General features: G+C 43.0%; 3 protein-coding genes and 1 long non-coding RNA gene across 4 annotated transcripts; 3 read left to right on the top strand and 1 right to left on the bottom strand.

The window, feature by feature from the left end:
* Nucleotides 1-1,030: 1,030 nt before the first annotated feature.
* Nucleotides 1,031-6,116, top strand: LOC138954171 (uncharacterized). The gene is made up of 2 exons (XM_070326073.1): nt 1,031-1,556; nt 4,968-6,116. The coding sequence occupies exons 1-2, from the start codon at nt 1,149-1,151 to the stop codon at nt 5,376-5,378; spliced, it is 819 nt and encodes a 272-aa protein (XP_070182174.1). The 5' UTR covers nt 1,031-1,148; the 3' UTR covers nt 5,379-6,116.
* A 16,082-nt stretch (nt 6,117-22,198) lies between these two features.
* LOC138954166 (uncharacterized) lies at nt 22,199-28,773 on the top strand. Its single transcript, XR_011451736.1, has 6 exons — nt 22,199-22,646; nt 23,137-23,232; nt 23,706-23,800; nt 24,450-24,512; nt 24,853-24,946; nt 28,275-28,773. It is a non-coding gene; the product is annotated as an uncharacterized lncRNA (long non-coding RNA).
* Nucleotides 28,774-31,881: 3,108 nt separating this feature from the next.
* On the top strand, nt 31,882-33,694 carry LOC138954162 (sodium- and chloride-dependent glycine transporter 1-like). The gene has a single exon (XM_070326066.1). It carries the CDS (start codon nt 32,069-32,071, stop codon nt 33,692-33,694), a length of 1,626 nt encoding a protein of 541 aa, XP_070182167.1. The 5' UTR covers nt 31,882-32,068.
* A 20,417-nt stretch (nt 33,695-54,111) lies between these two features.
* On the bottom strand, nt 54,112-57,340 carry LOC138954172 (sodium- and chloride-dependent glycine transporter 1-like). The gene has a single exon (XM_070326075.1). It carries the CDS (start codon nt 56,934-56,936, stop codon nt 54,996-54,998), a length of 1,941 nt encoding a protein of 646 aa, XP_070182176.1. The 5' UTR covers nt 56,937-57,340; the 3' UTR covers nt 54,112-54,995.
* Nucleotides 57,341-70,000: the final 12,660 nt, after the last annotated feature.

A 70,000-nucleotide genomic window follows, 5' to 3' on the forward strand; every position in this document is an offset into this window, starting at 1 on the left:
GAGATGATGCATGCGTGTCTTCGTGTTTTCCAAGCCCTGAGACTTTCGCTGTGAACGTGGGATCTTTTTCGTGCGCATGTGTGCACACGGGGGTGTTCGGACACCGAAGAGAGTCTGAAAGTTGACTCCGAGAAATAAATCTCTCGCCGAACGTGGGGATCGAACCCACGCTGATAGCGACCAACTGGCTACACAGCCAGCGCGCTACCAACTGAGCTACGTCCCCGCCCCACACAACACAGACGGGAACAGGAAGCACAAGCAGCACGGAACGAAACAGGTATGACAAGATGGAGGGAAACAAACAGGGAATGAAGTCTAGTCAGCAATGGGAGAATAAAGTAGATGAAACGAAGTGAAACTAAACTTCTTCTTCTTCTGCGTTTATGGGCTGAAACTCCCAAGTACACTCGTGTTTTTGCACGAGTAGGTTTTTACGTGTATGGCCGTTCTTACCCCGCCATTTAGGCAACCATACGCCGCTTTCTGAGGAAACATGCTGGGTATTTTCGTGTTTCTATAACCCACCGCACTTCTTCTTCTTGTCGTTCGCCAATGTTAAACTTGGAGTCCAGCTCTGGTAATGAAGCTGGTGGTCTTATGAAGAGCCTCCACAGGTCCATGCAGCTTCTCATGAAGGGGCACCGGCCTGGTCCAGATCTCTCTCCTCAGGGGCTGGAGATTTCTGCAGTCCTGCAGGATGTGGGCTGCATCCTGCTCTGCGTCTCCACAGGGACACATGGCATGACAGCTACCACCAACTGTCAAGACCTGAACAGGTAGTCATGTTCCGCCTGAGAACAGGGCACAACAGAATGCAACAACACCTGCACAAAAAACTGCGAGCCGTGCCCTCCCCCATGTGACCCACCGCACTTCTGACATGGATTACAAGATCTGTACCGTGCACACTTGGTCTTGCGCTTGTGTGTTCACACGAAGGGGGAGAAGGCACCAGCAGGTTTGCACATAAGTTGATCTGGGAGATCAGAAAAATACCCACCCTTAACCCACCAAACGCGGCTGGGATTCGAACCCACGACCTCCCGCTTGGAAATCCGGCGTCTCATCCACTAAGCCACTGCGCCTGTCCGGAAACTAAACAAATGTGACCCTCCACCACGAAATGAGTCGCATGTCACCTTTGCATGATTTTCATATTTTTACATTTTCCTAAAGAGTTTTTTATGCTCTATCCAGTGGTGAAAACCGTTTTAGAAAAGAGCGAAAACTGTTTGAGTTATAAGCCTGTGACTAAGGTGACCCTCACACTGTTGGTACCAGACACTCTCCGGACTTATATCAAGCCTAGCGCAGAACCGCGCGAGGTGACATGCGACTCATTTCGTGGTGGAGGGTCACAAATGTCTATGCTTTCAGGGTCCACGGATGGCGAGTTCGCCGTAGGTTTGCTGTCCGCCATCGCCACGGTGCTTCCCGTACCGATAGTGGGGATCTATAACATGTGGAAACGCAAGGGGTCGTGCCTGGAGAAACTCCGCTCTGTCGTCAAGCCTACCGACAGGTGGGGCCCTGCTACCTTCAAAATGCGCAAGGTTAGTTCCCGTGTCTATGTTGTACTCTCATGGGTGTTTTGATAGGTTGTGTGTGTGTGTGTGTGTATGTGTGTGTGTGTGTGTGTGTGTCTCTCTCTCTCTGTCTCGCTCTCTTTACTGCCCCCCCCCCCCCCTCTTGGGGAACTGCAGTATTGATAGTCTCAAACAGCGATAGGTATGTTTACGTTTCAATTTTGTATTCTTACGTAGGGTTTTATTTGTTCATGAAGAGTGTACATTTGGTCTCTGTCTCTGTGTCTCTGTGTCTCTCTGTCTCTTTCTTTCATCCTCTCACTCTATCTATCTCTCACTCTCTCTGTTACTTTTTTTTTTTTATCTCTCATTGTCTTTCTGTCTGTCTCTTTCCCACCACTACAAGCTAAAATTGGGGCACTGCCTCTCTGCCTCTCTGCCTCTCTGCCTCTCTGCCTCTCTGCCTCACTGCCTCTCTGCCTCTCTGCCTCACTGCCTCTCTGCCTCTCTGCCTCTGCCTCACTGCCTCTCTGCCTCTCTGCCTCTCTGCCTCACTGCCTCTCTGCCTCTTTGCCTCTCTGCCTCACTGCCTCTCTGCCTCTCTGCCTCACTGCCTCTCTGCCTCTCTGCCTCTCTCAAACAGCTCAATGTATGCAACACACATTTTAAAACGAGGCAGAGAGGCAGAGAGGCACTCTGCCTCTCTGCATCACTGCCTCTCTGCCTCACTGCCTCTGCCTCTCTGCCTCTCTGCCTCACTGCCTCTCTGCCTCTCTGCCTCACTGCCTCTCTGCCTCTCTGCCTCTCTCAAACAGCTCAATGTATGCAACACACATTTTAAAACGATAAAAAAACCAAGTCGCGTCAGGCAAAAATACCACTTTCAGTCAAGCTGTCGAACTCACAGAATGAAACTGAACACAATGCAATTTTTCAGCAAGACCGTATACTCGTAGCGTCGTAAGTCCACCGCTCGTGGCAAAGGCAGTGAAATTGACAAGAAGAGCGGGATAGTAGTTGCGCTGAGAAGGATAGCACGCTTTTCTGTACCTCTCTTCGTTTTAACTTTCTGAGCGTGTTTTTAATCCAAACATATCATATCTATATGTTTTTGGAATCAGGAACCGACAAGGAATAAGATGAAAGTGTTTTTAAATTGATTTCGAAAATTTCTTTTGATCATAATTTTTATATTTTTAATTTTCAGAGCTTGTTTTTAATCCAAATATAACATATTTATATGTTTTTGGAATCAGAAAATGATGAAGAATAAGATGAACGTAAATTTGGATCGTTTTATAAAAAAAATATTTTTTTACAATTTTCAGATTGTTAATGACCAAAGTTATTAATTAATTTTTAAGCCACCAAGCTGAAATGCAATACCGAAGTCCAGCCATTGTCGAAAGTTGCTTGGCCAAAATTTCAATCAATTTGATTGAAAAATGAGGGTGTGACAGTGCCGCCTCAACTTTTTCAAAAAGCCGGATATGACGTCATCAAAGGTATTTATCGAAAAACAGAAAAAGAAAATCCGGGGATATCATTCCCAGGAACTCTGATGTAAAATTTCATAAAGATCGATCCAGTAGTTTGGTCTGAATCACTCTACACACACACACGCACAGACAGACAGACAGACACACACACACACACACACACACACACACACACACACACACACACACACACACACACACACACACACACACACACACACACACACATACACCACGACCCTCGTCTCGATTCCCCCTCTATGTTAAAACATTTAGTCAAAACTTGACTAAATGTAAAAACAAGACCGGAGTGCGATGTAAATCACGAGCAGTTCTTCCAAACCCATATAAAAAACATGACAAAACCAGCCTGTTTCCGCATATTGAGCCAGGATATTTTATTTAGGCATATCGACGTTGCAGTTCCGGAGCAAATGATGTACATTTCTTTACGAATTAGCGTTCAAACGTGTGTTTATTCCGTAATATAATAATGCACAGCTCGACAATATGGCCACGAACACGAACAAATAATTATACGGTACTAAGAAACAAGAATAACAACATGCCTGTCTAATACGACTAGCATTTTGCCGTGTGCGCTGTAAAATCTCCCTGACGAAAAGCAGATATCTTGTAAGTTAGCGAGTGTAATAACGAAGGCGAGTCGTATAAAGTGTTAGCTTTTCTTGTTTTTATCGATGTTTTATGTCTTGAACTCAGCGCTAATTGTATAGGAGGTTATTCGTGTTGATACGTGTTCTAGTTAGTGATGATAATGCTTTTGTTTGTGTGTTTGTGTGTTTGTTTGTTTGCTCGTGTATTTTCTTTTCTTTGTGTTGCTTACTCATTGAGCGTGTGTTACTATGTGTCATTTAGATGTGTATTAATTGTCTTAGCTTAAACGCACTATGGGCCTAACGCCGAATAAAACCTCGAAACCTTGAAACCTTGCTGACGGGGGGCCCGGTAGCTCAGTTGTTACAGCACTGGACTTGTGATCGGAAGGTCGCAGGTTTGAAATCGGGCCGGGATGGACACGGGTCAACTTTATGTGCAGGCCCAGAGACAGAAGCCATGTCCCACCCCCGTGTCACCACAATGGCACATAAAAGATCTTGGTCATTCTGCCATAAGTGCAGATGGCTGATACCACATAAACACGCATACATGTTTGTATCTCATCAAAAGCCGTGAGGGCGTAAAACTGGAATCGTATAACCCATATCTTGTCCGAAATATTTAGCCTGTAGGATATAAAGCATTCTCTCTTTCATTTTTTTACATTTAGTCACGTTTTGACTAAATGTTTTAACATAGACATGGAATCGAGACGAGGGTGGCGGTGTATGTGTGTATGTGTGTGCGTGTAGAACGATTCCGAGAAAACTACTGGACCGATCTTCATGAAACTTCACATTGGAGTTCCTGGGTATGATATCCCCAGAATTGTGTGTTTTTTCGATAACTTTGATGACGTCATATACGGGTTTTAATGAAAGTTGAAGCCGCACTGTCACACCCCCATTTTTCAACTTAATTGATTGATATTCTGGTCACACAATCTTCGACGACATCCGGACTATGGGATTGCATTTCAGCTTGGAAGCTTAACAATTAGTTTATTCGTTTGCTCATTAAAGTTGTCATTAAAATCGAATTTTCAGTTACAGATCCAAACAAATACCGCATTGTATTCATCATCTTTTCCTGAATTCAAAAATGTATAGATATGTCATGTTTACTCTAAACAGAAGGAAAGAATATAGGTCCAGTAAGTACTTCGGTCGCTTGCTTCGCAGAGACGAGGGTGACCCGCCTCGGTCTTCAGGCGATGACTGTATTTTTGGTTATTGTTGGTTTGTTAACGATTGACTAAATGTTTTTATATCGCTTCACGCGACTTGTTTTACCTTGCTGACACAACGGTTTGTTGCAGGTGTGGCTGAACCGCTACTCGGGCACGCTGACGGCCGAAACGGTGAGCGACTTTGGAAGCAGCATCTTCTCTCGCGACTCGCTCAAAGATGACTTCCATTACGTGACGGCCCACATGACTACCCACCACCCCATCGGGACGCACCGCAGTTTCTTCACCGCCACCTGCCCCACAATCCAGGTCAAAGAAAGCCCACCTCCCCTTCCACAACCCGAGGCGGGCTTGGTCGCGGCCGCTGAGTCGACAGGCGTTGATCTGCCTGTGGGATCTCCGCTTTCAACGGACCTGGAGGAGAGGGAATCGTGTGTCGACGTCAGTGTGACACCGCCCCCAGGGACTCTCGGCTCGCCCAATGAGATGGGTTCTGACAAGACACCGGGAGGCAGCAGCCTCCAAGGCGTTGCAGACTAGAAACGTCAGACAAAACAACAAAGAAAGGGTCACGCGAAACTCATTACACAGCGGGAATCCAGGACAGACAAAGCACAGCGACGCTGACAACTGAGGGTAACAAAGTGGATGGAAAAGTTGATAGGAAACTCATTAGGCCAAAAACAAAAATAGGTCTGTTTACGGTAACATAGGCATAAAAAATAGGGTCGGTAGGTCGGGAATTTTTTTTTTTTTTTTTTTTTTTTTTCCCCAAAAACCATATTTTTACGTTATTTTGCAAAAAAAAAACAAGATTTTTTTTTTTTTTTTTTTTCCCCAAATGCCAAAAAAAAGTCTGGGGTCGCGCGAAAAAAATAGGGTTGGTCGGGATACCGTAAACAGACTATTTTTTTTTTTGGCCTTACAGAGGGCAAAATCCGTCGCAGGCAAAGCATAATGAATCTGACAAAATAGGGTGGCAAAAGGTGATGGGAAACAAACTACACGGGGGCAAATCCCTCGCAGAAAAAGTACAAAGTTGAGCTGGCAAAATTGGGTAACAAAAGGTGTGGGGAAACTCATTACGATAGGAGAAGGAGATTCTTGAAGATCTGATATTTCTTATGCATCTCATTACGGATGGACAACTCTCGCAAAACAAGTATTTTCAAATCGGTCTCGATATATCCAGTCCCTTGAGGTGATCTTATTCTGGGGAAAAGGATGTACTAACTTTTCACACACACACACACACACACACACACGCACACACACACACACGCACACACACACACACACACACGCACACACACACACGCACGCACACACACGCACACATACACACACACACGCATGCACACACACACGCACGCACACACACGCACACACGCACGCACGCACACACACACACACACGCACGCACACACACACACACACACACACGCACGCACGCACATACACAAGCACGCGCAAAACACACACACACACACGGACGCACCCACACATATAGGCGCACACACACCCACGCACGCACACACACACACGCACACACACACACACACACACAGTCTGTAATTGAAGTTACACAAGTAAAAAATCAATAAAAGAGGGGGGGGGGGGGGAATCCTTGCATATCTAGCACATTCTTTCCCGTGAAAACAGTTCTGCTGACTATCATGGATCTGGCCAGGCTGTTCTACCCAATACAACCATTCTATCAAATACAACCATTCTACCTAATACAACCATTCTACCCAATACAACCATTCTACCCATTACAACCATTCTACCCATTACAACCATTCTACCCAATACAACCACTCTACCCAATACAACCACTCTATCCAATGCAACCATTCTACCCAATACAACCATTCTACCCAATACAACCATTCTACCCAATACAACCATTCTACCCAATACAACCATTCTACCCAATACAACCATTCTACCCAATACAACCATTCTACCCAATACAACCATTCTACCCAATACAACCATTCTACCCATTACAACCATTCTACCCAATACAACCACTCTACCCAATACAACCATTCTACCCAATACAACCATTCTACCCAATACAACCATTCTACCCAATACAACCACTCTACCCAATACAACCATTCTACCCAATACAACCATTCTACCCAATACAACCATTCTACCCATTACAACCACTCTACCCAATACAACCATTCTACCCAATACAACCACTCTACCCAATACAACCATTCTACCCAATACAACCACAATCTGCTTGGACTCATACCAACGAATACACATCGTGACTGCAACGTGTGCATATTATGGGTTGGAGGGGGGGGGGGGGGGGGGGCAGAAATGAGTGGCTGTTAAAAATCAATTCACACACAAAATCACACTCTGCATACAAAGCATCCTAGCAGTAAATTACAGTTGATTTCGGGAGGTGTCCACGTGGAGGGATGATCTTAATCCTGTGCAAAAGGATGATCTTAATCCTATGCAAAATGATGATCTTAGTCCTATGCAAAAGCACTGGCCAGATTTGAGATGGTGATCAGGATCTTTGACCGTCGCGATATAACCTTGAACGGTTGAAAACGACGTTAAACATCCCACGATTGACAAAAGGGTCTTTCCTGGCATAATTGTATAGACATATATATAAAAAAATGTCCACCCGTGTGACTTGGAATAATAGGCCGTGAAAAGTATATACTCGCCTAACACGCTTGAGATTTACTGGCCGATGTGAATGCGTGATATATTGTGTAAAAAATTCCATCTCACACGGCATATTGTAAACGCCATGAGCCTCCCTCTGGGAGGGTATGTGCGTAGAAATACTCACTAATAATAATACTAAAACACCACCAAAAAAAAAGAAAGAAAAAAAAGGATCTTTGACACGGGAAGGACTTTGCCTTAAAGAGGCGGAGGAAGACTGTACACACTTAAAGAGGCGGAGGAAGACTGTACACACTTAAAGAGGCGGAGGGAGACTGTACACACTTAAAGAGGCGGAGGAAGACTGTACACACTTAAAGAGGCGGAGGAAGACTGTACACACTTAAAGAGGCGGAGGAAGACTGTACACACTTGCTTTAAATGTCAAAGATACGTGCAAGAGGAGGAGGTCCAACAGTGTTATCATCTTGCAATACAGACTGGCTACGGTGGTGACATCTGCTCCCGAAAATGTATAACGACTGTTTTCATGCACGCAAAAGACCTCGGTCATTCTGCAATAAGTGCAGGTGGCTGATAACACCTAAGCACACAGACACCTGGGTAGCGCGACTCTGTTGCTACTAGCTTCCCACTGGGAGGAAGTGACCCGACTGTCCCAGCGAGGGGATAATAACGTAATTGAATTGGAAAAAAAAGATGCACGAAGACTAGTTACGGCATGTACTGTACTATAATAACCGCAACAACTGTTATTCATTCGTTTAGTTTGTTCACATGTAATAAAAAGCAGTTGTCTTTGAAATCATCGAGTGTTGTTGATTGAGACCATTGCTCCACGTCGACACACACCAACAACCTGCACCTGACTGCTCCCAGTGCAAAGTGTGTTTGTTTGTATGCCGCCCAGCCGACCACGAAGGGCCATATCAGGGCGGTGCTGCTTTGACATATATAACATGCGCCACACACAAGACAGAAGTCGCAGCACAGGCTTCATGTCTCACCCAGTCACATTATTCTGACACCGGACCAACCCGTCCTAGCACTAACCCCATAATGCCAGACGCCAGGCGGAGCAGCCACTAGATTGCCAATTTTAAAGTCTTAGGTATGACCCGGCCGGGGTTCAAACCCACGTCCTTCCGATCACGGGGCGGACGCCTTACCACTAGGCCAACCGTGCCGGCTCCCGTGGAAAGTGAACATTTGTGTATGAATTAAATTTGCTGATCGACAATCGTTTCAGTTAAGAAATTAATTCATCAAGCATCCCCCCCCCCCCCCCTATCCAATCCGCACTGAAAGCCACACAGGCGGTTGATGCTGGGTACGTGTCCAAGTGGAGGGGTGGTGTTAGCCTATGGACGGGTGGTGCTAGCCTATGGACGGGTGGTGCTAGCCTATGGACGGGTGGTGCTAGCCTATGGACGGGTGGTGCTACCCTATGGACGGGTGGTGCTATCCTATGGAGGGGGGTGCTATCCTATGGACGGGTGGTGCTATCCTATGGACGGGTGGTGCTATCTTATGGACGGGTGGTGCTAGCCTATGGAGGGGTGGTGTTAGCCTATGGACGGGTGGTGCTATCCTATGGACGGGTGGTGCTAGCCTATGGACGGGTGGTGCTATCCTATGGAGGGGTGGTGCTAGCCTATACTATGGACGTGTGGTGCTATACTATGGACGTGTGGTGCTAGCCTATGGACGGGTGGTGCTATCCTATGGACGTGTGGTGCTATCCTATGAACGGGTGGTGCTATCCTATGGAGGGGTGGTGCTATCCTAAGGACGGGTGGTGCTATCCTATGGACGTGTGGTGCTATCCTATGAACGGGTAGTGCTATCCTATGGACGGGGAGATGGATGGTGTACTCCCGGTTGACCGTATCTCGTTTCTCCGTATATCGTTCCTCCGTATTCATTGAGTGGAACGGACTCCAAGTGCCGTTTGACCGTATTTGCTCATGTTTTATTTCGTTTTTACATTGAGTCAATTTTGACTAAATGTTTTAACATAGAGGGGGGAATCGAGACGAGACACACACACACACACACACACACACACACACACACACACACACACACACACACACACACACACACACACACACACACACACACACACACACACACACACACATACACACACACACAACTGCGCACACATAATTATTATACACGCACGATCAGGTTAAACGACACTGTCTAGTACGGTCAAACGATACAACGCTTCGGCTAAGGTCACGGTTAACTGAACGGTGGCTACATCAATAGTACGGTCAAACGAGATATGGTCAACCGGACCCTAACCAAATAGATCAGTAGGTAGAGGTGCTGGCTTGAAACCATATGTGACCCTCCACCACGAAATGAGTCGCATGTCACCTTTGCATAATTTTCATATTTTTACATTTTTTTAAAGAGTTTTTTATGCTCTATCCAGTGGTGAAAGCCGTTTTAGAAAAGAGCGAAAATTGTTAGAGTTATAAGCCTGTGACTAAGGTGACCCTCACGCTGTTACCAGACACTTCCTGGATTTATATTGAGCCTAGCGCAGAACCGCGCGAGGTGACATGCGACTCATTTCGTGGTGGAGGGTCACATATGTCGCTAAATCGGCATGGGTTTGATCCACACGTTCGGCGAGGGATTTATTTCCCAGAGTCAACTTTGTGCAGACTCTCCTCGGTTTCCGAACACCAGGTCTGCGCACGATAAAGATCACAAGTTCTCAGAGAACGTCTCAGGGTTTGGAAACATGAATAGACGCATGCTAGAGAGAGAAAAAAAGAGGTAGCTCCGTACTGTATGGCAGCTCACTTTCCCCAATGAGAAAGCAGCCCGTATGTCCGTGAGGGTAACCTCACATCCTGACCTCAGGTCAAAATGAGTTCGGCTCATTCTCTCCCTGACATGATGCCTTGGTTTTCCTTGTCTGGCGAGGAAATCGATTTTTTTACATATTTAGATTATTATCGTAATGTGCTATGAATGTAAGCAGATTCGCGATCGTCGATAATGATTTTTCATGGTGTTGTGTAATTTTTAAATTACAAAGGAATTGATATGTAAGGCAGTTTCAAGCGAGCTATTTCTCGCGGCTGTATTTACTGTGCAAACAACTCTAAATAGGGCATCAGTGATGCAACCATATATTACGGTCTCCTTCCGGCAGCAGTTCCAAAAGTTCGACTTGCTTTGACCTTAGAACGATGTCTTTATCATAACTGTGAAGAACAGAACGAAGATCCTGCGAATCACGGACCTCCTGAACGTTGTAACAACAATGTACACACAAAATAATATTAAACACAAAGAAAACACCTCTCACAGAGCACGGCACAAGCATGTCATTTGGGGCACAACACATCACGTCGAACATGAAAGTCGCAGCCAGCTACGGGAAGAACTGAGTCTTCAACCTACTCTTGAACGCGTCAAGAGAGGGGCTCTGGCGAAGCTCAAGCGGCAGGGAGTTCCAGACGGAGGAATGCACGCTGACCAGCAGATGCGAGTTTCGAGCGAGGGATGTGAAGGCGGAGTGGGTCAGCAGCAGAACGAATGGGACGGTTGGAGGGCTGGGTGTACAGGTCCAGGGAGGATTGAAGGTACTCGGAAGCAGAGTCGTTGAGACACTTGTAGACGAGAGTGGACAGTTTGTAGGAGATTCGGGTGTTGACAGGGAGCCAGTGCAATGAGCGAAGTAGGGGGGTGATGTGGTCTCGCTTCGTCTTCCTCAACGTCAGCCTGGCAGCAGCGTTCTGGACTCGTTGTAGGCCATGAATGGATGAGCCGGGGAGGCCAGCCAGAAGGGAGTTGCAGTAGTCCAGACGACTGAAGATGAGGGAGAAAACCAGCTTGACACAGGCGTCGTGGGTGAGGTAGCGACGGATGGAGGCGATGCGTCGTAGGTGGAAAAAGCCAAACAACACACATACAAACCAGTGTAGACATAGTGCATGAGAGGAAGGGGTTTTCAAAATGAGGCAACGGTACAGGGGCTGGCCAGGCGGGGGATGGGTAGAGGGTTCGGTAGGGGGGGGGGTGGTTGGGGAGGGGGGAGACTCGCCCACCAGCTGCTGTTGACATTTAGAATTTGAAAGGGGTATATTTGGTCTCTAATTGAGAGAAAAAAGGTACATTTCCAGGGTAAATGGGAGGGGGGGTGCGCTAAGGAAGCAAAGGACCCCTCCCCCCCCCCCCCCCCCGCTAGATCCACCTCTGCACATGCGCACACGAACACAAACATTAAGTTCCCCACCTCAAATTTTGATTCTTAATATCAGTTTGGACACTTGGGACTTCCAAAATATCTGGTCTGTAAGGAATATTTTTTAAAACATTCAATTTACCATGTCCATGACAATTCTACCTCTTTTGGATGAGAAAACGTCTGCACCTTTGGGTTCTACATTCCTACTCTCTTTTTTGATGAACGGTGTATTAATCTAGCCTCATGTGACGTATGCACTTGCATTTTCCCAACCCCACTAAAACAAGAATCGCTGACCTCATGTTTTGTCGATATCTGTGACGGAGAAAAAGAGTTATCTTTTCTTGGTTTTGGTTTGGTCCTCGCTACTTCTGTGTCTATGATTAACATAGACGAAGACGAGGAAACAGTCGGATTTGAAAAATGCAGATACAAATGCCGTGTGAGGCTAGATGAGACAAAATAAATGTTAAAATTCAGGTGTAGACTTATGCTCTCTCTCTCTCTCTCTCTCTCTCTCTCTCTCTCTCTCTCTCTCTCTCTCTCTCTCTCTCTCTCTCTCTCTCTGTCTCTCTCTCTCTCTCTGTCTCTCTCTCTCTCTCTCTCTCTCTCTCTCTCTCTCTCTCTCTCTCTCTCTAAGGGACAGGTTGTAAGATTATGTTTTCCCTAAGACCTCTATCTATCCTTTGGTTTCAGTTTCAGTTTCAGTCTCTCTCTCTCTCTCTCTCTCTCTCTCTCTCTCTCTCTCTCTCTCTCTCTCTCTCTCTCTCTCTCTCTCTCTCTAAGGGACAGGTTGTAAGATTATGTTTTGCCTAAGACCTCTATCTATCCTTTGGTAATAAAGTTCAGTTTCAGTTTCAGTCTCTCTCTCTCTCTCTCTCTCTCTCTCTCTCTCTCTCTCTCTCTCTCTCTCTCTCTCTCTCTCTCTCTCTCTCTCTCTCTCTCTCTCTCTCTCTCGGTGAGAGACAGGTCGGTTTCAGCGCAGCTCTGTCAATTTCTTCCACTTATCTCGCCAAAATGACCTTTGCTGGACTACCAGCTCATGTGCAGGCTATCCTGACCACTCTCCTTGCTGACCACCAAGTCAAGCCCTGGAAAGTTGCAGGGGAGGGAGAGGTCACCGTTTTCATCCTTCGCCTCAACCAAAGCCTACTTGACCCAGGCCCCACCATTGCTGTGCCGACCGGCCGGTGGAAGAAACAGTCGGCAGCGCAGACCCTCCGCGACAGAAGACGAGCGGAGCAGAGAAAAGCACAGGTGGGCATGGATCATAACAACGCATCCCTTCATTTGTCAACAGAATTAAGTGCCATTAGTAGAAATGATGAAAATCAAGATGTAAACAATGGAACAGAAAGTGTAGTGACACCTGACTGTCAAACAACAGAACGCCAGTCAGGAATGCGCACGTGCCTCACGCAGCCTACCCCCAGCCCAGTGCAGCACGTGCCTCACGCAGCCTACCCCCAGCCCAGTGCAGCACGTGCCTCACGCAGCCTACCCCCAGCCCAGTGCAGCACGTGCCTCACGCAGCCTACCCCCAGCCCAGTGCAGCACGTGCCTCACGCAGCCTACCCCCAGCCCAGTGCAGCACGTGCCTCACGCAGCCTACCCCCAGCCCAGTGCAGCACGTGCCTCACGCAGCCTACCCCCAGCCCAGTGCAGCACGTGCCTCACGCAGCCTACCCCCAGCCCAGTGCAGCACGTGCCTCACGCAGCCTACCCCCAGCCCAGTGCAGCACGTGCCTCACGCAGCCTACCCCCAGCCCAGTGCAGCACGTGCCTCACGCAGCCTACCCCCAGCCCAGCGCAGCACATGCCTTCTCACAGTGACACTGCTGTGACTTTCACGTGCGATACTGTCAGTTCAGGTGTTGCCTGTGTTGATCAGATTTCAAACGACACAGTGTCGCAGGCAGAAGACGAAACAACAGTAGCGGAACTTGCAGCAACAGATCGCGAGTTCGAACCCGATGAGGTGTACGATCTTGTTGTGAAGAATGTATACTGGTCAAGTAAGTCAAAGCTGTTGAACAGAAACAATAAACCGCGTACTAAGGAAAGCAGTGTGTCAAAAGAAAGGAGGCAAGAAACAGTTGACCACAATCGGAGATGATTACGTATTGACATACGATTGTAAAACAGCACAGACACTGACGTTATGAAGGTACCAATTCACTGCCCCATATGGCTTTTTGACCAATCAGGACGGATTCTAGGTGACCTGTTAAATGTTATAACGTTCAGGCAGGGACCCTTTTTGTTTATCAAGCTAAAAATTGACAAAACAAAGTAACAATTTAAATCAACAAGATCAGAGTGATTTATTCTACAGAATGACACTTCAAATGCTGTCAGATTATCTAAAGATAATACCGATAAGCGAGTTTTGTCGGTGGGTGCTTTACGGAACAGCAAGGTACTGCCCATCCTCTGAGTGTGAAATGCCGACCCCCTCACTTGAAATCTAAATTACCTAAGTTCGAAAAATCAAGTGAAATTGCGTCACTCGCGTTACGTCAAATGTATCTTTACGTCATTTCCGATCCGTCTTGAGTCGGTTCGAAATACGCGCGCATTTGAAAAAGTAAGACGAACAGTTATGTGTAAAGAAAAAGATTATGGTGGTTTGAATATGATAAACGTAGTACATATGCACAACTCATTTATGATTTCCTGGCTTGTTAATTTGCATAACTCCACACAAAAGTATTGGTCTGTTATTCCAAGATATTGTCTGGCATGTCTGGGCATTGGTTTATCGTGCTTTGACTCAAACGCATCTTCGAAAACGATGAATGGCCTCAATAGTTGCAGATCATTGTTTTGGAAACAAGTGTTATTAACTTGGCTTGACAATAAAAGTGTTTTATGTGAAAAGTATAATTTTGAACCAGTACATTTGAAGGACCAATGCATTTGGAACAATATGAATATTCAATTTAAACATAAATGCCTATTTTTTAAAGATTTTATAAAACATAATATCTCATTTGTAAAGGATGTCATGAATGAAAATGGTATTATTATTTATTTTGAAGATTTATGCCAAAAAGTGGGTTATACACCATCCATACAGTTTGAATACAATGCATTATGCACAGCACTTTAATCCAGACGTACAGACACATTACCATATCAATATTTTACATTGCAGGATTTCATTATTATTGGTGGAAACATAACAGCAAAGTTTATTAGAGCATGTTTAATTGATCTTGATGTCCAGATTCCGAGTGCCTGTGATTTTTGGAAACGCAAACATAATGTAGATTTGGATAAGAGAAACTGGTTATTGGCTGTTAACAGCACAAAAGAAGAAAGATTACGTCTGCTGCACTGGAAATTATTACATAGAATATATCAAACCAAAATTTTATTAAACAAAATGGGATTACGAACATCGAATAAATGTGAATTTTGTAATGAATTAGACACCCTTGAACATTTCTTTTTTAGTTGCCAAGAGGTGATGAAGGGTTGGAAAATATGTAAAGATTTTGTTTATAAGAAAATACATGTTGCCATTATTTTGAATGAAGAAAATGTATTTTTTGGTTATTTTAGGGAACGTTTGAAAAATGATTATATTTATTTTGTGAATTATTGTATTTTAATCACCAACATGACCATTGGAAAATTTAAATATGGGAAAAAGTTAGATTTGGGGGTATTATTGGAAACTGAGCTGAACATTAGGAATAAATTTATGTTATAAACATATTAGTTTACTGATAAAGTTTGTTGATTTAAAAATGTACACATTTGACTGAGAAAAGAAAAGACCTATGAAGAAGGTTTGCTCCAAGCCACACACACACACACTCACACACACACACACACTCACACACACACACACACACACACACACACACACACACACACACACACACACACACACACACCCACATAAAAAGGCAAAAAATAATTGTAGTAGCAAACCTGCATGCAACTGAGGTTAAAGAAAACAAAAGAAAAAACATTTACAATTGTTTTTATTAAAAAAATGTACTAAATATTTGTCTTGGAACTTTGTAATCAGAAATAAATATTTTTGATCTGTGCAGTTGCCTTTCGAAGATAACAAAAAGAGGCATTGAAGCCTTGGTTTTCTTATAAATACTTATGCACATTTTAGCAACCAAAATTATACAGTTTAATTGTTTCAACAGAGTTGCATGCATTTTTCGATTTTTAACTCCAAACATGATTTCATGCACAGTTAACTTTATCTGTTTATCCAAGTGTACCCAAATACAAAATTTGTTTCCAAAACTCAAGCACCACTGGGCAAAAGAAAAAAAAAGTGTTCTATATAAGTCAATGCTATTACTACAGTGTGAACAATATTGTCTTCCACAACTTTTATTTTACATAACATAATACTTGTGGGGTAAATATTGTGAAGTAATTTCCATTGTAATACTCGTAGCCTTGTCTCTTTAACTGATTCAAAACTCATCAGCCAATTTTTCTTGTCAATTTCATAATTAAATTTCCTCTTCCCAAATTCAATTGCACACGGTTCAACAAGTTTCATGCTTACTAATTCTTTTCTGAACTGTTGTGCTTTGTGTACTTTCTTACCACGATAAGAGGGGATATCCATCAAATCAATTTCTTCCTTTCCGTGCATAATCTTAATAATAACATTTACAACAACAGCACGAACCATGTTATATTCCAAAATTCTCTGTGTGGATTTTCCTAAAACACCACAAATGAACTGATAGGAAACAAACTCTTGTCTATGTAAAACATCATATACGCTAACAAGACCCTTTCTTGCCCAATCTTCAAAATACAGTACATTTCCAGCATAAACAAAATATTGGTTATTCCATAAAAGCGGATTAAATAAGTTATCATCAATACATACATTGTTATCAAGCCAGGTTTTCAAGACAGTTTTCCAAAATTTGGATTTGACAAGTTCACTCCCTTTTAATCGTCGAAAATCAACATTTGAATAAAAACATTGACAATTTGAGCCGTACATTGATAACACTGACTTTGGCACATATTTCCACTTATCTGTGACTTCGCGGGATGTCAGTCTGACAAGCCCATTGTAATAAAAAGGAAAGCTGCATGTGTTTCAAATCAATCATATTTAAGCCACCATTTTCTATATCACTACACAATATTATCCTCTTAACTTTTTCAAATGCTTTTTTACATTTAGTCAAGTTTTGACTAAATGTTTTAACATAGATGGGGGAATCGAGACGAGGGTCGTGTGTGTGTGTCTGTCTGTCTGTCTGTGTGTGTAGAGCGATTCAGACTAAACTACTGGACCGATCTTTATGAAATTTAACATGAGAGTTCCTGGGTATAATATCCTCAGACTTTTTTTTTTCATTTTTTTGATAAATGTCTTTGATGACGTCATATCCGGCTTTTCGTGAAAGTTAAGGCGGCACTGTCACGCTCTCATTTTTCAAGCAAATTGGTTGAAATTTTGGTCAAGTAATCTCCGACAAAGCCCGGACTTCGGTATTGCATTTCAGCTTGGTGGCTTAAACATTAATTAATGACTTTGGTCATTAAAAATCTGAAAATTGTAAAAAAAATTATTGTTTTTATAAAACGATCCAAATTTACGTTCATCTTATTCTCCATCATTTTCTGATTCCAAAAACATATAAATATGTTATATTTGGATTAAAAACAAGCTCTGAAAATTAAAAATATAAAAAATTATGATCAAAATTAAATTTTCGAAATCAATTTAAAAACACTTTCATCTTATTCCTTGTCGGTTCCTGATTCCAAAACCATATAGATATGATATGTTTGGATTGAAAACACGCTCAGAAAGTTAAAACGAAGAGAGGTACAGAAAAGCGTGCTATCCTTCTCAGCGCAACTACTACCCCGCTCTTCTTGTCAATTTCACTGCCTTTGCCATGAGCGGTGGACTGACGATGCTACGAGTATACGGTCTTGCTGCGTTGCATTGCGTTCCGTTTCATTCTGTGAGTTCGACAGCTACTTGACTAAATGTTGTATTTTCGCCTTACGCGACTTGTTATTATTTTCTTTCTTTTTCCATACAAATCTAAACAACAGTCTATTAACTTCTGCTAATACATTATCAGGGATTACAAATGCCTGCATATAATAAACAAATTGGGAAATCAAAAACGTTTTAATTACAATAATTTTACCCATAATACTCAAATTTCTTTTCTCCCATGCTGAAATCAAGCGCTTAACAGACGTAATTCGCTCTGTCCAATTTTCCTCAACATCAGAGGCTGATCTGTCATTACAAAAATAAATTTCCAAAATCCTTAATTTTTTCTTCCATTTAAAATCATAAAAGGTGTCTTGACAATGTTTCTGACTTCCTAACCACATGGCTTCGCATTTCGACAAATTCAACTTTACTCCGGAAACGTAATAAAAAGAATCAAAAATCAATAAGGCATGTTTTAAATCCGTTTCACTTTTCAAAAATAACGTAACATCGTCAGCATACAAAGCAATTTTTAACATATCATCCAAAAACCTATCATTAAAGCAATGCAAATTCAAAATACCTTTAACATTCTTACTCTGCCTTATCTTAATGGCTAATAACTCAATTGGCAAAACAAAGGCTAAAGGCGAGAACAGACATCCCTGACGGATTCCAGACTCCACTGGAAATAATCAGACAACCAGCCTGCATAATTAACAGAGCTCTTGGCATCTTTCATCCAAACTTGGACCCAAGTTACAAACTCCGGGCCAAACCCAATTTTTTTTTTAAACATTGATCATAAAGTCTTTTGAAATACAGTCAAATGCATGAAACATGTCAATGGTAACCAAAAGACCTGGTTTATCTTGCACATCCATTTGATCTATAACATCATCAATCAATCTTAATAAAGATGATACTTGCCTCCCTTTAATATATCCAACCTGATCAGGATTAATCACATTATGTACAACTTTGTTCATGCGCAGAGCCAAACACTTAGCCAGTAATGTATAATCACTGCTGGTTAATGAAATTGGACCCCAATTATTTAATTCATCTCTTGGAAGGTTTTTACCTTTATGAATTAACACAATGACAGCATTTCTTTGAAACGCAGACAAGCTACCATTCTCAAATGCTGCTGAAAAAGAACGTAATATAAATATACTCACTCGGGACCAAAATACTTTAATAAATTCAATTGTAATGCCATCATAGCCTGGGGAAGAACCATTTTTCATTTGTTTTAGTGCGTGTAACAGTTCACTGGCAGTTAAAGGACCCTCGCAGATGTTTTTCTCTTTGTCAGAAGGAGAAGGAACGCTGCAGCCTTGCAAAAAATCATCAACATTACCAACATTATCTTCTGTATGTATTTTCTTTTTATATAAATTCATAAAATATGTTTTTTGCACACTGTGTATTTGTTTTTGATCTGTACACACTCTCCCTTCATCATTTTTCACGCGATCCATAACATTTGCATTTGCACGTGCTTTTTCCAAACCCAAACAGTATTCCGTGGTTTTCTCCCCTTCCTCGACCCATTTAGCGCGAGCTCTAACCTGAGCGGCTCGTGCTTTTTTTTATTTCCATCAACTCAAGTTGCATTTTCACGTGTTCACGCTTTGCTTGGATATCATTGCAGTGAGGATTTGTACTTAGATAAACGTCTAAATCATTCAGTTTGTTACACAAATGTGCAGCTTCATTTCGCCTTTGACACTGTTTATTTTTACAATAATTAATGGTAAACTCTTTTATTTTAACTTTTAACATTTCCCAGTCCAGTTGACAATCCAATTCTTCACTACAAAATCCATCAATAAAAGTATTCATTTCATTGACATAATCAATATCTTCCAACATCAAATTATTGAACTTCCAAAAACCTTTGCCTCGTACAATCTCACATACTTTCATTCGAACCAGGCATCCTCTATGGTCTGAAAAAGGAACACTTACGATGCCACAATCAAAATTCAAATCAAAAATACCTGAACTAACCAAAATATAATCTAGTCGTCTGGCAATAAACGGAGACTTTCTTGACCAGGTAAATTCCTTTATATCCGGGTTGAAAAACCTCCAAACATCATACAAATTACATGTGTTAACCACATCATTAAATTTTGCAACGTTATCCCCTGAATGATTCTCGCCAGCTGTAACATCCTTTTCATTGTTCAAAACACAGTTAAAATCACCACACACTATGATCTCATCGCATTCAAAACTTTTAATTGTTTGCGTCAACTCATCAAACAATTTAACTTTTTCTTTTGTTTCGTTAGGTGCATACACATTTACAATTACAACTGATTTATTTTGTATTCTAATACATGTCGCTAAAATTCTCTTTGACGAATACAACACAGAGACATCTTCACAAACATTCTTTCCAAACAAAATCATTTGACCGGCGCTGTGCGATGTCCCTTCATGGAACACAAAACCATTCTTCCATTCTTGCATCCAGTCATCAGACACACTCCCTGTTATGTAAGTCCCCTGTAAACATATTATATCATATTGCCTTTGTTTAAGAAAAGTGAACACCGATTTTCTTTTCAGTTTTGATCTAACCCCTCTAACGTTCAGAGAGAAAACGTTCAATGAAGTCGAGGTCATAAGGAAAGTCCGTGGGCAATAACGGGGTCGTTATCCGTGTGGCACGTGCGATCATTTATTGTCATACTTGCCCTGCTTTCCAGCTGTGTTGCTGGACTGCGGGGAATCCCCGCCCTCACGTGACCGCTTGGGAGTGGACGATCGCTGTCTCGGTAGAAAGTCAATGGTAGCTTGCTTGTCTCTCGCTTGTCTGTCTTTGTTGCCTTTACCTTTACCGTTCTTGTTGGCGTTCGATGAAGCTGCACGAATGGGGGTGGAGAGGGGAAGGCCTGGAGTCGAGGAAGCGACGGGGGGAGGGAGGATGGGGACAGAGTCCTCGAACTTCTCGCTTTCGGCGTTGTAAAATAGTTTTGATACACATTCAGCAAAAATTAAATACAGAAAAAATCACAAAGGGTCCATTAAGTCTCAGGAAACATAAATACACGCATACAGGAAAAAAAAAATGGGTAGCGCCGTATGTATGGCAGCTCGCTTTCCCCGGGGAGAAAGCAGCTCGAATTTCCATGAGGGTAACCTCACTGGACTGTAAATCTTATCCAATCCAATCCAATCCAATATTAGGAGCCTGGGCGCCTAATATGGATCAGTGAAGCGGCCTTCACGAATCACTGTAAAAAGCCCCCTATATTTCAAAATAACATGATACAAATTAGTGTACAAGTCAGCCTAATCAAAATATGCTCTAGATTTATCTGTTTCGGGTTGATGAGAGCATTATTTGAAGCACACCAGGAAACTAAAGAAGCTTATCAAAAACAGGGTGAAAATAAGTGAAATTATCAACTTCCACGAAAAGAAGACTTTTCGTTGCATTTTTTTTAAATCTCGAGGGCTAGTTATAGGTTATTACCAGCAAGCTTCTTTATGAATTAATGAAAATAGCCTTTAGCTTTTATTTTCTTCGATTTGTTGAAGGTGGTCCATATTAGGGGACTCGGACATACTTTGAGATTTTGCTATTATTTTTTGTTTGCAGTAGAAACTCAGGGTCAACACTGCTAAAATGTAACAAATACGGTTTTAGCTGTCATATATGTTTCTGTTTGATAAAAGCTTTGGCTGTAGACAGAAACGAGTCCGTTTTAGGCGGCAAATTTAGAGTGAACGCTGCCAAAAGTGAAAAAAGAGAAAAAGCCTAACGGTTTTGAGATTTGTGTTTCTGCAACTGTTTTGACATGTGCAAGTTATCCGAAGAGGGTGAATACAGCGAATACAACTTTTTTGAGCGCTCTAGCGCCGTTAGTTGGTGGTGGTTCATATTAGGAGCCGGTCCATATTACTATTAGGAGCCCTTCCCCTAGTTGTCTTCTGATTGACCATAGTCTACTCAGACATGTACTTGAAAACAACCATGATTTTGCATCATCTGGGCATCGCGGAGATAATTAAATACGAGACAAGAGGCGAAGCCATCAAGGCTCACGTAAAAAATCGACAAACAGTAACACAAACTCAATCACTCCGTCACACACACACACACACACACTCACACTCACACACACACACACACACACACACACACACACACACACACACACACACACACAGAAAGAGCATAGGTGAAACTGTGCAAGAAAGCGAGACACTAGATCTAGATCTGTCTGTCTGCATGTAGCCTACTTACAGGGACACGACTGCCAACATGAGTCTCGGCCCGCTCAAAATAATAATGACCGAGACTTTCAGTACTTCCTTCGCCTCTTACGTCATAATGTGACGTCAATGTAATGTGACGTCCTCAAATGTTAGAGTTTCTACCACAGACATACACACGCACAAACACACACACACACACACACGCACGCACGCACGCACGCACAGACAGACAAAAGTTAGCATCGCATAAGGCTGTTCTTAACCAGACGAACCTTTGGTTCGCGAACTAGGTTCGTGGAGTTCGGCGAACCTCAAGACTGGTTCGGCGAACTTGTCTTGGTTCTTAACCAGACGAACCTGAGTTTTCGAACTAGGTTTGGGAGGTTCGGCGAACTAGGTTCGGGGTTTGCAAGTCATGTCTTGGGAACCTTGAAGATCGGGCCGAACCTTTGACTCTTCTGCCAAGGAGGAAGACAAATTATTGAAAAACTGAATCTCAATGGCGGACGAAATCACCCAAGTCAAAATTACATTTTCTGAGATTTTATAAAAACAACGCTTGAACGAAAAGGTAGAATGGGGACTTCCGTTCGATTTCAAGTTAAGCTTTTCACTTTTCCGAGCAAGACAACCGCTGAGAGTGAAAAAACGCCGCTGTTCGACTTCGAAATTTCCAGTCGTAGACGACCTTCGCTTCTGCAGCATTGTGTTAGTGCAGGTGAGGCAGTGTTACTCATTTCGCTGAGCTCGTTTTCGTATTGTTGTGCATTAGGATCATCTAGTATGATATGAATAAAAGCAGGAATGACTTCGGCATGTAAACGCATTGATTTTGTCGAAATCAGCACAGCAGTAAGCTAGATTCTTTCTGCTCAATTTGTTTAATTTTTTTCTTCAAAAGTTTATGACTTTGATTTTGATTGTTTGTTTATCTCATCGGCACAACATCCATCAGGCAAAATATCAATATGTTGAATAATAACGTTGAGATAAGGAAGTTCACACATTTATCTGCTTGCAACAACAATCGCAAGGACAGATCTATCTGCTTCGTTGACTGCTAGATTTTCATTGAATTTCCCAAGTAATGATGATCTCGTTTTCAATTAGATCTGGACAGTGTTTGTGTTCTTAGAAGATTCATGATTGACCATGCAGGCTGATTGAGATCATAACATTGTGTTTGTTTGTGCTGGTGCAATGTGCAGATCAATGGCCCGGACCGCAGGATGACCCAGTGATCAATACAACTTGCGTTCACCACTCAACATTGTCTTCCACCTAACTCAAGGGCAAAAATAAAGGTACATGGTGGTGAAATCATTGTGCAATTTATGTCTGTGAAGATCAAGATAGTTGTTAGCACTAACTGATCATGCTTATTATTATCAAGTTACATACACACTCCGCCCCAGCTCCACCCTAAACCCATAACAACACTCTCCAGTCCAACTACCCCCACCCTTCCGTGCAACATATGTCGCCGTCTGTACCTTGTTTGTGGTTATGGGGAGTGCTCAAATAGTTCCATAACTGTTAATATAAATTAAAAGTACTGAGAGTTTCATTTTCCATTGCTCTTCCCCTTCCTCACGTCACATTACACACTCCCTTTGCCCCATCCCCCACCCCCTCTCTCTTTCTATGCTCTCTTTTTTCTTTTACTTCTTCTTCTCTTTCTCTCTCTCTCTACCTGTATAAATCAGCTCTCTGGTTGTTGCTTCTGTAAGTGTAATGTAAAGTTCTACATCTCTGCATTTGTATTGTCATTTTTCAGAATGCCCTTGTAATAACTTCAGCGTCTGCCCATGGAGTCTATATAGGTCAAAGTCTCAAATGTGATGTGATCAAGAGGATGCCGCAATGATCCAGGTAATATTGCAAATACTCAAACTGATCTAAAAGCAGAAGCATAACGTGATCCACAAACATTTCTGCTTAAACATTACAGGGTTACAGTACACCCAGAAAAACAGCTGGATGTTAGTGCATAATTATCTGCAAGTGCAAGCAACATCGACCCTCTCCCCCTGCTCTTTTTCCATCAGCAAGAGCAACATTTATTTTCATGTACAACTTTTCTAGTGCCTCTTATGTTGTATAACTGTTGATATTTAAATGAAGCAAGTGTTTGTTTTCAATGGCACTGCATTTCCCATGTACACACACACACACACACACACACACACACACACACACACACACATTCGCATTGTCTCTGCCTGTCTGTCTGTCTGTGTCTGTCTGTCTCTCTCTCTGTCTCTCTCTGTCTCTGTCTCTCTCTCTCTCTCTCTCTCTCTCTCTCTCTCTCTCTCTCTCTATTTCTCTGTTTTTACATAAGTAATTTTGATCACTTGCACTTCACTGGGATTTAGTTACTGAATCAGTCATTCAGTGAGAGTGTTATGTAGAGTAAGAGTATTGAGTCTGCTGCTGCTGTTGTTCTTACTCATTACTGTTTTTCCTCTCTGCATAATTCTTGTTCTCCCTTAAATTGCTGGTGTTATTTTCATCATTACAGTATCTGTCCATTGAGTCTGCGTCTGAGCTGTGATGGGACCAAAAAGATTCCAGAATGAAAGAGGTAACTTTTACTGATCTTTATTTAGTTTATGGAGAAGTTGGTTCACATAATGCATTACAGAGTTGCTGCCTTTTTAGATATATTAAACATTGTACCAGTCATTACATGATCAAACTGTGTTAGCCACCCCACCTTCCCCGGTTCCCAGCTATCCTTCTATCCCCGCCTCTAAACCCCCACCCCAATCCTTCCATCTCCCCCAAATCAAATTTACTGACACAACACTGATTTTCATTTTACCTTATTTAAGTGTTCTTTGAATAAAATTATATAGCCTGTTGCTGCTGCAAATGTTGTTGTGACTGTTCTTCCTCAGTGTATATTTTTTTCGTTTCCTCAGAATGCAGTTCTCCCATGCACCACAGCGTCTATCAATGGAGTCTACAATATTGTCTGGGATGTGATTTGAGCAAGAGCATGTCAGAATGATCAAGGTAACTTTTTAAACACACAGAACTGATCAAACTGTAGAATTCAAGTACACAATTTCAGATGTTTTCAAATGCATAACATACTGCAACAGTCAGGGTCTTTCTCCACATAAAGAGTGTGAGGTTTTCTTGGTAAAATTGCTATTTTTGTCGCTATGCGCAGAGTGCGACCTTTTTATTTGATTTTTGTACTATAAACTAATAAAGGCAGATATATATTCAAATAAAAGAAAGTCTTGCATGGGGAGGAAGGAATATGCATGAGGCTTTTGACAAGACAAACTGTCCTTATTAGAGCCTAAACATACGTTCCTTACCGTTAGAACCAAAATGTCAGACATCATAGATGCTCCAATTAAACAAAAGAAGGGCATCCTTTTACTTAAACATAATTATACACTGTACCGCACATTAATAACCTGGTTGTGTTCTGTGGCAGTGCATAGTGGGAACCTTTTTGCTTAATGAATTTCACATGTGTCTGTAACTTGAATCTCCACCAAAAGAAGCTGGACGTAAAAAGGGGTGTCTAAAAAAAAGCGCCATATTTCCTTTTTGATCTCTTTTTTTTTCGCAGTCAAAAATGTGATTAAAAAGAAAATAGGGAGGTTTTTTTACCATCCTGTATAGTCTTGTTGTTCCCATGTAAAAACCTAGTCAAACATGTGGTGTCTGATATGCTGGGTAATATGGTGAGGAACATGCCTTTAAAGGCCCAGTGATAATTGTGAAAGCCGTTCTGCTCTGCTGGAATTTGATGAATTTTGTTGTTGTTGTGTTTAATGAAATGAATTCGCAAAAAGGAAAACAATTTTTTTTACTGTTCACACAAAGCACTTGTAGATAGTTGGTATGTGCCGCATGTCAGGGGTGGTCTTATTCAATCAATCAATATGAGGCTTATATTGCGCGTATTCCGTGGGTACAGTTCTAAGCGCAGGGATTTTTATTTTTTTTATTTTTTTTATTTTTATGCAATTTATATCGCGCACATATTCAAGGCGCAGGGATTTATTTATGCCGTGTGAGATGGAATTTTTTTACACAATACATCACGCATTCACAGCGGCCAGCAGATCGCAGCCATTTCGGCGCATATCCTACTTTTCATGGCCTATTATTCCAAGTCACACGGGTATTTTGGTGGACATTTTTATCTATGCCTATACAATTTTGCCAGGAAAGACCCTTTTGTCAATCGTGGGATCTTTAACGTGCACACCCCAGTGTAGTGTACACGGAAGGGACCTCGGTTTTTCGTCTCATCCGAAAGACTAGCACTTGAACCCACCACCTAGGTTAGGAAAGGGGGGAGAAAATTGCTAACGCCCTGACCCAGGGTCGAACTCGCAACCTCTCGCTTCCGAGCGCAAGTGCGTTACCACTCGGCCACCCAGTCCTAATACATACAGGTAAACTGACAGGTACTTTTCCACAGTGGAACCCCCCTTTCAGACCCATTCATTTCAGACTTCCTCCTTTTTAAGATCTTGCTTCTTTAGATGTTCTGTGACGGGTGAAGTGGCGCGCAGTGGTAAGACGTCGGCCTCCTAATCGGGAGGTCGTGAGTTCGAATCCCGGTCGCTGCCCCTGGTGGGTTAAGAGTGGAGATTTTTCCGATCTCCCAGGTCAACTTATGTGCAGACCTGCTTAGTGACTTAATCCACTTCGTGTGTACACGCAAGCACAAGACCAAGTGCGCACGGAAAAGATCCTGTAAACCATGTCGGAGTTCGGTGGGTTATGGAAACACGAAAATACCCAGCATGCCTACTCAACGAAAGCGGAATGAAGCTGACTATGCTCTCAGAGTATAGTGTGGGGAACCCAAATGGGCAAACAAGCTCACACGTCACCAGAATTTCTGGAACGCTGAAGAAGAAGAAGATGTTCTGTTCATAACCTCTGTAAATTACCCCCATTTTTAGACCCCTTCCATTTTAAGACTTGATTTTCTCACATTTTTTAAGGTCTTAAAAGGGGTTTCCCCTGTACTCCTAAAAAACCCTGACCCACAAAGTAATTTAATTATAACTGCTGTAATCGTTCCTTCCGTGTGCTATTATCTGTGGGTTTTTTTTCCTCCTGTGTTGTCTCATCCTCTGTGCGCCCTGAAAGAGACCTCCGGGTCGAAATTGCCGTACCTTGTCTTATCCAGCTGTGATCCCGCCTTCGTATTAATGTGAGGGCAGTACTTTTTTTAAACTTTCAATATTGACCTTACGTTTTGCATAAAACACCAATAATGAATTAAAAATACATCAGAAAATTATTTCCTCACTATACACAATAACACCTCATTTAAAGGCTGACAAAGTCCTATTTAATTAGTGTACTTACTTCCAGGGCTTTTCCCATCGTTGCGGGGATGTATAAATTAAGCTTCCTGCAAAGTTTTAGGTTTGAAGTCCTTACCAATTACAAGAAATAATCAATTCTTAATAAAGTTTATTGCTATCTTTAGAAACAGTTCTCCAGGGCTTGGGCTATTTTTAGACCGTCAACACAGACAGTACAGCTTCGTCAATCCCCGCGTGAAGGAAATCGCTCACCTTCCACGTGCAAAACGTAGTGATATTGACACGCCAGATTAGCGCGGTAGCGGATTGTGCTAAGCAGGAAAGCGCGCTTTTCTGTATTCTTGTTAACTTCGCAATTTCCGGAAAACATCCACTTTCACTTTGAGACTGTTCTGTTTACATTCGACACTATCAACACCACTTTGCAATACTGAAATAATGTTTTCTGTTTTCGAAAGCTACAGCCAATCGTTATTATATCCCCTTAGGTACAGTTTTATAACATTATTGGCACATGTAAACAATAGGAATTAATTAATGAACGCTACGAAAAGGGCAGTCTTTAACCTATGAACTTGCAACTGTGTTGACCTGTGTAATGTAACATAGACCACCACCATCTCTGTCTCTGTCTCACTCTCTCTCTCTCTCTCTCTCTCTCTCTCTCTCTCTCTCTCTCTCTCTCTCTCTCTCTCTCTCTCTCTCTCTCTCTCTCTCTCTCTCTCTCTCTCTTACACCCCTTACCTGTTCGCAAACCTTTACCCAAATGTATGCTAAATGTATATATACAATACAAGACAAGACAAGACATGGCAAGACAAGACAAGTTAGGAAAAGGTTGCCAGTAGGCCAATAGAGGGATGACAAGACAAGACAAGGCATGACAAGACAAGACAGGACAGGACAGGGACCAAAAAAAAAAGAAAGAAAAAAAGAAAGATAACTAATTCGGTCAACAGATGTAAAAGAAATAAGCATTTGTTTGGGTTGAATGTTTGGGTGTCACCCTGTATATGTTTGTATTTTTGCAGGACAGGGTCGAGTTGTGATGATGTCAGGGCGACTGAAGACACACCAACAAGTATTCTTCGGAAGTGTTTGGAACACAAATGAACATTATTTCATAACAAGAAGGGCAAAGCCCATACGACTCACATGCTTTACACATTTTTCCTACCAAAATACATGTGACCTTGACCCAAGGTCAAGGTCATCCAAGGTCATGCAACACAAAGCTGTTAATTCAAGACATAGGAAGTACAATGGTGCTTATTGGCTCTTTCTACCATGAGATATGGTCACTTTTAGTGGTTCACTACCTTATTTTGGTCACATTTCATAAGGGTCAAAGTGACCTTGACCTTGATCATATGTGACCAAATGTGTCTCATGATGAAAGCATAACATGTGCCCCACATAATTTTTAAGTTTGAAACAGTTATCTTCCATAGTTCAGGGTCAAGGTCACTTCAAAATATGTATACAATCCAACTTTGAAGAGCTCCTGTGACCTTGACCTTGAAGCAAGGTAAACCAAACTGGTATCAAAAGATGGGGCTTACTTTGCCCTATATATCATATATAGGTGAGGTATTGAATCTCAAAAACTTCAGAGAAAATGGGAAAAATGTGAAAAATAGCTGTTTTTTAGGCAACATTTATGGCCCCTGCGACCTTGACCTTGAAGCAAGGTCAAGATGCTATGTATGTTTTTTGGGGCCTTGTCATCATACACCATCTTGCCAAATTTGGTACTGATAGACTGAATAGTGTCCAAGAAATATCCAACGTTAAAGTTTTCCGGACGGACGGACGTCCGGACGTCCGGACGTCCGGACGGACGGACGGACGGACGACTCGGGTGAGTACATAGACTCACTTTTGCTTCGCATGTGAGTCAATAAAAAGGCGGCTGACATTGATGTTCATATCGGTTCATGTTCATATGCTCAGCACAGACGTGTGCTTAGAAATCGGATGTTTAAGAACAAGAGACAACCCTGAATAAAGCCTTATGAAATATGGTTGGAGCTGGATCAAAAGTGTGTGTGTGTGTGTGTGTGATTGAAGGGCAACATTTATAAATGATGAGACAGAAAGCTAAAGCACATCCTTTTATCGTACGTTCCATATCGTCCTCCTACTTTAAATGCTTGCTAATACAGACGTTCTCCAAGAAAACGTCTATCCAGTAATGTTTTGTTTATCGCAATGAAAGCTTTTTTTTGAGAAGAATGAAGAGGAATCAAATTTTTTAAAAACAAAAACCAAGACCAATTGAATTGCTCAAAACGTAAAGAAACAGGATGATTTTGGTTCAGTAGTACTATTTGTAGACCCTTAAAGCAATACATCCACAAGGGATTCCATTGTATCAGTGCAAATAGAAAATTTCTGATATAACTTGAAAATTAAAACAGACTGAATTGTGATAAAAAGAACCAAAATCCCGAGTAGTTTTTTTTTTAGGTCTCCCTCTTCACTCAATCCCCAAACTCATATTCTGTACTGAAAAGAGCTCAAACACACACGTGGACAGACAGACACGCACACACACTTTGGTAAACATCATGTATGCTTCTCGACTCTGCTGATCCACAATTAGAAATATCGCTATCATCATTTCTTTTTGGTCACCGTCTTTCCCTTTTCACAGGCAAGTTTTTTTGTGTAGCATTTCCCATAGAACCCCGATGGCTCCACGGTAGACACAATGATCAGTCCATACCAGTCATGTTATTTTCTCGAATCAATTTATAACCTTTAACCCAGGAGGGTAAATGACATAGAAGGCTTCGGGTAATCTTGAACTTTAATGTGTTAAATTCATAGCTCATAATTCAGAGGCATTCAAGCCTCCAAATTTGGAGAACCTGCACTTGTAATCATAACAAGTCTTTTAGATCCCTTTAAAGTCACGGAATGAACTCCGATGAACTGTACGAATCATAGCGTACTCTGGTACGAATGCATTTTGTTTACAAATTACATGCGTCAAAGAAGGAATTATCCGTGTCAGCGGACAGGGGAGGCAACTTTGTCGTGCAATTGAAGTCCCTTTGTTGACAACCTACGCCATTTTCGCCGATCAAACAACCAAATTAATTAATTATGCTTAGGTTTGGAGCTTAATCCGTCAATTAATTTCATGATAAATGTTCTTGGGCTTGATTACAGGTACTTGGATCTAAAATAAGTAAAGTATGCCACTCGATTCTGAGCTATGAATTTAACACACTAAAGTTCAAGATTACCAGGCTTCGTCCACCATGATCAAGTGGGAAGGAGAGACCCAAATCGACAACCAGCACGGAGTTACCACTCAATCGGTGATTTCGTCTTGGAGGCAGCCATTTTTGGAAGGGGAATAACTTACTTGCTTTTATTGTCGACTCGGAGTGAGCTCCCCTCGTTTGTCGGCGATCCAGGTTTCGTGTCTTAACTGGACGAACTCGACCTTGAGTTTGCCGAACAAGTTCGCCCAGTTAAGACACAAACCATGGTTCGCGAACCTTAGTTCGGCGAACCAATGGTTCGTCTGGTTAAGAACAGCAAAAAGTAGGAGTCTCGGCTGATTGTGTGTCGTTATGGTCTATTTGCCACAAAATACACAGGCAGAAAAGGAATCAAGGAAATATGACGTCATATCTGTGACGTGCTTTTCGCTTGTAGATGACGCCAAATGTGGTCACAGAAACACAGGTTTTGTTTTTTAGAAGAATCTCTTCTTCGTTCGCTGTGTGCAGAGACATACACCTGCTTGTTCTCTATTATAAATTCAAGTAAGTGTGATAGGCATATCAGCAACTCGGTTAATAACATTTGAAAAGAGTTTTAATCAGATTTAAAAGTAGCAGGCGTGAAAAGATGTGAGCTTACAAACACCTTCTTCATTTTACTCTGATAGGCCCAGATGTAAATGAGTTTAGAACACACCATTGCAAACTGAGAAAGGAATCGGTCCCGCACAGCCAAGCAACTAGGTTGAAGGGGCGTTAACAGCAAATAAGCAAGAAAACATTTACCACTGCGTTCACTCTAGTTTTCTGAACGTTTTTGAACACTGCTGTTTCTGGAATAGATCTGCAACACCAGAGAGTGCACGGCGGGACAGTTTCAATAGTTCACATCTTTCACACCCCATTGAAATAGATCTACAACAACACACAGTGCAGCAAGGACCAGTTTCAAAATGAAACAACATTACGTTATGGACGCTGTTAATAGTAGCCCTAACCGCGAATCCATGGGCACGAACAAACGAGGACGAATGGGAAGCAACCTGAACTACATGGTGATCCTGCTCTCCGGCACCGTAGGTCTTGGCAATGTGTGGCGCTTTCCTTTTCTCGTGCACTCAAACGGGGGCGGGGCCTTCCTGCTTATTTACCTTCTGATAATGGTGCTGGTGGGCATACCGCTGTGCTCCATGGAGCTCGTGCTGGGACAGTTTACAAGCAGGTCGCCTGCAAGATGTTACGAGTTCTGCCCGCTCTTCGAGGGCGTGGGTTTCTCCACGCTTGTGATCTCACTGTTAGCCCGTACTTACAAGAGCGTAATTACGTCCTGGACCCTGCTCTACTTCTTCAAGTCCTTCACAAGCAAACTACCGTGGGCCGAGTGTGATAGAAAGTGGGCCACGGACTTCTGCTGGGACTACCTGCTCCCCTCCAACGTGTCGGCCTGCACCGCGTCAGGCTGGGCGGCGGAGAAGGACGGAGCGTGCTACAGTACCAACTCCACCCCCAAACGCATCGCCGCCCTATGGAACGTCAGCCTGGCCGCGGAGAACGGCATCCATCGCGTCCTCGCGGGCAGGGAGTACATGCGTTACGAAGTCCTGGGCGTGGACAAGGAGGGCGTGGGTCTGACCCACCTGGGCGAACTCAAATTGGAGCTGGTCGGATGCCTCTTCCTCACCTGGTTAATTTTGTGTTTGTCTGTGTTCAGGGGGTTAAAGAGTTTGATCACGATGGAATGGTTGACCATGATGTACTGCACGGCGGCTCTCCTTATTCTCTTTGTGTTCGGCTTTACTCTGGACGGCGCCATGGAAGGCATCACGTGCTACCTGACCCCGGACCTGTCCAAGCTGCTAGAGGTCAAGGTGTGGGCGGAAGCCATGGCGCAGGTGTTCGTCACGCTTTCTATCTCCTCCTCCACGCTAGTCGGCCTGGCCAGCTTCAACGTCTTCAACTCAGACCCCGTGCTGCACGCCGTCATCTTGGCCGTGGCCAACGCCTCCGTCAGTTTCATGAGTGGCTTCGTCGTCTTCACATCGCTTGGTTTCGTGTCAAAGCGGATGGACCTCGACTTAAATCAGCTGCTGGCAGGCGGCACCACGCTGATCTTCGACGTCTATCCTGTCGCCCTCACACTGCAGGACTATGGCCACTTGTTGTCGTGCATCTATTACCTGATGATCTTCTGCTGGGCCTTGTCCACCACGATCGGCGCCTTGCAGGTCATTTTTGGCGCGCTCTACGACCTGTTCCCCTACATCCGCAACCACCGCAAGCCCACGCGCGTGCTGATGTGCATGGTGTACTTCTTGGTCTGCCTGCCCATGGTGACCGACGCGGGGCTGATCTTTGTCAACATTCTTAACTTCTACCTGTACTCTTTCAACATTTTCATTATGTCGCTGTTGACAGTGACGGCAGTGTCGTGGGTGTACGGACTGCGTCACTTCCTTGTGGACGTGGAGGTGATGATAGGAGTCGACGTGCTGCGCTGCGTGCCCTGGGCTTGGGGCAGGTACTACCTGAGCGCCTGCTGGCTGGTCTTGAGCCCCGCCTTTTTGGTCTACATCTGCGTGCTGCAGTCCATGGGGATGGAGCCGCCGGTACACGTGGACCACAGGGGCCACCTACTGGGGCTGGGACTGTCCTGCCTGACGCTGCTGCCCATACCGCTGGCCGCGATCTACAGCCTGTTGCGCCGCTCCGGGACTTTGCTGCAGAGGCTGCGCGCCGCCACCACGCCCAGCGAGATGTGGGGACCCGCCTCCATCAAGCACCGCAAGATCTGGCTCAGCGTCTATGCTGGCAAGCTGGGCGAGCACGCCATGGCTAGCGTGGGGTCGCTGAAAGAGGCCTCAGACTTTCGGGGGAAAGATGACCCAGCAGCTTTCGAGGAAGCGAGTGAGACCCCTTCGTATGGTGACATCCATGTCCATTTGCCTGAAATTGTGGACAATGCAGCTGCTGTTTACGCGACGAAAGAGAATGATAACATGCTCCGGGGTCGAGTCCGCTCGACTGGGGGTTCTTCGACTTCCATCGTGAGCTTTCCGCAAATGTTAGAATCGGCTAAACTGCAGAAACAGGACAAGAGAGACAGTCCTGTGGACCTCCCTCTCATTACTGTCAGCAGCTGGCACACAGAAATAGGCCTTTTCTCCCATGAGTCGCTCCCCAGCCCTCCCAATGTCCACACTGTGAATCCCTAGCAAGGACAAGGAGGCAGTCCACAGGCTAAAACAGCTAACCCGGGCAACCGTGCACCAAATCCTCCCAAAGGGAAGGCTCCCCATAAGAAGTAGCCATGTCGGGCAAGCAATTGACCCGTGGCCAATGCAGATCTTACCGGCACAGTCATTCCCGTGCAAAACACTTCAGACCACAGATTGTTCAAGGCTTTTGCCAATGAGATACCGAGTTGGAATAAAATTACACGGGAATTAAATCTTGATCTGGGTTTTAACATCTTATATTTGGTTTTGCACATGTGTTATTTCAGATTACATGGGATAATACCCCGCCTCCTTGGGAAAGTGTTATACACTTTTTGTTTTACTCACCTGAGTAATCAGTGAGTCTTTTTACTGATAAGTGTCTGTACTTATGAATGGACTGCCGGCCAGCCGTGGACAATAAAATGAACGTTTAGGTTATCTGGATGCTTTTAAAGCTAGCACGTTGAAACTTTGCACAACACCACTTCTTCACACACTGCACTGGTTACCTATTCAAGCTCGCATTGACTACAAACTGTACACCCTCTGCTTTAACTTCTTTTCTGGCTCGTCTTCTGCTTACTTCTCTGAACTCCTCACCGTTTATTCTCCAGCAAGACAACTCTGTGCCTCTTCTGACTGTCGCATCCTCACCATTCCACACACCAAAACCAAAACATACGGACAACGCACTTTTACTTTCTGCGCACCCACACAATGGAATTCTCTCCCCTTTCACATCCGCCACTCCCAGTCACCCCAAGCATTCCAACGAGCACTTAAAACGCACCTCTTCAAGAAATACAACCCCTGATTTTGTTTTCTCAGTCCATCAGTAGGCTACATGTAGTGTATTTGTTGTTTTAGTGATAATGTGATAATGTATAATTATAAACATCTAGGGCTGTTTTCAGTATTGTTGATAACATGTTCTGTTTGATTAAGGGTATTCAGCTGGTATTTCCTTGTTTTCATTACCTATTTTATTCATGTTTTTATGACTTAGTTAGTGGAAGAATCTTTTGTAATGTATGTTTGATGGTGTATGCTTTTAATTAAGCGTTGCTGACTATGAATGTAGATGTAAATGCTTGTATAACTGTGTTTTAATTTTAAATGTGTCTAGCGCAAAGAGCATAATTGTAAAGTTATGATGTTGCGCTATATAAAAGCTCATTTATTATTATTATTATTATTATTATTATTATTAATTGAAGGGTTAGATTATCTTCCGAGTTGACCTTGGTTTTATTGACCCTCGTCAATTGTTGGGGTCGAGGCGGGGTCATGTTCGATTAATACAAAACAATAACGTTGAGGTTCCATTACTAAAATGTCAGAGTCACAGCATGACAATGTTTGCTGAAGAAGATTTTCACCACGCAAAATAGTGACTGATATGATATGATGTCACACGCTTTCCTTCTTTGCCACCACTAAAGCAAACGTGTGCAAGATTGTATGTTACGCGCTTTGGAGCATGTGCAAGAACGGATTCAAACTCGAAATCGTCCCCCCAAAAACCCCAAAATGCACACACGACTTTTATTTCTCCTGCTGTTGTCGTGTCTTCTCTTTACAAATTCTTCAACGCTGAGAATACTGAAAACGGCATCCCAGACTACAGTACTGTTTCCATACGCGAGTTTAGCTTTCCTTGGAAAGTGGCTCGCTCAGGAGGCCTGTTAGTCTGAAACTAGAAGGACAGAGTTCTGAACATAGATGACAAAGACCCCGGAAAGAACAAACATTTCGCGGATGCAGACACAGAAAGACGTCATGAAGAATGGAATGCTTCAAAAGATACAGACTGTGACGATGACTGTGACGTCATTCACATATACCGAGACGTCATTCATAGTTGTTCGTTCACTTTCGTCAAAAAGTAGATCTCTCCACAATGGCTGCTCCTGTGTTTAGGTTTATCAAGCGTGAGTACGCAAAACGTGTTTGTTCTCTCCTCTGTTGAAGCTGTGAGACATAATCGCCATTACGAGCTAGTCGTGTGACAGAGAGTGTTCTTGCACACTCGACTGCTGCTGTTTCACTCCGGCTAAAGCCGTCGTGAAACATCTAGTCTCGTGTGCAAGAAAACTCTCTGTCACACGACTAGCTCGTAATAGCGGGTAATGTCATTGTTTCATTTGGTCACTTTGTGTCTGGGGTATTTTAGTCTTGACTAGACTATTGGTGATGATATCAGGTTATGATGTCATAGTGTCAGAAATGAGGTCATGCATGTGTTTGAGTACAAACGTTTTGTCTTAGCTAGCCACAAATCAATTAAAAATGTATTAATTATCACTAGCTTTATCCGTTTTTTTGAAAACTTCACCGAAATTCCCTGGAACCGTCCTTGATAGCTGATCACTTCCTTCTTCTTACAACATGTGTTTTAGTAAACACACGCACACGCACACGCACACCCACACTCACACACATATGGACCAATGTTTGCTTCTAGGCTCTGGTAACGAGCTTGTTTTCTTGCGAAGTAGTTTCATTTTGTGTTGGATAGTCCTTATCTCTTTAGTTAACCGTTAGGCCTAATTATAGCGAATAACCTTTGGTATACATTCAGCAAAAATTAAATTCAGACAAAATTCACAAATGGTTCATATTAGTGGCGCCTGGGCGTCTCTCTCTCTCTCTCTCTCTCTCTCTCTCTCTCTCTCTCTCTCTCTCTCTCTCTCTCTCTCTCTCTCTCTCTCTCTCTCTCTCTCTCTCTCTATTTCTCTCTCTATCTCTCTCTCTCCCTCTTTCTCTCTCTCTCTCTCTCTCTCTCTCTCTCTCTCTCTCTCTCTGTTCGTGACTGTCTGTCCCTCTATTTTTCTCTATCAAAATCAGATTATCAATGCGGTTCAGTAAAATGTATTCATTGACACCAGTATTAGTTTATTTGCTGAGTTTTATGAGTAATTACAAGTAACAATTGTGCATATATTATAGTGTAATATTGACCACTGTTGTAAGGGCCTGTGGCTTCAGACAAATAAACATCTGTTCTTGTACTTCTGCCTTCTTCTGCTGAGTGTTTGTGTAACACTGCTTTTTTCTGCAGTGTTTTTTTCTGATATTGCCTTCTGCACACAAAAAAAGAAGGAATGATTGATATTAGTTTAATATCCCATGACCTCCCTTCTTTGTCTCTGTTACTTCAGTATGGGTATATATGTTGTATTTTTATAGCTCAATAAATACATCATGGACTCCAAAAAATATATGATAGTGCAGATTCCGATTTGGGCAAAGAACTACTTTCCTCCCGACCTTTGACCTCGCGCCGAACAATGTGACACATTTGTATGAAGTTCCAAAATCGTATCGCACGGCTTAGAAAACCATATCAGTTGCCCGCAAACATGAATCTCGGAACTGATCTGATGTATGGGATGCAATAAACAAACGTTTCTTTCATTATGAAAGCAATGCATGTCGAAAAAAACGAACATTCAGCTTACAAGATACACAGATGCTAGCGAACGATCGAACCTCTGTTTGCTATCCGTGTGTCGACAAGCATCGCTACCATAGGAATAATCCAAAAAAGAATATGCAACACAACAGAAAGAAAATGTGTTCCCTCAATACTGTTTCGAACGTTTTCTCCGTGTCCCTGTCTACTGCAGACCGGTTTACAAGAACAAAAACCAAAACAAAAGAGTAGTCTCCCTTGCACCCAGACAGCACACGGATAAAAACTAGAGTTTAAGCTGGCACAACCTTAATCCAATCAGAAATATGCTTAAAGATAGATTGTAATACACTCTTAATTGCTTTGCTGCTAAAGAGTTCTATCCGCAGTTTTATTAACCCGTGCATAACACTAGTTTGAACAGTCGAACACCACTGATCACAATGCCAATGGTTGCGAACCAAAACAAAAAAACGAGTACCCTCCCTTGCATCGTACCAGACGACTGGTTTATCTACCGAGACGCGTCCTTTGGCTTCGCTTCGTTATCAACATCGGCTGTTTCACGTATTTGCGAGCAAGTCTACTCTTTTGCCTGGCTCTGCAGTAAGTCCACATTGGCGATGAAGGTATCTAAGAACTTAACATGTGTGTATTTTTCCGTAAATTCTTTCAAAATGCAATCAATCGGCGGTGACAGACTTGGGTCCTGTTTTCCTCACACCCATACCAGTTTAGGTTCATGCAAACACACTCGCAAAACAGTTTATCACGTAGATACATTTCAAATGGGGAGCAAATGGTTAAATCTAAACCTACATATGTGTTCCCTAAAATTTGCTTCTCTGTCAATAAGCCTAATTGTATAATAATACGTTCGAAAAAAACAACGTGGAATCGATTCTGAATCGAGTAAGCCAAATGGGGGCCAAACCGGTTTCCCCGTTCCGCCGACCTGAAACGCAAAAGAATTGTGCGCTTCAACTAAATGGATTTCTATACGACTTCATTACTTTCTTGCAACTTATGAACCTTTACTTAAAGCTTTTAAACGGTCTGAAAGTAGTGTTACCGCGTACTTATCGATGCACTCATTCGTTTTATTTTTTCAGCGACGGTCACTTAGTTTAAGGTTGCAAAAGGGCCAAGTCTCGCTGGCAACACTGTTTCACACTCCACAGATCGCAACAGTGCCGCTAGTAGTCTACACTTTGTGTTTGATGGTAGAATGGGATATACAGATTACAACACTCGTGGTTTTTTATATGGCTTGTATTTCAGTCAAGACCCAGCGGGAATATCAATCGAGAGCCACTCGCCAGAGGCTCGTGTCTCCCGATGATATTCATCCGCTGGGTCTTGACTGAAATACAAGCCATATAAAAAAACACTCGTGTTGTAACCTATACATATATCATAACACACTCCGCAGCTTTTGTATCAAATGTTCGAGCCTAAACAACAACAACAACAATCTGTGGCCAACACATTCAAGGTCAAACCACCAAAATCCTAAAAGAAAAGAATTAAAATAGGTGTTTCATGTACATTCTAAAATACTGATTTGGCGTCCCTCCGTAGACAATAACAATAACAATAACAATAACAGCACTTTATTGTCCATTAAAATATTACATAACAAGAAGGGCAAAGCCCATACGACTCACATGCTTGACCTTGACTAAACCTAGCAATGACATCATACACTAAGAACTGCTTTACACATTTTTCCTACCAAAATAATGTGACCTTGACCCAAGGTCAAGGTCATCCAAGGTCATGCAACACAAAGCTGTTAATTCAAGACATAGGAAGTACAATGGTGCTTATTGGCTCTTTCTACCATGAGATATGGTCACTTTTAGTGGTTCACTACCTTATTTTGGTCACATTTCATAAGGGTCAAAGTGACCTTGACCTTGATCATATGTGACCAAATGTGTCTCATGATGAAAGCATAACATGTGCCCCACATAATTTTTAAGTTTGAAACAGTTATCTTCCATAGTTCAGGGTCAAGGTCACTTCAAAATATGTATACAATCCAACTTTGAAGAGCTCCTGTGACCTTGACCTTGAAGCAAGGTAAACCAAACTGGTATCAAAAGATGGGGCTTACTTTGCCCTATATATCATATATAGGTGAGGTATTGAATCTCAAAAACTTCAGAGAAAATGGGAAAAATGTGAAAAATAGCTGTTTTTTAGACAACATTTATGGCCCCTGCGACCTTGACCTTGAAGCAAGGTCAAGATGCTATGTATGTTTTTTGGGGCCTTGTCATCATACACCATCTTGCCAAATTTGGTACTGATAGACTGAATAGTGTCCAAGAAATATCCAACGTTAAAGTTTTCCGGCCGGACGGACGGACGGACGGACGACTCGGGTGAGTACATAGACTCACTTTTGCTTCGCATGTGAGTCAAAAATGGAAATTTTTCTTCTAAGACTAAGGCAGTATCACAAGAAACACACTGCAGAGCAAGGCGGTGTGACACAAACATTATGCAGAACAAGCTGGTATCGCACAAACACTCTGCAGAGTAAGGCGGTATGACACAAACACTCTGCAGAGCAAGGCGGTATGACACAAACATTCTGCAGAGCAAGACAGTATAACGAGCAAGGCGGTATGACACAAACACTCTGCAGAGCAAGGCGGTATGACACAAACATTCTGCAGAACAAGCTGGTATCGCACAAACATTCTGCAGAGCAAGGCTGTATAACACACACACTCTGCAGAACAAGGCGGTATGACACAAACACTCTGCAGAGCAAGACAGTATAACGAGCAAGGCTGTAGAACACACACACTCTGCAGAACAAGGCGGTATGACACAAACACTCTGCAGAACAAGGCGGTATAACACAAACACTCTGCAGAGCAAGGCGGTATGACACAAACACTCTGCACAGCAAGGCAATATCACACACACACTCTGCAGAGCAAGGCAGTATGACACAAACACTCTGCAGAGCAAGGCTGCATGACATACACACTCTGTAGAGCAAGGCGGTATAACACAAACACTCAGCAGAGCAAGGCGGTATAACACAAACACTCAGCAGAGCAAGGCAGTGCAGTATGACACAAACACTCTGCAGAGCAAAGCGATATGACACAAACACTCTGGAGAGCAAGGCGGTATAACACAAACACTCTGCAGAGCAAAGTGATATGACACAAACACTCTGCAGAGCAAGGCGGTATAACACAAACACTCTGCAGAACAAGGCGGTATAACACACACACTCTGCAGAACAAGGCGGTATGACACAAACACTCTGCAGAGCAAGGCGGTATGACACAAACACTCTGCAGAGCAAGGCAGAAACACACACACTCTGCAGAGCAAGGCAGTATCACACAAACACTCTGCACAGCAAGGCAATATCACACACACACTCTGCAGAGCAAGGCAGTGCAGTATGACACAAACACTCTGCAGAGCAAAGCGATATGACACACACACTCTGTAGAGCAAGGCTGTATAACACAAACATTCTGCAGAGCAAGGCTGCATGACACAAACATTCTGCAGAGCAAGGCTGTATGACACACACACTCTGTAGAGCAAGGCGGTATAACACAAACACTCTGCAGAGCAAAGCGATATGACACAAACACTCTGCAGAGCAAGGCGGTATGACACAAACACTCTGCAGAGCAAGGCGGTATGACACAAACACTCTGCAGAGCAAGGCGGTATGACACAAACACTCTGCAGAACAAGGCGGTATGACACAAACACTCTGCAGAGCAAGGCGGTATGACACAAACACTCTGCAGAGCAAGGCGGTATAACACAAACACTCTGGAGAGCAAGGCGGTATGACACAAACACTCTGCAGAGCAAGGCAGTATGACACAAACACTCTGCAGAGCAAAGCGATATGACACACACACTCTGTAGAGCAAGGCTGTATAACACAAACATTCAGCAGAGCAAGGCGGTATAACACAAACACTCTGCAGAGCAAAGCGATATGACACACACACTCTGTAGAGCAAGGCTGTATAACACAAACATTCTGCAGAGCAAGGCTGCATGACACACACACTCTGTAGAGCAAGGCGGTATAACACAAACACTCTGGAGAGCAAGGCGGTATGACACAAACACTCTGGAGAGCAAGGCGGTATAACACAAACACTCAGCAGAGCAAGGCGGTATAACACAAACACTCAGCAGAGCAAGGCGGTATAACACAAACACTCAGCAGAGCAAGGCGGAAACACACACACTCTGCAGAGCAAGGCGGTATAACACAAACACTCAGCAGAGCAAGTCGGAAACACACACATTCTGCAGAGCAAGGCGGTATAACACACACGCTTAGCAAGGCAAGGCAAGGCAAGGCAAGTTTTATTCCAATAAAACCCCGTGAGGGTACATGGAAAATTAAAAAACACAATAAAAACACATTTCATTCAGCACAGCAAGGCGGTATGACACACACACTCAGCAGAGCAAGGCGGTATAACACACACACTCAGCAGAGCAAGTCGGTATAGCACACACACTCAGCAGAGAGCAAGTCGGTATGACACAAACACTCTGCAGAGCAAGGCGGTATGACACGAACACTCAGCAGAGCAAGGCGGTATGACACGAACACTCTGCAGAGCAAGGCGGTATGACACAAACACTCAGCACAGCAAGGCGGTATGACACACACACTCAGCACAGCAAGGCGGTATAACACACACACTCAGCAGAGAGCAAGTCGGTATGACACAAACACTCTGCAGAGCAACTGCATGAGGTGGTAACACACACACTCAAAACTGAGAGAAAGAGAGAGAGAGAGGGGGGAGAGAGAGAGAGAGAGAGAGAGAGAGAGAGAGAGGGGGGGGGGAGAGAGAGGGGGGGGGGAGAGAGAGGGGGGAGAGAGAGGGGGGTGGAAGAGAGAAAGATAGAGAGGGGGTGGAGAGGGAGAGAGAGAGAGAGAGAGAGAGAGAGAGAGAGAGAGAGAGAGAGAGAGAGAGAGAGAGAGAGAGAGAGTTTATCAGCAAAGAGAGAGCCGGAGAGACAGAGAAATGTAGGCTACCTCTACTGTGCGAGCCGTTAGTTTAATTGCACTGTGTACTCATTCTAGCATTGTTTACCGTGGTTAACTTTTTGACGTTTAATGATGCCAAACTCAACAAATGTGTTTCACTCAAAGGAAAAAGCAATTCGTTTTCTGCTCCGGTACATGCATTCCGACTGAACTCTTACGAAGCTGCCGGTGATGCGGAATTAAAGAACCACCATCTATATATATATATATATACGACTTGTGTCTGTCTGTGTGTCTGTGTGTCTGTTCGCGATGCGCGGCCAAGGTTCTCGATGGATCTGTTTCAAATTTGGTGGGCATATTCAGGTACACCCGGGACACAACCTGGTCGATGAGATATTTCAACATGTGCTCTCAGCGCGCAGCGCTGAACCGATTTTGTTTTTTGTGCTGAACCGATTTTGTTTTTTTTTGTCTGGATCCACTACCAGTAACTCTTCCTTATCTTTTCCAGTGTTTTCAGCTGCGATTATCTCCCTTCCTCCGTGCGGTGCGCCGGCAAAGCCGGCGTACACCCGGCATAGCCGGGTCCCCGGCGCAGCCGGGTATTCGGATAGACTTCTTCCCGGCGCAGCCGTACCCGGCGAAGCGGGTATTCATCTAGTAACAAATATTGGTTCACGGCGCTGCCTAAACCGTCTTTTATTGAAAATAAACACGCTTTGCAAGCTGATATATATATCTTTAAGTTATATAAAGTGTACAGTCGTCGACACTTTCTGGCGTGGTTTCTTGACATGAAAAGCGCTGCAAAAAGAGTCAATTATTAGACGTTTTGCGAACAGAGTTCAACACCGTTGTTGAAAATTAAACCCCGGCTCAAACAGCACTAGAGAGGTAAGAGTGTTATCAGCCGAAGTCGGATTCCCGTGACGTATTCCCACCGATCTACACCGAGATTTGTCGCTTATGCTACTCTTACACTGTGCCGAATTACCCTTGCGAATAGAAATTTCCAATAATTCGCGATGGTCGCAAGACATTCGCCACCATTCGTCTCTTGTTTCAAACACAGCAACATGTTCCTAATATTCGCAAGGAAGTCATATTTGTAACTTTTTCCCAACGTACTCGTAAGTATTCGCAAGACATTCGTAATCATCGCAATGTATTCGTAACGCTCGCAAGGCATTCGCAACCATTCGTTATGCCTGTCTTACACTTTGCCGAATATCCTTGCAAACATTCGTAATCATCGCAATGTATTCGTAACGCTCGCAAGGCATTCGCAAACATTCGATATGCCTGTCTTACACTGTTCCGAATATCCTAGCGAATATGGATTCGTATGCATTCGCAATGATCGGTAGACATTCGCAAGCACTCGCAACCATTCGTAAGACATTCGCAAGGATTCGTAACTTCGAATGGTCAATATATTTCCTGTCCATTCGTCTCTTTGTTTTGCTGAATACAACATGTTCATATACACATTTCTTGCGAATGTCTTACGAATGGTTGCGAGTGCTTGCGAATGTGTACCGATCATTGCGAATGCCTTGCGAGCGCTATGAAAACATTTACGATGATTACGAATGGCTTACGAATATGCCTTCCTTGCGCATATTAGGAGCATGTTGCTAATATTCGCAACAAGAGATGAACGGGGGCGAATGGTTAAGAACATTTACGAATGACTTGCGACCATGTCCGATCATTACGAATTATTGGCGAATTCTATTCGGAAGGAAAATTCGGCACAGTGTAAGAGCAGTATTACGAACAATGCGAATTGCATTATCGCTTTATTCGTAAAATGTTTGCAAGCGTTCGACACCCTCCCCCCCCCCCCCGTTAATGTTGATAAAAACAGGGAAAATGGAGCAATCGGGTGCAATCCGAGCCAAGAAACTTTCCCCAATACACCTTCCAAAAAGTAAATTTAAGAAGACAAATTTGGATCAACAATTGTCCGATCTGGTGTAACCTGAGCCAACAATTGTCCGATCTGGTGTAACCTGAGCCAACAATTGTCCGATCTGGTGTAACCTGAGCCAACAATTGTCCGATCTGGTGTAACCTGAGCCAACAATTGTCCGATCTGGTGTAACCTGAGCCAACAATTGTCCGATCTGGTGTAACCTGAGCCAACAATTGTCCGATCTGGTGTAACCTGAGCCAACAATTGTCCGATCTGGTGTAACCTGAGCCAACAATTGTCCGATCTGGTGTAACCTGAGCCAACAATTGTCCGATCTGGTGTAACCTGAGCCAACAATTGTCCGATCTGGTGTAACCTGAGCCAACAATTGTCCGATCTGGTGTAACCTGAGCCAACAATTGTCCGATCTGGTGTAACCTGAGCCAACAATTGTCCGATCTGGTGTAACCTGAGCCAACAAATTGTCCGATCTGGTGTAACCTGAGCCAACAATTGTCCGATCTGGTGTAACCTGAGCCAACAATTGTCCGATCTGGTGTAACCTGAGCCAACAATTGTCCGATCTGGTGTAACCTGAGCCAACAATTGTCCGATCTGGTGTAACCTGAGCCAACAAATTACCCAACCACTTTCTCAAGCCCTCACTTGGAATACAAAGGCCTTCTTCTTGGGGGGTCCGGTAGCTTGCCGAAAATGGATCATTCTGATGCAATCTGAGCCATCATTTTGTATTATTTCATGTTTCAAATTGATGTATCTATTCTTTTTTTTTCTCTCTTTTTTACATCAAGTTTTGACTAAATTTGTTAACGTTGACCGGGAATCAAGATTATTTTCTGATTCCAAAAACTTATAGATATGATATGTTTGGATTAAAAACACGCTCAGAAAGTTAAAACGAAGAGAGGTACAGAAAAGCGGGCTATGCAGCACAGCGAAACCACTTCCGGGCTAAACAGTCTCGTCAGTTTCACTGCGTTTTGCACAAGCGGCGGACTACGGTCATTGTGAACAAATGCAGTGCGTTCAGTTTCATTCTGTGAGTTCCACAGCTTGACTAAATGTTGTAATTTCGCCTTACGCCACTTGTTCTTCTTTGGTGCTGTTTTTCGACCGCATAATTGGATGACCAAGCAGGCGCGGTTACCTTCTAAAGTCTTGTTGAGGCAGGCTTTGTTTAGGGATCCTTTTTATCTCCCCCTTCCCATGTGGGGAGGGCAGTGCTGTCCCTGAAGAGGCCTGGTCTATCGCTGTGAGTGGATACGGCCACCGCATCTGCCTCAGTGTGCGGTGGACGACCATCACCTCACAGCCGCCTACCTGCAGAGTTGTTGCTGGGAACCTCCAGTAGCATCCTCCGCCTGTTCCCGTCGCAAGTTCCCCATCGCCGCAGGACTTTGGATGTAACTGGTATGTTGGATGGCCTGCCTCAATTTCCGGCATGATCCTGTTAGGTTGACCAGCACAGGGGACATTTTAAGGTGAAGAGATGTTGTGCAGTCGCCACACCACCCTCTCGCCTACCAACGCTCAAAGTTCCACAGGTTCAGAAGCTGCCACGTGTAGAACGGCCTTAGCAGGTGCAGCTTTCTTTTCGGAGTATCTGTCTCCTAGACAGAATAATAATAATAATAATAATAATAATAATAATAATTGTCAGTAAGTACTGGTGTCACATGACTGATGTGAACCAGTTGATTGGCTAATGGCGATGCGCTTAAATCTGTTAGCGCACTCTTGGAGTGCGCTAACTTTTCCACAGAGCGTATTCTTACGCCCTTTGCCAAAGCGAGACTGTACTCTCATCCTCAGAATTAATTAATGACATGTAGCTTATATTCTCCACAATACCAAATGACCATAAATTCCCTGCTTCTCAATTAAAGCAGAAGTAGGTTTTTTTCTGACAGATTGCATGTGCCTGTGCCAGTGCCAGTGATCTAAAACTAGAAGCCGCTGTGTTTCATCTCATTTTCGCCGACTTGCATAGATTCTTCTCATAATATGCCGTGTTAGTGGCATGTAGCTTATCATCCACATTTCCAAATGATGAGTTAGTATACAATTCCCAGCGGCTAACAGAAAACACAAGTGTTATTCCGATAACGTACACAGCATTTGGAAGACTGATTCGATCGACTCTAGCAGACTACACTGAAATACGACTGCATCAGTTCAGTAAATGAATGGTTTCCGAATTATTATTTCAAGGCAAGAACAATCGTAATCGAAAACGTGTAGGGTTCAGAACGTTCTTACCATATAATTATAAGACTTATTACCAGGCTGCCTTATTCGTGCAGACTCAGTGACAGTGCAGACTGCAGTGGTTCGATTGTTCTAGCCTAGCAGTAGCAGTAGCAGACGACATAAACACCGCTCAGCAAATTAACATGTTGGGCAAATGTGAACGAAAAAACGATGGGGATATAATACGTGTAGGGTTCAGAGCATTCTTACCGTTCATATTTAGTATCAGACTCCCCGATGAGTGAAGATACAACACGAGATATATGCCACATTTATTTTGAAAATGTGCGAACAGTCGAGTCCTTCGTGTCGTGGGGTAGTCAATTCAAGGGGAGTCACTCCGCACAGTCAATCCATCGACGCTCGACTGAAGGTTTCGAATCGCAAATAATGAAGAGCAGAGTCCTTTCTCAGAGTTCAAATGAGGTCTCTCTGAAAGATCATCACTGTTCAGCTTTAACACTACACTGGAATTTACCAACAGAAATTAAAATGCGTGTGACGAAAGCACGACGTCACTTGAGACACCGGCCCACACAAAAGTAGATCTTACTGTACACGACCTGACCACACAGTTATACCTATTCAAATGCGCGTAGCAAAGTGTGCGTTTGGAATCTTCTTTTTTCTATGGCGGTACTGACAATATCGTTATTGAAACAATCCCAGTGCACTAAGGGATTTATAGAGCAAATCTCGAAAATAATTATTGAACTCAGCGCTATGCGCTTCGTTCAATAATGAATTTTCTCGATTTGCTCTATAAATCCCTTAGTGCACTGGGATGTCTCAATAACTTAAATAATAATAATAATAATAATAATAATAATAATAATAATAATAATAATAATAATAATAATAATAAAGATAGCTTATATAGCGCCGCTTCACAAATTTAACTATGCTCTTAGCGCTGTACATCGAGATATAACAATTTCAATAATATAAATACAAAGATGATATTATAATAATACACATTTACAAATATCACTCACGTGCATACATCCTCGTGCACACCACGCGCATACACACTCCCACTCATTAACAAGTGCTTCCATCCCCCTGCCACTGAGATGTTCATATACCCCCCTGGACAAGCTCACACCATGTCCGTCTCCTCTCTAGACTGTACATACACTCAGCAAGAAAAAGAAAGACTAAATGCAAATTTCATACACAACCCTATAGCTCAATCAAAGCTGAAGCAACTATACAAAAAAGACACATTCAAACAACAAATATAACTTCACCTCTAACAGTCTATAAAGATGGCAAGGACAATTTACAAGGATTCGCGAAAAAGGTACGTTTTAAGGGAACCCGCCCGGGTTTGGAGTCCAAGTTGTCCTTCTCTGAGACTGGCCACCAAGTGAGCCCAATCTACCCATTCCAATAATACATGACAAAGAAGGATTCTTTTATATATACATGTAACTGGTGCTACATTTGGGGATGGAAATTCACACAAAAATGGGAGCATACTAAGTTAATTAAATAGGGTAGCTGCTTTACCACTCTTGTTTTTTGTATCAAACGCCGCCCAAGGCCGCTTCCGGCGTGTGGAATAACCTGAATTCCGAGTCTAGACTACAACAAAGATTGCGCAAGTCAAGTCAAGAGGACAGCACGTTTCGCCCTGCAGTCCGGACTGGCGATCTAACAGCGAACGACAAGAAGAAGTCAAGATGTTTTGACGTGTGACGTCATCCCCTCTCTTGGGTCTTGCATTCTTTACGTTTTTTAAGTGACATGTCTAGGATCTGTCTTGCGTGTATGTGTTTATTTGTCTGTGTGTTCATGTTGGTATGCACATGTGTTAGTGTTTGAGAGATACGGAGAACATAGCGTCTGTGAATGTACGTGTGTGCGCGCGCGAACCTGTGTGTAAATATATATATGGGTGCGTCTCAGAAACTGAACCTTTTGTGTGTGCCATAATCAAATTAGCCCACAATTGAAACATACTGAATTTTAAATCATGATATTGGTATTTTTGAGAAGTAAAATAAATAAAGAAATAGTACAAACAAAACTGAGTATTTTGCATGATTATTATGAAGGTTGTTTTGCGAAAGAAATGATTAAATGCGTGAAAAATGGAGGTCTGATCTGTGACATGAACCATCAACTAGTTTTGTACCTCACTACAAGAATCGTTTAGAATGTCCAAGGACTGCTATTTTTGTTATGTGTGTTTGGTTTAAGTGTACTTGACAGTTGAAATGTTATTTTGTCCACAGAATTGTTTTTTTAAACGAAATTAATCGCTTGAAAGTTTGCCATCACTGTCGTAACATAGGTTTCCACACGCGTGCAACAGCAACAAGTCCTAAATTTGAACTTTAGAATTTGCATATTCATCTTCAACACGATCTTGACATGAAAGGGCATAGAAACTCGCTAAGTTAAATGTTATTTAAGTATTATTTTCTCAAAATTGCATCTGCAAACTAAGTTGAAAGTTGCGCAATATGACATGCTTCTTCAAAATTCCGTTACGATGGTGAACGGTTTTGCAAATAATGTTCAGAGTTTTGAAGAAAGATTAGAACTATTTTGCGCGTAGTGACTTAGAGGTGCGGGTGACTACGCATGCGCAGTTACAGAGAGAAATAGTTCAGGTTCCAGCAGCGAAGAAAGATTTCGAGAATGTTTCCGAAGTCTGTGATTTTGTTACGACAGTGATCAACACCCAAGGTTCTTAAGAAAAGGTGAGTTTTTGCTGCTATGATATTCTATGAAGTGAAAAATTAGGCTAAACATTAATAATAGTTTTTCTTTCGATTTCACGTAGTCAAAACTTGACTAAATGTTTTAACATAGAGGGGGAATCGAAACGAGGGTCGTGGTGTATGTGTGTGTATGTGTCTGTTTGTCTGTGCGTGTGTGTGTGTAGAGCGATTCAGACTAAACTACTTGACCGATCTTTATGAAATTTGACATGAGAGTCTATCCCCGGACGTTTTTTTCTTTTTTTCGACAAATACTTTTGATGACGTCATATCCGGCTTTTTGTAAAAGTTGAGGCGGCACTGTCACACCCTCATTTTTCAATTAAATTGATTGAAATTTGTGTAAAGCAATCTTCGACGAAGGCCGGACTTCGGTATTGCATTTCAGCTTGGTGGCTTAAAAATTAATTAATGACTTTGGCCATTAAAAATCTGAAAATTGTAATAATTTTTTTTTTATATAAAACGATCCACATTTACGTTCATCTTATTTTACATCATTTCCTGATTCCAAAAACATATAAATATGTTATATTTGGATTAAAAACAAGCTCTGAAAATTAAAAATATAAAAAATTATGATCAAAATTAAATTTCCGAAATCCATTTAAAGGAACGGTAAGTGTCAATGTTTTCTTTAATTGTAAAAGTTGTATGTTCAATGGAATGGTAAGTCTGAACAAAATAATTACTTTATTTTGTTTTTAGCCAGTGAATGTGGATGCATCAAAATCTTGATAGACATTAAACAAATTCATGTTAGTGAAACTAGTACACATATTGCATCAATCTTTAGTTGAAATCGCAGGTACTTGCATGTTTCAGGTGCAAGAGATTCGACCTGATGAACTGGTAGTAACGTTCCTTCGAAGGAAACCGGAGGGGAACTACTATTGCTTTCCAGGGATCGATGATATTTCCTTAGTCCCTACATCTGATGCAACCATGATTCGTGACCCCACCTTCAATGCCAGGGGGCATTATTTCTTTTAAAATAAATTAATTAACTGCAAGTGGCAACTGTTCTATATGTAACCAATGCCTTTGGTTTATTGTCTTAACAATTGAATGAACCACTTTTGAACATTTGCATTCTTCATGTCAAACCTTATAATACATGTCTGGTTGTTCGTTTCCGAGTTACGTCGGTGATGAACTTTTCATTAATGTTTCTCTTTTTTGGGGCAAAGTTTGCTTGATTTTGTCCAGCTTTTTTTCTTTCTGTTCCTGTTTTAGTGTTTGGCATTTCACCTGAGAAGAATCTGGTTGCAACCGTTTCTTTGTTACAAAAGTGATGTTTCCATGTTACATCGGTGACCATTTTGCATTCTTTTGGGATAACTTTCTAACATTTTGTCTTAGAGCAACAAATCTTTGTATATATGCTATTGTGAAGGTTAAATGTCAATAAGACTGAATGAATGCCATGTATCAACATGTTCTGATCAGGATATCATTAATTAATTTTCATTTTTGTATTGAAATTTTGACGAATGCATGGAACTTTGAAAAAACATTATTTTGTTGTTTGCATGTAGTCATTTCATATTGAACTCTATAATGGCTTGTGATTCAACAATCATAACTGAATAAAAGTCGTTTTCAGCCTTATAAATGCAGTTTTTTTGTCTTTTATTGTTTCCATGTTACACGGGTGATTTTGCACACATGGTCCAAATAATGCTCAATATATGGCAAACTAAAGGCAATGTTATATTTTTTCTTGTTTAAACTGAAAAGGTACACCCTGAGAAGTGTGTAAATAGTATTATCAACGTTTTCTGGGAAGATTTTACTTTTGGTGATAATGTCACAAACAGAGGACGAGATTCTGAGACGCACCCATATGTGTGTGTGTGTGTGTGTGTGTGTGTGTGTGTGTGTGTGTGTGTGTGTGTGTGTGTGTATTTGTATGTGTGTGTGTGTCTCTGTCTGTGTGTCTCTCTGTGTGCTGTAGTTGTGTGTGTGTGTGTGTGTGTGGTGTGTGTGTGTGTGTGTGTGTATGTGTGTGTGTGTGTGTGTGTGTGTGTGAGTTTGTGAGGCCTTTCTCGTGGTCTTACTATCTTTTGTTAGTTCATGTGCGTCTCTCTTTCTATCTCTCTCTCTGTCTGCCTGTCTATCTGTCTCTTAATCTCCGGCTCTCTTTCTGTTGCTTTTCACTCTCTTTTAGCCTCTGTTTTCTTTTCTCGATCGTTTAGAGAGAGAAGAAGATAGTGCGTAGTTGTGTGGGTACGTGTTTGGGTCTGTTTATGCGTTGTTGTTGTTGTTGTTGTTGTTGTTGTTGTTGTTGTTGTGTGTGTGTGTATGTGTGTGTATGTGTGTGTGTGTGTGTGTGTTGAGAGAGAGAGAGAGAGAGAGAGAGAGAGAGAGAGAGAGAGAGAGAGAGAGAGAGAGAGAGAGAGAGAGAGAGAGAGAGAGAGAGAGAGAGAGAGAGAGAGAGAGAGAGAGAGAGAGAGAGATGCAAATTTTCCTTCGCTGGACATTGCACTTCTAGTTATTTTCAGTGGTAAAACTATTTTCAAGCAAACATGTTCATGCTGTTAAATTTGACAAAAACAAGCCAAACATGGACCCGCTTTGACCCCAAAATGTGACGAGGGTCAACCCAACCAGGGTCACCACGTGGGATCATCAAACCCTTCACACAGTTTTGAAGGTTTAATTTGAAAAACATCCGAGACAACGTCAACGTTTAGGTTTTTTTTCCATGACCGGCCGTACGGACGGACACGGGTGAATTCTAAGACTCACCCAAGATTACTCAGGTGACTCAATAAAAACTCGTAAAATGAAGACGATATTTGTTTTATTAACCAGCTTGTTATTAATGAAAACTTGTGAAAATGATCACAATACTAGTAACTCAGACTCACTGATTACTCAGTTGAATTATTTTCACAAAATCCATCTGGTTTCCGCAAAACAAATGTTTTACCCCCGAGTACGCTAGTACAAGGGTCCAGCAGACTTTAATTGTGTGTCTGTCTGTGTGTGTGTCTCGACTTAACAGCTTATTGCTGGGAAACTACTGGGCGCAGTTCGTTCAAAAGTTGATACACTAACTTGATAATAGGTCCGATTGATCGTATTAAAACTTCATAATGTTACCTGGGACCTAAATGCGAAATAAACCACAAAAAACCGACTTGGCGGTGGGAGGTATTCGCGATAGAACGGTGCAAGGTCTCGGCAAACCAAGACTATGCCATACTCGTAGCAAAGCCGCCGAATGGTACCGTAAACCAAGAATAGTGACGTAAGAAAATAGAATGTCGTCTTTTGATTTGGAACGTGACGTGTTTTAGAATGGAGATGTGGTAGTGTGTGTGTGTGTGTGTGTGTGTGTGTGTGTGTGTGTGTGTGTGAGAGAGAGAGAGGGAGAGAGAGAAGGAGTGAGGGAGAGTGTGTGTGTGTGTGTGTGTGTGTGTGTGTGTGTGTGTGTGTGTGTGTGTGTGTGTGTGTGTGTGTGTGTGTGTGTGTGTGTGTGAATGTCTGAAGAGTACTCGGGTCCAGCGCGAGCGTTTTTTTATCAACAAATCGCCAGTCCAAACAGTGAGTACTTAGGCTGCTAATAGTCGGTAGGTTTGTATGTGGAGGGACGGTCTTACCACATGTCAAAGCCTTGAACAATCTGTGGTCTGAAGTGTTTTGCACGGGAATGACTGAACCTGTCAGATCTGCATTGTCCGGCCACGGGTCAATTGCTTGCCCGACATGGCTACGTCAGCCTTCCCTTTGGTGGTGCATTTTCCCCCGGGGGCGCGTGGTGAGCTGTGTTAGCCTTTGAACTGCCTCCTTGTCCTTGCGGGGGATTCACAGTGTGGTCAGCAGTTTGGACATTGGGAAGGCTGGGGGAGCGACTCATGGCAGAAAAGGCCTCTTGCTGGAGACAATCGGCCAGCAGTGCCCTGCTGAGCTATAATTTGATGCTAAACTTTTTCTTGTTTTTTGTAAATATGTTTTGGACAAGAGGCGAAGCCTTCAAGGCTCACGTAAGAAATCGACAAACAGTAACACAAACTCAATCACTCCGTCACACATACACACACCAAGGGCGGATCAATTCACTTTGGAGGGGGGGGTTACAAAATGACTGCGAAGATAGAAGTTGACGGCGCCGAAGGCGCCTAAGCCTCTAGGGGGGTCCGGGGGCATGCCCCCCCCCCCCCCCCCCGGACATTTTTGTTTATCCAAAGAAGCAAAATAGAGCTATCTGGTGCATCCTGAGCCAATAAATTACCTCTTTTTTGGGGTGGTGGGGGGGTTACGTAACCCGTGTAACCCCCCCCCCCCAGATCCGCCCTTGCACACACACACAGTAAGCATAGGTGACAATGTGCAAGAAAGCGAGACACTAGATCTAGATCTGTCTTTCTTTATTTGGTGTTTAACGTCGTTTTCAACCATTCAAGGTTATATCGCGACGGGGAAAGGGGGGAGATGGAATAGGGGAAAGGGGGGAGATGGGATAGAGCCACTTGTTAATTGTTTCTTGTTCACAAAAGCACTAATCAAAGAATTGCTCCAGGGGCTTGCAACGTAGTACAATATAATTATAACCTTACTGGGAGAATGCAAGTTTCCAGTACAAAGGACTTAACATTTCTTACATACTGCTTGACTAAAATCTTTACAAACATTGACTATATTCTACACAAGAAACACTTAACAAGAGTAAAAGGAGAAACAGAATCCGTTAGTCGCCTCTTACGACATGCTGGATAGCATCGGGTAAATTCTTTCTCGTCCCAACCAATAAAAATTATGGGACTCCCCCTAACCCGCGGGGGGTAGATCTGTCTGTCTGCATGTAGCCTACTTACAGGGACACGACTACCAATGGCCGATTTCGACGAAAAAACTAGTCTCGGCCCGCTCAAAATAACAATGACCGAGACTTTCAGTAATTCCTTCGCGTGACGTCTAACCCTCTTACGCCATAATGTGACGTCTTCAAATGTTAAAGTTTCTTCCACAGACATACACACGCACACACGCACACACGCACGCACAGACAGACAAAGTTACGATCGCATAGGCTACACTTACGTAAACCAAAAATTGATTTTGAAATTGCTATGATTTTTCACAAAAGTTAAAATCATAAAAAGCTTTAATTCAATAACATTTCACTTTACGTGGACTTAACTGCAAACAGCTGGTGTGGACAATTAATTTGTGGGAGTGACTGATAAGAATGGAACGAGCGGAAGAGTGCGTGTTCAGTACATGCCGATGGACAGTAACCAGCTGTAATTCAGTTTGTTACCACATGCCCTTACACAAAAGGCCTCTTGCTGTGTGCCAGCTGCTAACGGTGATGAGAGGGACGTCCCCAGGAGTGTCTCTCTTGTCCTGTTCCTGCAGTTTTACCGATTGGAACATTTCCGAAAAGCTCCCGATGGAAGTTGAAGAACCCTCAGTCGAACGGACTCGAACCCGGAGCATGTTATTATTATCTCCTCTCGCGTCTGCAGCAGCTGCATTATACACTATTTCAGGCTAATGGACATGGATATCACCCTCCGAGGGGGTTTCACTCACTTCCTCGAAAGCTGCTCGGACATCTTCCGCCCGAAAGTCTGTGAAGGCCTCTTAAGCAGTTAGGACAGCAGTTTGGACAGTGACCTAGTCACCAGGCGTGCCGGGGAGCAAGTCATGGGAGGAGAAAAGCCCTATGGTCGTCTGCGTGCTGCTGCCCGTGATGGCAGGGACGTCCGCAAAAAGAGTCTTTTCTGTCCTGATTCAGCAGTTCAAAAACGGTCTCGAAGGATGTGAAAGGGTTCTCAGGCGACGAACCTATGGAGGTTGGAGTGACGACAACATCGGGTGAGGTTTGTGGATGACTTACATCCATGTTCTCATTCTTCCAGGTCGCATCTTCATCCAAGTAGGCAACAATTTCTGAGAAGGTAATATCGCCACCCAGAAGCTCGGAGGAGATTTTATTCGCTTCCTCGAAAGCTGCTGGGTCTTCGTCTGTCTGTGAAGCCTTCTTTCAGCGACGCCCCGCTAGCCATGGTGTGCTCGCCCAGCTTGCCAGCATAGACGCTGAGCCAGATCCTGCGGTGCTTGATGGAGGCGGGTCCCCACATCTCGCTGGGCGTGGTGGCGGCGCGCAGCCTCTGCAGCAAAGTTCCGGAGCGGCGCAGCAGGCTGTAGATCGCGGCCAGCGGTATGGGCAGCAGCGTCAGGCAGGACAGTCCCAGCCCCAGTAGGTGGCCCCTGTGGTCCACACGTTCCGGCTGCTCCATCCCAATGAACTCCAGCACGCAGATGAAGACCAAACAGGCGGGGCTCAAGACCAGCCAGCAGGCGCTTAGGTAGTACTTGCCCCAAGCCCAGGGCACGCAGTGCAGCACGTCGAGTCCTATCATCACCTCCACGTCCACAAGGAAGTGACGCAGTCCGTACACCCACGACACTGCCGTCACTGTCAACAGCGACATAATGAAAATGTTGAAAGAGAACAGGTAGTAGTTCAAGATGTTGACAAAGATCAGCCCCGCGTCGGTCACCATGGGCAGGCAGACCAAGAAGTACACCATGCACATCAGCACGCGCGTGGGCTTGGGATGGATGCGGGTGAAGGGGAACAGGTCGTAGAGCGCGCCGAGGAAAACCTGCAAGGTGCCGATAGAGGTGGACAAGGCCAAGCAGAAGATCATCAGGTAGTAGATGCACGACAAGAACTGGCCATATTTCTGCCGCGTGAGGGCGGCAGGATAGATGACGAAGACCAGAGTGGTGCCGCCTGCATCCAGCTGATCTAATTCGATGTCCATCAGCTGGGACACGTAACCAAGCGACGTGAAGACGACGAAGCCACTCATGAAGCTGACGGAGGCGTTGGCTATGGCCAAGATGACGGCGTGCAGCACGGGGTCTGAGTTGAAGACGTTGTAGCTGGCCAGGCCGACTAGCGTTGAGACAGAGATGGAAAGCGTGTAGAATACCTGCCCCATAGCCATCTCCCACACAGTGACCTCTAACAGCTTGGACAGGTCCGGGGTCAGGTAGTACGTGATGCCTTCCATGGCGCCGTCCAGAGTGAAGCCGAAAACAAAAAGAATGAGGAGAACCACTGTACTGTAGATCATTGTCAAGCATTCCATCTTGATCAAACTCTTTAACCCTGTGATCACAGACAAACACATCATGGACCAGATAAAGAAGAGGCATCCGACCAGCTCCATGTTGAGCTCGCCCAGGTGGGTCAGACCCACGCCCTCCTTGTCCACGCCCAGGACTTCGTTAAGCAAGTAATCCTGGGCCGGGAGGACGCGATCGATGCCGTTCTCCGTGGCCAGGCTGACGTTCCATAGGGCGGTGATGCGTTTTGGGATGACGCTGGTATTGTAGCACGCTCCGTCCTTCTCCGCCACCCAGCCTGACGCGGTGCAGGCCGACACGTTGGAAGGGATCAGGTAGTCCCAGCAGAAGTCCGTGGCCCACTTCCTATCACACTCGGCCCACGGTAGTTTGCTCGTGAATGACTTGAAGAAGTAGAGCAGGGACCAGGACGTAATGACGCTATAGTAAGTATTGTATAACAGTGAGATCACAAGTGTGGAGAAACCCACACCCTCGAAGAGCGGGCAGAACTCGTAACATCTTGCAGGCGACCTGCTTGTAAACTGTCCCAGCACGAGCTCCATGGAGCACAGCGGTATGCCCACCAGCACCATTATCAGAAGGTAAATAAGCAGGAAGGCCCCGCCCCCGTTTGAGTGCACGAGAAAAGGAAAGCGCCACAAATTGCCAAGACCTACGGTGCTAGAGATTAGGGTCACCAAGTAGTACAGGTTGTTTCCCCATCGTCCTCGTGTGTGCGTGTCTGGTGCTATAGATCTATTTAAACAGGGAACGACAAGACGTCTCAACATTTTGAACTGTCCCGCCGTGCACTCTCTGGTGTTGTAGATCTATTCCAGTACCAGAAGTCTTCGACAACGTTCAGTGAACCAGAGTGAACGCAATGTTCATGCGTTATTGGTTCTTTGTTTTAAACGTCCCTTCAGCCTAGTTGCTTGGCTGTGCGGAACCGATCCAAGTTAGATTCCTTTCTCAGTTTACAATGGTGGTCTCCGTGCTGGAAAATATTTACATCTGGGCCTATCACAGTAAAATGAAGAATGTATGTAGTAAGCTCACGTTTTTTCACTCCTGTTACTTTTAATCTGGTTGACAAATCTGTTCAAATTATATCAAACAAGTTACTGATATGCCTATCACATTCACTTGATTGTCGAATCTATAATAGAGGACACGCAGGTGTGTCTCTGCACAACGAAAGAAGAAGGGATTCTTCTAAGAACAAAACCTGTGTTTTACTGTGACCAAACTTTGCGTCATCTTCCAGCGAAAAGCAAGTCAGACAGATATGACGTCATATTTCCTTGATTCATTTTCTTTTCTGTCTGTGTCTCTTCTTGCGGTAAAGATGGCGATCCACACTCAGTCAGGGCTGGCCGAGACTCTTTTTCTCGTATGAGCTCTGACGCGATGACGTCACACAGTCGTGTGCAGAGTTGTCCAGCCTTGCCTCAGGCATTCCGGCGGAACACGCGAGAAGGCAACACGCGAAATCTGCACTCCGAATCTCCTGCATTTATCGACATGGTCTCTAGTTGTAGTGTTAAAAATTGCCATAACAGACAAGATAGAGATAGGGACAGAAGATTATTTTCTGTTCCATTTGTTGTCAACGGAAATGGCAAAGATACAATGTATTTGACTGCACGACGCCGGCGAGAATGGTTGGCACAGCTTCAGCTGAAGAATGTCAACTTTGAATCAACAGCTAGGAGATACGTGTGCTCTGATCATTTTGTCAATGGTAAGTACTCATGCTTTTGTACACCTGCCTTGGTTAGTCTGTGTTTTATGCAAGCTGTGTTGTGATGGTAGTGTGCGGACAGTCGGTCAGTCGGTCAGTCCTGCACTGAGTGCAGTCTATGACTGAGCGAGTCAGTCTTACACTTACTCTCTATAACAACTTATCATCATAATCATGGTTGCCCAATGTGAAATACTTGGATTTGATCATCAGAATTTATTTGAACAATAAATGGTCATTGTTGATACAACTTCATAGTTCCGTTTTAAAGGGTAGATCTGTGTCTAGATTTACTCAATCATTTATTTTGGGTGACTTATTTTTAAAATAACTCCCAATCCATAATTTACAATACATTTGCCTTTGATTTTTTTTGCAGGGCAACCATCAACCCTGTGGGAAGTAAACAGTCCGAGCTGGACGCCTACTTTGAAACTTGGGTATGGTGCAGGGACACAGCCTGACAGCCAACAAGGACAGTACCAGAGACTCAAGGAGAGGAAGAAGCTTGTGGGGAGTGAGTCAACTCCTTCTCACCCTAATTTAGCAGAGGATGCTGGTGATGTCGACGGGGAAGGTACTTCGGATACAGCAGAACTGGCTGCTCCTCTTCCCGAGAGAGGTGACTGTGGTGGTACTTACTGCCAGACTGAAACCTATGACAATTTTGCCTGGATTTCTAAAGATGAAGAAAAGCAGCTTCGGGATGAACTAAACAGGCTGGTGCTAGAAAATCGGGAACTTAAAGACGAACTTGCCAAGAAAAAAATGACACTTGATTCTTTGAGGGACAATGACGACACTGTACGATATTTTACTGGGATTTCTAATTTCTTCACACTTGTTACATTATTTGATTTTCTTGCACCGCATTTACCAACACACTCGCGCAGAGCACTGACACAGTTTCAAGCTCTCATGCTCACATTCATGCATATACGCCTTAACACACCCCTGCAACACCTGGCATATTAGGGTGTGACAGTGCCGCCTCAACTTTTACAAAAAGCCGGATATGACGTCATCAAAGACATTTATCGAAAAAATGAAAACACACGTCTGGGGATATCATACCCAGGAACTCTCATGTAAAATTTCATACAGATCGGTCCAGTAGTTTACTCTGAATCGCTCTACACACATACACACACACACACACACAGACACACACACACACACACACACACACACACACACACACACACACACACACACACACACACACCACGACCTTCGTCTCGAATCCCCCTCTATGTTAAAACATTTAGTCAAAACTTGACTAAATGTAAAAAGAAAACAAGTAGGGGAAGGGCTCCTAATATGGACCGGCTCCTAATATGGACCACCTTCTGTTCTGACAAACTAACGGCGCTAGAGCGCTCAAAAATGTTGTATTCGCTGTATTCACCCTCTCTGGATAACTTGCACATGTCAAAACAGTTGCAGAAACAAAAATCTCAAAACCGTTAGGGTTTTTCTCTTTTTTTCACTTTTGGCAGCGTTCACTCTAAATTTGCCGCCTAAAACGGACTCGTTTATGTCCACAGCCAAAGCTTTTATTCCACACAAATTGCTATATATGACAGCTAAAACCGTATTTGTTACATTTTAGCAGTGTTGACCCCGAGTTTCTACTGCAAACAAAAAATAATAGCAAAATCTCAAAGTATCCCTAGTAATACCTTCAACAAATCGAAAAAAATAAAAGCTAAAGGCTATTTTCATTTATTCATTAAGAAGCTTGCTGGAAATAACCTATAACTAGCCCTCGAGATTTAAAAAAAATGCAACAAAAAGTCTTCTTTTCGTGGAAGTTGATAATTTCACTTATTTTCACTCTGTTTTTGATAAGCTTCTTTAGTTTCCTGGTGAGCTTCAAATAATGCTCTCATCAACCCGAAACAGATAAATCTAGAGCATAATATTTTAATTAGGCTGACTTGTACACTAAGTTGTATCATGTTATTTTGAAATATAGGGGGCTTTTTACAGTGATTCGTGAAGTCCGCTTCACTGGTCCATATTAGGCGCCCAGGCTCCTAATATCAATCAATCAATGAGGCTTATATCGCGCATATTCCGTGGGTACAGTTCTAGGCGCTCTGCAGTGATGCCGTGTGAGATGAAATTTTATACGGCCAGTAATTGCAGCCATTTCGGCGCATATTTACCTTTCACGACCTATTATTCCAAGTCACACGGGTATAGGTAGACAATTATTAACTGTGCCTAAGCAATTTTGCCAGAAAAGACCCTTTTGTCAATCGTGGGATCTTTAGCGTGCACACCCAATGTAGTGTACACTGGGGGGGGGGGGGGGGGGGGGGGGGGGGGGGGAGTTCGGACACCGAATATGGACCCTTTGTGATTTTTTCTGTATTTAATTGTTGCTGAATGTCTATCAAAGCTATTTCACTCTAAATAGGCCTAACCGTCAACCTAAGAGAGAAGGAATTCCAAACACAAAATGAAACTTCTTCGCAAGAATACAAGCTAGTTATCAGCATGAAACAAAAAGTGGTCCATATTAGGAGCCCTTCCCCTATTGTACATTTTTCAATCAAATTGATTGAAATTTTTGTAAAGCAATCTTCGGCAAAGGCCGGACTTTGGTGTTGCATTTCAGCTTGGTGGCTTAAAAATTAATTAATGACTTTGGTCATTAAAAATCTGAAAATTGTAATAATTTTGTTTATAAAAAAACGATCCAAATTTACGTTCGTCTTATTCTACATCATTTCCTGATTCAAAAAACATATAAATATGTTATATTTGGATTAAAAACAATCTCTGAAAATTAAAAATATAAAAATTATGATCAAAATTAAATTTCCAAAATGGATTTAAAAACAATTTCATCTTATTCCTTGTCGGTTCCTGATTCCAAAAACATATCGATATGATATGTTTGGATTCAAAACACGCTCAGAAAGTTAAAACGAAGAGAGGTACAGTAAAGCGTGCTATGCAGCACAGCGCAACCGTTACCGCGCTAAACATGTACAGGCTCGTCACTTTCACTGCCTTTTGCACTAGCGGCGGACTAGGGTCATTGTGAAAAAATGCAGTGCGTTCAGTTTCATTCTGTGAGTTCCACAGCTTGACTAAATGTAGTAATTTTGCCTTACGCGACTTGTTCTTCTTTGGTGCTGTATATCGACCGCATAATTGGATGACCAAGCAGGCGCGGTTACCTTCTAAAGTCGTGTTGAGGCAGGCTTTGTTTAGGGATCCTTTTTATCTCCCCCTTCCCATGTGGGGAGGGCAGTGCTGTCCCTGAAGAGGCCTGGTCTATCGCTGTGAGTGGATACGGCCACCGCATCTGCCCCAGTGTGCGGTGGACGACCATCACCTCACAGCCGCCTACCTGCAGAGTTGTTGCTGGGAACCTCCAGCAGCATCCTCCGCCTGTTCCCGTCGCAAGTTCCCCATCGCCGCAGGACTTTGGATGTAACTGGTATGTTGGATGGCCTGCCTCAATTTCCGGCATCAGCCTGTTAGGTTGACCAGCACAGGGGAAATGTTAAGGTGAAGAGATTTTGTGCAGTCGCCTCACCACCCTCTCGCCTACCATAAGACATAAGACATAAGACTTTATTTCAACCATGTGCAGTACACTAGGGACATGTTTTGGCCAGAGTACAATCAATCAATCCATACACGCCCTTCCAAACATCGCTTGCAATCTCAGTCACACACACGCTCACGCACGCCCGCATACATTCCCCACACAAAACCCACAACAGCACACCCGCACAAGCATGCTCCTCCTTAACAAAACGTGTTTAACCATCAATTGTACATATGCGTAAAATAAACAGTATAGAGGTATCAGTAAGAATTATATATGCATCAGACATCAGTTATGACGACAATAACTAAAATCACAAATCCTTAATAATTTTAAAACTAAAACATTTATTACAATACTACACTGGGTAGGTGAACTTTAAGAAAATAATAAGGTATTTAAAGGCTTGACGGCTGTGTCTCACAACAAAATACCAGGACATAAACCTTGAGTAAAAGCTTAATTTTAACTAAGAACGGCAGTTAGAGGGCTTAAGGAGCCAGGACACGCACTGCACTTGGATAAGAACTGTCTCTGAAACGCGTGGTGCGTGTCCTGATCGAGCGAAAACGCCTGCCCGAGGGTAGGGGACAGAACAACTTGTAAGCAGGGTGCGAGTTGTCTGCCAGAATCTTTTTGACCTTCTGAGCGCTTCGGGATGTGTATATGGAGGCAATGGAGGGAAGCTCGCAACCCACAATATTGGAAGCTGTTCGTACAACTCTGCTTATGTTGATCTGCTCTGCCTCAGTAGCCCTACTGAACCAGACAGTGATGGAAAAAGACAAGATGCTTTCAATAGTAGCCCTATAGAACTGGATTAAGATTTCTTGCTTCAAGCCGAATTTTTTTAACTGGCGTAGAAACAACAACAACAACGCTCAAAGTTCCACAGGTGCAGAAGCTGCCACGTGTAGAACGGCCTTAGCAGGTGCAGCTTTCTTTTCGGAGTATATGTCTACTAGACAGACTGCCTAGCAAGGCTAACGAGCTCTGTCCGCCCGGGTTTGGAATCCAAGTTGTCCTTCTCAGAGACTGGCCACCAAGGCTAGTGAGCCCAATCTACTCATTGTCCATGCCAATAATACATGACAAAGAAGGATTCTTTGATATATAACTGGTGCTACATTTGGGGATGGAAATTCACACAAAAATGGGAGCATACTAAGTTAATTAAAGGCTTGTATTTAATGGTCCCTCAAATTAGACAGACAAATCACATAATTAGCCGCTTTCACCACATAAATAGATGCTTCCAGCAACAGAAATTTTAATTACCAACAGAAAAGCTGAATCTGCAACAATAAAAATAAACCAGCAACTGAATGGATGATTCACCAACAATTAATACACTTCAGCAACAAAAAATACGCTCAGCAATTGATTAGCCACTTTGAGCAACAAATTAGACGTTTTCAACAACAAAATAGCTACAAAGAATGGATGAATGGTCAATGTTGATTTTCTTGAGTAGTTTTCACTAACTGCGTACAATGTATGGCCGTTCATCACACAATTGCACTGGGTGAGTTATGATCAATGTTGACACTAGGTGAATTATGGTCAATGTTGACATATGGGTGCGTCTCAGAATCTCGTCCTCTGTTTGTGACATTATCACCAAAAGTAAAATCTTCCCAGAAAACTTTGATAATACTATTTACACACTTCTCAGGGTGTACCTTTTCAGTTTAAACAAGAAAAAATATAACATTGCCTTTAGTTTGCCATATATTGAGCATTATTTGGACCATGTGTGCAAAATCACCCGTGTAACATGGAAAAAATAAAAGACAAAAAAACTGCATTTATAAGGCTGAAAACGACTTTTATTCAGTTTTTATTGTTGAATCACAAGCCATCATAGAGTTCAATATGAAATGACTACATGCAAACAACAAAATAATGTTTTTTTCAAAGTTCCATGCATTCGTCAAAATTTCAATACAAAAATGAAAATTAATTAATGATATCCTGATCAGAACATGTTGATACATGGCATTCATTCAGTCTTATTGACATTTAACCTTCACAATAGCATATATACAAAGATTTGTTGCTCTAAGACAAAATGTTAGAAAGTTATCCCAAAAGAATGCAAAATGGTCACCGATGTAACATGGAAACATCACTTTTGTAACAAAGAAACGGTTATGCTTTTTCCCACAAACTTTACTAAATGAAGCTGATTTTGCAACCAGATTCTTCTTAGGTAAAATGCCAAACACTAAAACAGGAACAGAAAGAAAAAAAGCTGGACAAAATCAAGCAAACTTGGCCCCAAAAAAGAGAAACATTAATGAAAAGTTCATCACCCACGTAACTCGGAAACGAACAACCAGACATGTATTATAAGGTTTGACATGAAGAATGCAAATGTTCAAAAGTGGTTCATTCAATTGTTGAGACAATAAACCAAAGGCATTGGTTACATATAGAACAGTTGCCACTTGCAGTTAATTAATTTATTTTAAAAGAAATAATGCCCCCTGGCATTGAAGGTGGGGTCACGAATCATGGTTGCATCAGATGTAGGGACTAAGGAAATATCATCGATCCCTGGAAAGCAATAGTAGTTCCCCTCCGGTTTCCTTCGAAGGAACGTTACCACCAGTTCATCAGGTCGAATCTCTTGCACCTGAAACATGCAAGTACCTGCGATTTCAACTAAAGATTGATGCAATATGTGTACTAGTTTCACAAACATGAATTTGTTTAATGTCTATCAAGATTTTGATGCATCCACATTCACTGGCTAAAAACAAAATAAAGTAATTATTTTGTTCAGACTTACCATTCCATTGAACATACAACTTTTACAATTAAAGAAAACATTGACACTTACCGTTCCTTTAAATGGATTTCGGAAATTTAATTTTGATCATAATTTTTTATATTTTTAATTTTCAGAGCTTGTTTTTAATCCAAATATAACATATTTATATGTTTTTGGAATCAGGAAATGATGTAAAATAAGATGAACGTAAATGTGGATCGTTTTATATAAAAAAAAAATTATTACAATTTTCAGATTTTTAATGGCCAAAGTCATTAATTAATTTTTAAGCCACCAAGCTGAAATGCAATACCGAAGTCCGGCCTTCGTCGAAGATTGCTTTACACAAATTTCAATCAATTTAATTGAAAAATGAGGGTGTGACAGTGCCGCCTCAACTTTTACAAAAAGCCGGATATGACGTCATCAAAAGTATTTGTCGAAAAAAAGAAAAAAACGTCCGGGGATATCATACCCAGGAACTCTCATGTCAAATTTCATAAAGATCGGTCAAGTAGTTTAGTCTGAATCGCTCTACACACACACACGCACAGACAAACAGACACACACACACACATACACCACGACCCTCGTTTCGATTCCCCCTCTATGTTAAAACATTTAGTCAAGTTTTGACTACGTGAAATCGAAAGAAAAACTATTATTAACAAATGTTTAGCCTAATTTTTCACTTCATAGAATATCATAGCAGCAAAAACTCACCTTTTCTTAAGAACCTTGGGTGTTGATCACTGTCGTAACAAAATCACAGACTTCGGAAACATTCTCGAAATCTTTCTTCGCTGCTGGAAGCTGAACTATTTCTCTCTGTAACTGCGCATGCGTAGTCACCCGCACCTCTAAGTCACTACGCGCAAAATAGTTCTAATCTTTCTTCAAAACTCTGAACATTATTTGCAAAACCGTTCACCATCGTAACGGAATTTTGAAGAAGCATGTCATATTGCGCAACTTTCAACTTAGTTTGCAGATGCAATTTTGAGAAAATAATACTTAAATAACATTTAGCTTAGCGATTTTCTATGCCCTTTCATGTCAAGATCGTGTTGAAAATGAATATGCAAATTCTAAAGTTCAAATTTAGGACTTGTTGCTGTTGCACGCGTGCGGAAACATATGTTACGACAGTGATGGCAAACTTTCAAGCGATTAATTTCGTTTAAAAAAACAATTCTGTGGACAAAATAACATTTCAACTGTCAAGTACACTTAAACCAAACACACATAACAAAAATAGCAGTCCTTGGACATTCTAAACGATTCTTGTAGTGAGGTACAAAACTAGTTGATGGTTCATGTCACAGATCAGACCTCCATTTTTCACGCATTTAATCATTTCTTTCGCAAAACAACCTTCATAATAATCATGCAAAATACTCAGTTTTGTTTGTACTATTTCTTTATTCATTTTACTTCTCAAACATACCAATATCATGATTTAAAATTCAGTATGTTTCAATTGTGGGCTAATTTGATTATGGCACACACAAAAGGATCAGTTTCTGAGACGCACCCATATGCATTCTCCAAACGTGTCCTGATGATGATTCGTTCCTCCAAGCCGCAGCTCTGTTCCTTAGGAAGTGGAAGGCATCAGAGGAAGAAGGAGTGGCTTCCTTCATCGAATATTTTGAGAGCTCATGGCTCGATTAGAACATCACCTGGTACGAGGGATATGCCATTGATCACCCCTCAATCAACAATGCCCTGGAATCCACCAACATGCAAATCAAGAGGCAGAATACCATTCGTGAAAGATTGGAGTTGTCCAGATTCCTCGCTGTTGTTGAGCAAGACATTGTGAAGAACTGGTCTGCCGAGAGAGCCCCAGGTAGAGATGGAGATGAGCCCAAAATCCCTGTGCAGGATGTCCCCAAGCGTGATCTCAAATTGTGGAGGGAGGCTTATCAGTGGGCCTCATCGCCTAGGGAGTCGCTGAAGGCAGGCAACTTGATCTACGTCGCATCCTCAACCTTAGACAAGGAGTTAGCTACAGCCATTAGGGATGTTGAAGAAAAGAACCAATCTGCCTCATGGGCAGATTTTGATGACTTTACTGCCTGTAGAATGCCATCAGGGCCCGTATGCTTATGGGGGAAGTTCGCGACAACTCCCGAAGTTTTGAGTGACATCGGAAGTACTTGCCACACTTTCGTATGCATGGGCCGGAAAAAGGGTTTACCTCGAAGCAAAGCGAGGAAGTAACTCAGGGTATTTTGCGACTACTTCTAAAGTTTTGAGTGACATCGGAAGTACATCCTCACTTTCGCATGCATGGGACGAAAAAAGAGTTTACTTTGGAAGCTAACGAGGAAGTAAATGAGGGAAAATGTACTACAGCCAGACCCAGTAGTAAACACGCTACTTCCACAGTTTCTCAGTGCAAAAAGGCAGGGCTTTTCTTCAGTTTTTCATGTCAAACCGAGCTGACGCTCCCAAAGAGAGAAAATAGAGGGAAAAGTCGTATCTTCTGCATGCATTTCGTGCAAATTTCCCTGAATGCAAACCTGAGTTGCCAGCTTTGACTTTTGTTTGTTCTGGGTCATTGGCCACCACTCTTTCATTCCCGCTTATACGAGGGGGTTACTGTGTTTCTATGAAAATGGGCGTCGTTGTGTGCATGTGTGAGTGTGTGTGTGTGTGTGTGTGTGTGTTTGTGTGCGTGCGTGCGTGTGTTTGTGTGCGTGTGCGTGTGCGTGTGTGTGTGTTCGAGTGTTGAAGTGTAAGTTTCTGCTATTTTTTTTGTCATTGCTTTATCTCTGTGTGTGTGTGTGTGTGTGTGTGTGTGTGTGTGTGTGTGTGTGTGTGTGTGTGTGTGTGTGTGTGTGTATGTATTTGTGCGAGTGCCTGTCTGCCTGTGTGTGCGTGCGTGCGGGTATAATTGTGCGTCTGTTCCTTCATACGTTTGTTTGCGTGTTCGCGCGTGCCGTGTGTGTGTGTGTGTGTGCGTGTGTGTGTGTTTGTGTGTGTGTTTGTGTGTGTGTGTGTGTGTTTCTGTGTGTGTTTCTGTGTGTGTATGTGTGTGTGTTTGTTTTCGATGTTATGTGTGTGTTCGACGGTGTGTGTGTGTTCGACGGTGTGTGTGTGTGTGTGTGTGTGTGTGTGTGTGTGTGTGTGTGTGTTCGATGTTATGTGTGTGTTCGACGGTGTGTGTGTGTGTGTGTGTGTGTGTGTGTGTGTGTGTGTGTACCCACTCCCCACACTATGATGAGCTGACTATATTTGTGCCTTGATATTTTATTCATGTTCTTACGTTTTATGCTGTTTATTGTGATTCACCACACCCGAGGTTATCGTAATTGAGATAATAAAGTGTTCTATGTCTATGTATTATGTCTAATACACATGCACACACGCACGTAGGCTACAAAAATCCAATCTTGACTTTGAACTTTATATAAACATACATCCTCTTCAAAATTAACGAGGACAAACGTAATTTACAAACACCTAAGTACAACAATTTTTTCTGTTTTAAAAATTCGGACACACATTTTCTCAAATAATATGAAATTCGCTGAACTTATCTTCTTTTCACTACACCTTATATCTTGATTTCCAAAAAATGGAGTTCTGCCTTTTTAAATTTACCAGTAACACAAACATTCGCTCTGACCAAACTATTTTTGTCCAGCAGTTTTACCGATACACAATCATTAAAAAAACACTACAAAAAGAGTTTTAAGTTAACCAACTTCGCTACCACATAAACAACCTTTTTTTATTGTCCCCAACATTCTGGTCAACGAAATCATTATTATAGACAGTCATTCTATTTAAGGACAATTATCACAGCTTTCGTTCAACCAGTTAAAAACAACAATTATAGTAAAAGCTACAGCGCGATCAACGTTTGCCCATTTACGAACTCGCGATGAGATTCGTTTCTTCTGGTCACCAAGCCTACCGTTTACAAACGCATGCGCACTAATTGGGATTCCCCCAATTTTCTCGACCTTGACCTCAGAACTCTCGAAGCCACTACTTCGGCGTTCAATTTAGCTCGTGCATACCGAGTAGCTGGCAACTTTGCTTTCGAAGTTCCCACTTCCAATGTCAAGGGCCTCTCGCTTGACATAATTATACGACGATATCGCATCTCAAGGGTCCTTACCCATCCAAAAGAAACCTCCAGCGCATACTACAATTGCAGGACATTCCGTTTTTAAAGGCAGCTCATTGGGAAATGATCTCAGACACAATATCGAAGACGTGAAATGCGTCAATCGAGCAACTGTCGTAACTTGGCTACAATGAGACGGTCTCCTACCTTGCACCATAGACACGGACTGTGACATTCTTGTTTAATTTAGGTGAAATGCTTAAAACAGAGTGACTCAAAAGCGACAGTTCGATCAGTTACTGACCGAAAAAAACGTGCTCGAGTCATTCGGCGAAGGTGGTGAGCTTTCAAACCAGCACGACTGAATAACTCAGAATGCCTTTTTTTCATCATGCCTCTATTCTACACGAGTAACATAGTGCAGTGGTAACGGTTCCGGACTCTCGTTCATTCGCTCCGGGTTCAAGTTCCGCCAGGAGCTATATATTTTTTTTATTAATCTTTTCCTTTTTAAGCCTCCGCAATTGCATTCCGGCTGCAAAAACCGGGTTTTGCCTCTGTGTTAATTTTATTCATTTGCAAAAGAAACCTTCCTATGCTTTGAAAAAATCATATCATGTCTTGACTTTCAACTGTACGCGCGTGTGTATAATTATGTGTGTCACTACGGTGAGTATGTGTGTGTGTGTGTGTGTGTGTGTGTGTGTATATGTGTGTGTGTGTGTGTGTGTGTGTGTGTGTGACGTGTCACTTGTGTCATCATAGTTTCAGTGTGTGTATGAGTGTAGATTGAGAGAGAATGAGAGAAAGTGAGAGAGAGTGAGTGTGTGGTTATTTGTTTGTGACTGTGCGTGCGTGTATGGGTGCGTGTGTGTGTGTATATGTGTGCGCGCGAGCGCGCGCGTGTGTGTGCAGTGTGTGGTGTGTGTGTGTTTATGTGTGCCGTCAGTGTCACTTGTGTCATAGTGTCAGTATGTGCATGAGTGTACGTTTGTCTGTGTGTGCGTGTGTCGTAAGAGAGAGAGAGAGAGAGAGAGAGAGAGAGAGAGAGAGAGAGAGAGAGAGAGAGAGAGAGAGAGAGAGAGCGACCGACACTTCTTTGGCAATTTTGGACCAGACAGCGTCTTTATGTTTAACAGTTAGACTGTTCTGAAATTTGGACAGAATAACCGTTCTTTCGTAAAACACTTCTGTCAAGAGTACAGCAATTTCACCATCTGAAAAAGGCGCAGAACGCCCCTCCGTGTCTACTTTCTTTTTGAGCGGCACACGTGCCTTGCCATTTTCGTTGACTGCCATGTTGATAGAAACGTGCGCATGCGTATTAGTAGGGATTCCCCCAATTTCCCCGACCTTGACCTTAATACTCTCGCTGTCACTACTTTGGCGTTCAAGTCAGTTCATGCATTGTGAACAGTGTTAGAAAGTTGACTTCGGGAGTTCCCACTTCGAAAAGAGGCCTCTACTTCCAGTGTTTCTTACTTCTAGTTCATGCATACGGGCCCTGGAAGGTCACAATTGACCCAGACTCTGACCAGTTTAGGTGCAACTGCCCAGGAATTCTCAAGGGCAACATTTGCAAGATCTCTTTGGGATGTGAAATCAGACTCAAAGTATCTAAAGCTCTATCCCAAGCGAAGATGATACCCATCGGCCAAAAGCGGAAACGCGGGCGCCCAA

Source organism: Littorina saxatilis, unplaced genomic scaffold (genome assembly GCF_037325665.1).
Source record: "Littorina saxatilis isolate snail1 unplaced genomic scaffold, US_GU_Lsax_2.0 SUPER_12_unloc_2, whole genome shotgun sequence".
Lineage (NCBI taxonomy): Eukaryota > Metazoa > Mollusca > Gastropoda > Littorinimorpha > Littorinidae > Littorina > Littorina saxatilis.

Bases quoted from the DNA above. Each gene is read 5' to 3' on its own strand.
- LOC138954171 (XM_070326073.1), top strand. From the start codon at position 1,149: ATGATTTTCATATTTTTACATTTTCCTAAAGAGTTTTTTATGCTCTAT. The intron at 1,557-4,967 runs GTTAGTTCCCGT...GGTTTGTTGCAG, and splicing joins CTACCTTCAAAATGCGCAAG to GTGTGGCTGAACCGCTACTC.
- LOC138954162 (XM_070326066.1), top strand. From the start codon at position 32,069: ATGCGTTACGAAGTCCTGGGCGTGGACAAGGAGGGCGTGGGTCTGACC.
- LOC138954172 (XM_070326075.1), bottom strand. From the start codon at position 56,936: ATGTTGAGACGTCTTGTCGTTCCCTGTTTAAATAGATCTATAGCACCA.